This window comes from Sceloporus undulatus, chromosome 3 (genome assembly GCF_019175285.1).
Source record: "Sceloporus undulatus isolate JIND9_A2432 ecotype Alabama chromosome 3, SceUnd_v1.1, whole genome shotgun sequence".
Taxonomy (NCBI): domain Eukaryota; kingdom Metazoa; phylum Chordata; class Lepidosauria; order Squamata; family Phrynosomatidae; genus Sceloporus; species Sceloporus undulatus.
The window spans coordinates 69,157,838-69,229,926 of NC_056524.1; the positions used below are offsets into that span (position 1 = coordinate 69,157,838).

Here is a 72,089-nt window from a genome sequence, read left to right on the forward strand (position 1 = left end):
GCGGCGCCCGTGTTTCCTCAGCTAGGAGAGATTCCTGGGGGAGCAAGGCGGCTCCCTTCAACCTGCCCCAGGGTTGAGCCCCAGGTTGCCCTCACTTAAAAGGAGGAGCAGGCCCTGGAAAATGGAGGACATTCTAGGGGGAGGGTTAAAAATGGGGGTGGGGGTGGGGTGGACATGGCCACATGAAAGACTCATGTCAATATAAACCCATGCTTCTTATAGTCCTGCTCAACAGGGAGGGCATTTGGGAATTCTTCCTGGAGAGAAAGTGGCACTATAGGAGCTGTCCTGGAAAAGGAGGACTTATCTAGTCACCCTTCACTCCTATAACTGTCAACTCATGTTTCTTTTAGTCATGCTCAACATGGAGGATGTTTTGGGAATTCTTCCTGGACAGGAGGTGGAACTGTGGCAACTGTCCTGGAAAAGGAGGACGTGTCTGGTCACCCTGGATTAATAGGAAATTGGGAAGGGAAGGCACAGGGTGACCAGATGTCCTCACCTCAAAGGAGGACCAGGCACCAGACATTCATGAAAAATTGAAGACATGACCGAAGAAAAGCTGATATAAAGCTGTGCTTCTTCGTCCTGCTCAAAAGCGAGGGCATTTTGGGATTCCTCCTGAGCAGGAGGTGGAAATGGAGGGCATGTCCTGGAAAAGGAGGACCCCTGGTCAGCCTGTTTCAAGGTGGTGGTCTACCTCAGGTAACCCCGCCATCCCTGGTGGATCTTCTGTGGAAGCTGCGGCGGCCGAGGAAAGAGCCACATGGGCGGCCAGCAAACAACTTTGAAAGTCACTCTTTAAAAAGTGACCTAAAACAAATAAATAAAACAAAATCTGACAGGTTGTGTGTGTTTTGCTTTGTTTTTAAACAACACAACCCGCCCAGAGATATTTTACTGGTTTAAAACCCCTGTAAAGATAAAATAAAATAAAATAAAATAAAAGGTTACAAGAGAAAGAGGAGGGGAAAAATGAAAGACCCAACTTCTGAATGAAATAAAAGGCTTCGGGAGAAAGAGAAAAAGAATGAAAAAACCCACAGTAAAATAAACGGATTTGAAAGAGAAAATGAAAAGGAAAGACCCAGCTTCTCAATAAAATAAAAGGCTTCGATAGAAAGAGAAAAAAGAACCAAAGACCCAACTTCTCAAAGTTTTGGAAGGGAGCTCAGTGGTTTGAGTCCTGGATTGCGACCTTGGAGACCAGCAGGGTCCAAATCCTCCCACCAGGTGAGCTAGGACGAGTCACACTCTCTCAGCCTCAAAGGCAAGCCTCAAAGATGACAAACCTCCTCGGAACCGATCTTGCCAAGAAAAGCCCAGGATGGGTTATATGGCCTTAGGGTGGCCATAAGTCGGGAACGACCTCAAATAGGCACCCACCAAGAGCTCCATTCCCCTCCACCAAATGCATCTGAGGAAGTAGGCTGCAGTTTAATAAGAAAGCTCATGCTGCCGATTTCTTTCTTTCGGTGAGTCTCAAAGGTGCGACAGTCTAGATCTCTCAAGAAAAGGGAAGATTCAGAGGCAACTTCGCCAATCTAGTCCCTGAGCGAAAGCGGAGCTCCGGGGATCTGTAAGCCTGTTTCAGAGAGAGACGAAGCGAGCTGTAGCAAAGGTGGATTGAGTTTGTTTGCACCAAAACTTGATCAGCCAAAGCAAGGAAGGCAAAGCAAAGAGAGCTAGTAAACAACAAAGTAGTTGGCGAGTAACTCTCGGGATCGCTCAGACTGTGAGCCACTACCACTCCTCCAAAAAGAAAAGGCCATAGTATTTGTTCCTATTGTGTTACCACTTACCGTGGTGCTTCTTCTTCTTCTCCCCCGATGGTTGCCATTATTATTCTGCTGTGTTTCCTTTGGAGAAGAGTTTTCCTTCCAAAAGCCTCAGGCATCCGTCCCTTCTTCCCTGCTTGGGCTGCAATGCTGGAAAAAAAAAAAACCCTCTCTCCCCCTTTTGCTCTGAATCCCGACTGACAGCGAGAGAGAGGAACATGCACACAGCAGAAACTCCAGCAGTCCTTTCATTTAAGAAAAAAAGAAAGCAACCTGATCGGCTAAATAAAAAGTGTCTTGAAGGGGGATTCCCCCCTTCTTCCCTTTCTCCCCTTCTCCTTCTCCTCCCCTTCCCTCCCTTCAAATCGGAGTTACATAATGTATTAATTGGTGGCTATTAGCGCACTTTTTATTGAGCGGAGCGCACAGAAGTCTGATTGTGAGCGAGGCGTGTTTTCAATGAAAGTGGAGTTATTTTAGCTGCAGACGTGTTTACATTTCTGTGGTTTGGGTCTATAACTTTCTCTTTTTTCCTCCTTCAGAATGCTGCTCCGTCAAGCAAAGCCCTGCGCTCCCAGACATTCCAAAAAGTCTGCCAAAATAACAGGGGGGGGGAGAATATTTTTTAATATATATATATATATATATATATATATATATATATATACACACACATATATAGTATGCACACGCACAAAGACCCCCAAGTCGGGTCAGGTGGAGGACTACATCTCCCACCCGCCCCCTTCCCACTTTCTCCAGTTCAAAAGACTTCAGAGCTCGCCGTTTCCAAGGACTGGGCGGGCGGAGGGGGTGGGGGATAAACATAGTGATTTTTGGACACTTATTTCTGTGCCAGGTCTAATTCTGGAGACTTTTAACTGGGAAAATGGTAAGAGCTCTGCAGTGTCAGGAACACACCCTAGGAATAAGATCTGCTTTGTCCCAATGTATTTTTCCTTGTCTGCTCTAGAGCTCATCTGAGGCACCTGTAATGAGCTTCTGAACAGCAATATCAGGGAAATGTGCATCAGCAATATCAGGCAAATCAGTTTTGTGGAGTGATGAAATATGCTAGGATCAGAAGAAGAGCTCATTTCTCTGCATCCCCCTCAAAATACTGGAGGTGGAAATCCAATATATACTCTGTTATCACAGACCCAATGAACAGAGCCTCTCCTGTCCCTGCTATATCTTGTGCACACTACATTTCCAAATGCAAGATGTGTACCTTTTCATACTTTTTAGTTGTATACCACCATTAGAAGTGCTCAAGGTTTTATACAGCACAGAAAGTACAGCTGGGAATGAGAACTTTCGCATATGTTTCCTCTGATGCTTTTGCTTTAAACTTTAAAGATTAAGCCAAACCAATTTTTCCTAAAATGCTGCAGGCTGTAGGGATACTGGATGGGCTTTTCATTTGGGAGCACTTGAATATTAAAATTCAAATCTGATATATCCATGCAGAACTAACGAATGCTAAGATGAACTTAGACTGCCTTCTAGCCATAGCTGTTATGGTTAGTTGCGGTTTCTTGCAGTCAAGTTGATTTATAGGAACCCTATGCATGGGAGACATCCAAATACTGCACTTAGGGCAGAAAAATGAAATGCACAGATATAGGCTGAGGGACACCTGGCTGACGGAGACTACGTGTGAAAAGGATCTAGGAGTCCAAGTAGACCACAAATTGAACATGAGTCAACAGTGTGATGCGGCAGCTAAAAAGGCCAATGCAATTTTAGGCTGCATCAATAAAAGTATAGGGTCTAGATCAAGGGAAGTAATAGTGCTACTTTATTCTGCTCTGGTCAGGCCCCACCTGGAATATTGTGTCCAGTTCTGGGCACCACAATTCAAAAAGTATGTTGAGAAACTGGAGGGTGTCCAAAGGAGGGCAACTAAAATGGTGAAGGGTCTGGAAAGCATGCCCTATGAGGGACGACTTAGGGAACTGGGGATGTTTAGTCTGGAGAAGAGAAGGTTAAGAGATGATATGATAGCCTTGTTTAAATACTCAAAGGGATGTTATATTGAGAAGGGAGCAAGCTTATTTTCTGCTGCTCCAGAGAACAGGAACCAGAGCAATGAATGCATGCTCCAGGAAAAGAGATTCCACCTCAACATTAGGAGGAACTTTCTGACAGTAAGGGCTGTTGGACAGTGGAACAAACTCCCTCAGAGTGTAGTGGAGTCTCCTTCTTTGGAAGTCATTAAACAGAGGCTGGATGGCCATCTGTCGGGGATGGTTTGATGTAGATTTCCTGCATGGCAAAGAGTTGGACTGGATGGCCCTTGTGGTCTCTTCCAATTCTATGATTCTGTGATTCTAAGAGCTGCAGTCATCAACTGCCCTACTCAGAGATGTCCTAAACTGAAACAAGAGCTAGTGCTAGAAGCTAAGACTCCAGGGTTTGAAGGTTTATATTGGCTACCCTGAGTAGAACAACAGTTAATATCTAACACAGGGGTAGGCAACCTTTTTGAGCCGGGGCCCGGGTTGCTGTCCCTCAGACAACTGGGGGGCCGGAGGCAAAAAACAAATAATTAAATAATTTTTAAAAAATTAAATAAATAAATAAATCGGGACAAATGTAGGACAAAATTTTCAAATGGTGGACACTTTTTTTAAAAAAGTGGAGGACACGCGAAAAAATGTGCTGATTTTTTTAAAAAATGTTAACATAAATGCATGTTCCTGAGGCTTCTATAGACAATTGCCCCTGCGCGCGAGAGGCCAAAGGCCCCGGCGGCAATTGGCGGCAGGACCGGGCTGGGGCCAGTCCCAAGGCCTTGCCGGGCCACATCCGGCCCGCGGGCCACAGGTTGCCTACCCCTGATCTAACATAATGGTTCTTGAGCAGGAGTGGGAAACCTGTGACCTATCAGATGTTGTTGAACTGTAACCTGGAGAAAATAGAGCCAGCAGACCAGTAGTAAGGAGTGTTTGGAGTTGCAATTCAAACATATCTAGAGAGTTACACTATTCCCACCCATCTTCTACAGCTTTCTTTGTATAATGCATGATATAAGATTTGGCAAGGAGATGCTACTGAAAAAAGAAGGTAGACCTTATATTGCACATATGAAAAGACAACCTTCCTGGGAAATCATGATGATTTGACTGAAATGTTTTGGAGATGATTTTTCTTTGTGTAAAATAAATTTATTATGTTAACCATCACCCAATCCCCCCATCTCCTTATATTTCACTGCTAGAGCCACTTGATGCTCTTTGCCTTTGATATACAGTGGTACCCCGGGATACGAATGCGCCGCCTTACGAAATTTCCGGGTTACGAAAAAAATCCATTGAAAAAAACTGTTCCGGGTTACGAAGGTTATTTCGGGTTACGAAAATTTTTTTGGTGCTTTTCGGCGCTTTTTCGCACGAAATTGCGGCTTTTGCTATTAGCGCCTATGGCTTTTTCGGCTTACGAAGATTTTCGGGTTACGAACGCGGCGGCGGAACGAATTAAATTCGTAACCCGGGGTACCACTGTATCTTATTTTCTGAACTGTGATGATTGGGGTGAGGAGGAGAATGGAGTATGGGTGCATGTTCCTGTCTCACAGACAAACTTAATTGCTTTGAGCTTAACAACAGACAGGTGTTTTGTTCTAATTCTGTTCAGTACCCATATGATACAAGTCACTGTTGACTTGTGATTTTCCTGAGCAGTTTAACTTTGTTTTTGGTTTTGATTTACATGTAAAATTACATGTCACTCCAGATTCATCATCAGCTGTCCTCCTGAGATATCAAGATGTCACCTTCAAGTGTTATCCAGAATGTCCCATCATTGTTCTTTCCGTACTTTCCATACCACATCTGAAATGAAAAGTCACCCACATTAGTTTGTTCAGGCTTCACTTCACTTCATCAACCTGTAGCCCTCCAGGTGTGTTGAACTGTAACCTCCATCACTGCTGAACCATCACTGTTGAATCCCCAGCACTAGCAGTGCCATAATTTTCAACTGGCACAGCCATTTGATTAATGGCTAGAGATGATAAGATTTATAGTCCAGCACATCTGGAGAACAACCAGTTAGTCATAGCTGAATTCCTAAAATCTCCCACCCTTAGGCTATGGAAAAACAGTTATGCCTGCTAGAAAGTTGTAAGTCTTAAGGCATCATTTTCCTTTGCTTTGTCGTTTATATGCTTTGTTACATGCCCCGATGTTTTACCTTCAAATTTCCCACAGATCATATCAAAATCCATAATTTTGGCCTCCAAACCTGCCCTCAACTTATACATGAGGTTGACTTATACATGAGTATAATGGTAAATAGAAAGTATATTTTAGCTTTTGGGTGGAATGAAGCCAACACTGATGCTAACCAGATTTCTTAGGAGGGGATTTCTGAAATGTGGGGCTCCAACAAAGAAGACTCTCCCCTATGACCACTCTAAACAGCTTTAAAAGAGCTATAAAGATGGATCTCTTCTGGCAGGCCTTTCCTGAATAGTTCTCTGGCTATTAGAAGGAAAATCTAACTGGTGACCTCTGACTTCACCACAGCTATTGTATTGTTTTTAAGTATCTTTTATGTTTTAAATTTTACATTGTTTAACTGTATTTTAAGGGGTGGGTGGGTTGAGAGTTCGAACTGTATATTTTAATCTTGTAAGCCGCCTCGATTGCATTTTGTAGAGAGGCGGGATACAAATAAATTTTATTATTATTATTATTATTATTATTATTATTATTATTATTATTGGTTTGTTACTCTTACAGATAGGAGACAGAGGGAGAGCATCTCCAGAATACCCCCATCCTTGCACAAATGTATATAGAGAACAGTGCTCCTTTATCTCTTGAGGTCCAAAGCAATTTAAGGCTTTGAATGTCATTGCCAGCACCTTGGATGCAGTCTAGAAGCATATGGGCATTCAACTGAATTCCTTTAAGACATGTATGATGTGGTTTCTATATGGTACTCTGGTCAGCAAACCCACTGCAGTGTTTTGCATTGGCTACAGTTGCCTAGCCATTTTTAAGAGCATCCCCACATTCAGCATATTGTTGTTGTTAAATGCTGTCAAGTTGACTTAGTTAAATGCTGTCAAGTTGACTTAGACTTATATGACCCTATGAATGAGAGAGCTCAACATCACAATTTCAATAGCAGCACTACTCTTGTCTTGCTAACTCAAGGTCATAGCTTCCTAGATTGGTTCTACCTACTTGTAATGCACTCTTCCTCTTTTCTTGCTGTCATCTACCTTACCAAACATTATTGTCTTTTCCATTGAATCATGTCATCTCATGATATGTCCAAAGTACAGCAGTCTCCGTTTAATCACCTTGGCTTCTAGGGAGAGTTCAGGTTTGATTTGCTTACTGTAGTAGTCTAATTTGGACATTATAAGTGCAGGAACTACTATGGCTAGGTTATCCCTTCCTGTAGCATAGCCTCATGCAACAATCAAAATAGTGCAGTTGGTTTTGCAGGCACAGTTGGTTTTGCAGGCTCACCGGGGTTGTATTGGTCATGTTAGGTATTCAAACACATTTTGTTGGTGACATTCCAGGAAATCTGTGATGTGTAGAAGGCAAATGGTAGAACTTGATCATGAAGATTTTAAGACACTCAAAGTTACATTGAGAAATTCTGCTATATCGAGAGTGGTCAACCTGTGCTGTAGGACCTAATGAATCATTAGTCCCATATGGTTTATCAAATGGTTGCAGGGGGTATGAGATGTAGTCTGATAACTCCTACAGCAGTGCTACTCAAAGTAGTAGTCTGTGAATAAGTGCTGGTCTGTGACCCATTGGCTATTAGTGCATAGAGAGTTTCTAGGAGAAAGAGAGAGAGAGAGAATTGTAGCTTATGGGCACAATTATGACAGTGTTTGTTGGCATATTAGCTGTTCCTCACATTTGATAGCCTGAGAAGCTATCTACAGAGTCATAGATTCCCCCAAGAGAGACCAATTAAGAAATCTTTTTTTGTTGTTGTTTTTGGGGGCACTTTGGTAACAAAAAAATCTCAGTGGACAACATCCTATGGTGGACTCCTGCTAGCAGAATGACAAAATCCAGATACATCAGGAGATAGTGAATCCCACATGACCAGTACAACCCTGGTGAGCCTGCAAAACCAACTGTGTGTGTGTGTGTGCTGGGAGAAAAAAAATATCCAGAGCAGTTTCTAGATGGCATGGAGAGTGGCGGATGTGTGGCACATCAGTGTCCATATCAGAAGGATTTATAAACTCTTCCACCAGATCAATTTAGAAGACTGTTAGATTTTGTTTTATAAAAGTATTTTGATTTGCATATATGAAACTATTCTCATCTGTGAGGACCAGAAACATTGAAATTCTGACCCTTCCATAAGGTGAAGGGATATAAAGATATAGTTATATATTTGGCCCGTTCAGTACAATGATGTGTGTGTATGTTTGTCAAGACTTCATCTAAAGGATTATGATCATCAAACAGTTATTTAAAAAAAGAGAGAAAGAGAGAGAAAAGGGAAGGAAAAGGGTCTCTGCAGAAGATGTTTTATATTAATTTAAGTATTTGTTGCTGGATAATGTCAGGCTCTCTCTCAATGAAATGTCCTGCGTGGGCTGCCACACCTGCTAAATATAACCCCCTCTTTCTTTTGAAATTCTATAAAGAGGCCTTTAAAGGTTTACATCCTCCAATCTGGAGGTTTAATTGCTTCGTTTATAGTTTTTTTTAAAAGGCCTTGTAAATTTCAGAATTTTGGGATATTTCAAAGATGAAGGGGCTGCTCAGTGAGGATATAAGGACTGAAATTTGAAACAATTCACTGTGTTAAATAGAGCATTGATTGTATTATGAGAGGGTGAGGAGGGGTTTCTTCTTCTTGTTCTGCAAGTTATTTGGGTAACTATTTCTTGCACTGATTTTATGGCTTACAAGTAAGTTCAAGATGAAAATAAGCAGCATGGGTTCAATATGGTAAGTGTACGCTAGGGAGGAAGCGATAGATTTTGTTTTACATAAAGTAATGGAGAATGATTGCTCACAATAATATATTTTTATCTACAGAAGACATAAATCTGGTATGAAGAGATATCTAGCTTGAAATCAGTACAGCAATACCAATAAAATAAAATAAAATAAAATAAAAAATATAAATAAATTAAAAATGGCCAATTTTCTACTTACCTTTTGTCAATAAAGGCTATCCATAACTTGATTAGATTAACATACAAAAAATATGTCATTAAAAGGATCAAGTGTCATTTTCTCCTCTTTGGTGAAAGGTATATTTGAGACAGTTTAAACATCTTGCATCAGCAAAGTGTAATTTACCATAAACTACTTGCAGAATTCAGTTGTGATTTCCTGTTTCTAAGCTGGCAAAGCCATCCATAACCCCAAGGTAGTGAACCAATGACAGTTTGAGATGAGGTACCATGTCCCTTCCACTAGTGCAGGCTCACTGTAATTTCAAAACAGATGAGCCAACCATGTCCCGAGAGATGGGGTAGACAAAACATTCAGAAGTTCACAGGGATGTTGCAAAACGTATAGACTATTTCCTGATGTAGACTAAAAATAAAATCAGTACAGTACTGAGCTTTCTTAGGTCCACCAAAGTATCATGAAATCACCAGCTGTCTGGAATAAGTGTTCATTAGCAACAGTGGATCACCTGTAAGTAACATAAATACAGAGACCAGAACAAACCCAGATGCCATCTTCTTCCCCATATCTACTTGAGCAACTCTGTTACACAGTCTAATAATATGAGCCACCATATCAAGTGTCATTCATTGGCCCGCCTTCCAACCTAATATATGCTCATATTAAGTGCCAGAACTATCCATTGGCATGCTGTATAAGATAAATACATCATACAAATGGACAAAAAGCTGGCATCAGAGAAAACCAATATTCCAGCATTTGAAATCAAGGGGATCGATTTCTTGCTGGTCTGAAAATTGCCATTATTGAACAAAAGGATGTCAAAGACTCCTGAGTGAAACTGTTGAATTACAGCTCTTGTAATAAAGTTGGTTGCTTATCCCAGGGAAAATTAGTTCATCTTTAATGAGCCCCAAGATAACTTGTTATTTTAATGCATCCAGATAATTTCTATTCCTATAGAACTGAATTGTAATTCTGAGGTAGGGAGAGAAAGGCAATGTTATAGCCTACTGTACTGTACTAATGGATCTTAGAAAGTCTGCCATATGATTGTTAGGTACTTTGTGTAGCCTGTGGAGTCTGTCCATAAGCCTTTTTTAATTCCATGAATTTTATAGCCTGGCAAATCAATGGCCTAAAGCCAATTGCTAGCCCCAACTAGAGTAGACCTATTAAAGCAGTGGGATTTATGTAAGAGTTGACTTATCATTCAGTAACTGACTTAATGAGTCCACTCTATTTCACATAGTGTTGACTGTCTTATAATGGAAAGTCTACTAATATGTAATTATTTCACATTTTGATATGAGAGATGATTCATTTAGTCTTGATAGAACAGTCTGTACAATTGATACTTAGTGCTTAGCTTGTATAAAGAAAATTGTGTTGTTAATGTTATCAGCACTCTTGATTCTACTACCTAAAAAGTCAATGCATTTTTAAGAATCTAATATATAATAATAATAATATTATTATTTGCCACCTCTCCCTATGGATCGATGTGGATTTACATTAATAAAAACAACAATACCATATAAAATACATACAATAAGTTCTTCCCGGAAGTTCTGAGATTGCGAGGCAGATTGTGTAGGGAGAGGTGTTCCCTCAAATAACTTGGACCCAAGCCATGTAGGGCTTTAAAGGTAATAACCAACAAATACAAGAATGGAGAAAGACTTGGCACATCACTTCCTCCATGTTTGAAATCCCCATGCCACATATTAACTAATGGTAAAACTGGAAAAGGGGTGAAGTTTAATACTTAATTGAAAACATCACAGCCATGGTGGTGGTGGTGTGTATATCTTCTTTTAAAAAAAAGAACAAACTTTGGCATATTTGAAAACTGTTCCCATGTTTTTCTAAGCCTTTCTGTTCTGCTAAAATAAGCATCACTATCCACTTTGGTTTCTCTTTAAATGAGATAAACGTTTTGTTTTTTACTAAAGACCCTGAACAGGCAATTTCTTCTAGTCATGGGGGTTCAAATGGGCTATCCCTATTGATCAACACTGTTGCACTTAACCTGGGTAAGGCTATTTATGTGGACTAATGGATGTTGTCTCTATGCAGTGGATTAAAGCCAATACTTCCTGGTAGTTGCAGTGATCATGGAGTTAAAGCCTGATCCAAATCATATGAATTAACTTCAAGAATATAAATGTATCCAAGTTCATATATATTATTTTAGGGCTGATTACACAATAAATAAAATGACGTTCTAAGTTGATCTTAGGAAACAATTTACCAGATGACTAATTTGTACCAATAATTTAAAGGCATTTTGTATTGACTGTCATTCCTGATCATAGCTGAGAAGGAAATATAAAGGTTGAATATACACACAGAGAATGCCTTAGTGTGTTAAAGACAAAAGCAGGTCAGTTAAACATTTAAAATGACTCTGTGAGTGTTGTTCACACCAAAATAGTCCCATTGAATTCAATGGAATCAAATACCTAGAGAGAAAGAACCAGTTATTATATATAATAGTGTACTGACTCTCCTCCTGAAAATGGTAAGTACATCTAAACTACAGTTCTTTTCCTGACCCATCCTACATTTGTCACTAGAGTTCAGTGACAGATGTACAATGTGTTTCATATCATCTTCTTTGTGTATGCTGTGTGAGTTGATAGGAATTACGCATTATGCAATTTTATGGAGCACTTTGTGGTCACCATGGATTATTGAGAACTGCTGTGTGTACTAAAGACGGTTCAAATGCAATAGGCTCATGCACCAAATGTTTTCATAGAAATCATGATAATTTGTACTAAATTGTCTTTTCCCACAATCTACACTTCATACTATAGTCATAAGCTGTAGTATTTTTTGTTTAAATGTGAACAATCTAAATTCTTAGAGTGGAGCAGTATGTACCCATATTGCTGATAGTGGAAATACTGTATTGGCTGAATTATTATGGGACACTTTACCTTTTCACTTGAAAAGTTTAGAATCTGAGAAGGGAATGAATTACATGCTGTCAAGGGAACCTACTTCTTCAGTTCATTGTAAGGGCAAAAACCTGCCCCTTTCACAGGGATAAAAACAAAACAAAACAAAATAGCCACAATGTGAACTATTCTTGACTAGTTTTTCCAGCCTATGAAACAATTAACACTCACATCAAAGAATCTTTTGACATCCTAAAGAATGACATGTTCTATTTGTTAAATGTTCTTGTGGGATGTAGCCCTGTTCTATCAAGACTAAATGAATCATCTCTCATATCAAAATGTGAAATAATTTAGATAAGGTAAACATGTTTTGGTGGTGGAAAAAAACATTGTTTCCTTGTGAAAGGGACCATTTCAGGAGTTGCCCTTCTCATTAAAATAAAATAAATTAGCATTTCCCCTCTGAAAATGACTAGGATCCTGAAACTGTATGAAAAGCTGACAGGGCTGCTAATGTCACCTATCATACATTTGGATGGCATTCATTAAAAAGATTTCTTTAGTTTTAAAAAAATGACATTTTACACCTAGAGAGAACAATAGATTGGCAGACACATCCTTTTTCTTTCTTTCTTTCAACCTTTTACACTTAGACAGTCTCTCAAAGTTGACAGAAACAGAGGAATGAAATATTACACATTGCCTCCCCAATGCCAACACACAACAGAAAGGGAACATGGCTGGAACAATACTGATAAAGTCTATTTACATGTAAAGCATATTGATTTCAATGGGGCTTACCCCCAGGTAAGAATACACTGGATTGCAGCCTTAATGGTGGAAAAAGGAGACAACATACTGTAATTTAGTCCACACTTCAACAGGCACTAGGGAGTAGAGAAGGAAGGAGCATATCAATTTCTGACCATGTCAGTGTTACATGTGTTCACTCATGCAATTTTTTTTAAAAAAAATTCAAATACAAAAATATGTGCCTAACATTCAGGTCTGAAAGTTAAAAGAGACCTGTCTAATTTAGACTCAAAACCTAGAAGCTATGCCTGAGCTAGAATAAGTCAATTGATACAATGGGATATTTATAAGTGTTCACTTAACATTTGGCCATTGATTCAGTTTATGTACTCTAGCTAGGAATAGAGCAATTGAATTTAGGCCTTAGTTATCAATATTATTTTTAAAACATATTTTATTCGAAGCACACCTTTAACATATGTTATCATAAAACACACATTTTTGCATGCATTGTATTGTTCTGAGGGTGAGGCATGTATCACCAGATGTGTAGCCCAAAGGGTAATGGAAAGATGTGTAGCCCAAAGGGTAATGGAGTTCTAACCTGTGATTCATACTGGCAAGTGCAAAACAACTTCTACTTAAGGCAAAGTGAACAAAATCCTTCACCGTTCCTACCTGAGAATAAGTTTCAATGAGGTCATTGGAATTTACATATGAGGATAGAGGAATCAGATAGTGCTGTTAAAACTGTTTTCCGTGCAACTGGAGAGAAAATCCTAGCAATGAAGAGAATGGCACTCTATTTGAGACAATAGGGTGGCCAGTTATGAAAGGGAATAGACTCCAGTACTTATGGAAATTCTATCTAAAATTTACTAGTCTGTATTAACTGTATGCCAAAGCTTCAAGAACCCTGTCTGCTTTTGTATTTGGCAACTCCAGTGTAGGATGGGAGTCTAAAAACAATATATGGTAGCTGTCAATCATTTCAGTGAGGCTTAGACAAGGACAATAAGTAGCAAGAACAACTTTACTGGGAATTACAAGACTGAAATAGTAGTAGTAGTAGTAGTAGTAGTAGTAGTACTGCTTATGGTCTCTGTATAGTGTTCATGCTTAATTTTAAATAACTGGAGCAATGCGAAGATTTAAAAACATCCAGTGACTTTCCCTTCAAGAAACTTTGATTCAAACTGATATCATTAATGATGATGATTTATTTATAGCCCGCCCAATCACAAGGAATCAACAATACAACATTAAAGAAAGTACAAAGCAAATAAATAATAACAATAAATTAACGAAGCAATTCACAATAGCAATAAATAGCAAAAAAGTGCATAGCAATTCACAGCAGCTAGTGAATTGTAAATAGTAGTGCTTATATACATGACTTTAGAACAAAACCTAATGCAGCTTGTTTTTTCTGCATGTTATAAAACAAATAACAAATATTTTAAAGAACTTTCAGGGTACTGAATGGATTCATTCTTTCAGAGTCCACTGGAGTTTGGACCAATCTCAAATCTATGGTGAATATGCCTCAAAAAGTATTAGACATCTGATACAGAGAGTAGCCTGCAAATGCAGATATTTGGCTCAGCCAAATTCTCTTAAGTTTTTTAGTCAGTAAAACAATAATATGGATCTCATGAGAACAATTCTTTTCATGGTGCTTTTGCACTTTTTGACTCCAGGCTTGGTAAGAACTCCAAGGAGAGGAAGAATTTTAAAAGGATTATAATAATAAGGTTGGTGGTGAACATATTATATTTAGTAAATGTATGTCATAGCATATTCATTATCACACTGAAGTCTTAAGAGACAGATGATATTTTAGCCATTCTTCCTGTGTTGAGTTGAATGCAAAGTTGCAGTTACTCATTTAATGATTCAGAACCTCTCTATAGGTGGTTATAAATACTTAATTTCTTGTATTTATACATTGAATGAATACTAAATTTCTTATACATGGAAAGGAAGGAAGGAAGGAAGGAAGGAAATTTTAATCTAACTGCAGGATTGCAGGCTTCTTTCAAGATATTTTTACTGCACATTTCTCAAGAGTAATAAATCTCAATTTACAATTACAAAAATAAATTCTTACATTGTTTGGGGGCAATCACTGTGGTCACAGATAGATAACTGAGGTGTTAAATCTGAGCATAGAACAAGTAGATCTTCATAACTGTGTTGTATCTGTCTTCTCCTGACCAATCAGATAAGTGTGGTCCAATCTTCCTATGTAGTGAGGGGCTGGAGGAGCAGCTAGTTATGTATTATGCAGCAAGACATGAAATTCAACTCTCAATAATATTTGTGTTGTTGTTCTTGTTTTAAAAAGTAGCTTCTGAGAAGATTTGATTAGAAGTGAGAAAATTGCAGAGGTAGGAGATGTAACTATTTTAAGTCCCTCCCCACACCATGAACACACTAAACAGAGAAAATTAATCAACCAAAATCTTTCAGTATACCAAATTGCCCCGTTGTAAAGAGCCAGCATGCTGCAGTGGTTTGAGCACTGAACTGACTCTGGAGACCACAGTGCAAATGTCCGCTCAGCCCTGGAAACCCACTGGGTGAACTTGGGCATGTCACACTATCTCAGTCTCAAGGAAGGCAAAGATAAACCTCCTGAAATCTTGCCAAGAAAACTCTATGACAGATTTGCCTTAAGGTCACCATTAATTGGAAATTACTTGAGGGCACACAACACCAACAACAAAATTTGACTGACAAAAACAGCAATGAAAAAGAGTATGTTGTAGTAAGCCATTTGTTGATTGAAATGAGTCCTCTATATCAGTTTAGTTGCTGTTGCATATAAGCATTCCAACTGCACACATGTTTTAAAACTGTCAATACAAAAGGTTTGGAGACTGAATGGGCTGGAGGCTGCTAATGGCAGCAGACTGAGCTGAAAAAGGAATAGAAAAAACACTTTGCAAATGATGTGCCGGTGGCAGCTGTGGGAACTGTATACCCATGTTAAAAAGCAGCATGTGAAAGAAAGATGACTAAAGGAAGGATACTAAGACAGCATAGCACTTATTAGTTTGTTTAAAAAAATGGTGTCCCACCCTTTATCCAATGATCTCAGGGTGGACTGCAATCAAACCAACTTTTTAAAAAAAACTACAAAAGTTTAAAAGATTTAAAATATATTAAATAGTTTCTCAGTTTAAAACAGAGAGTTTAAAAACAGAATTCTTAACCACACAGTCCTATCCATGCCTATACAGAAATTGCCTGAGTGCAATAGTACTTACTATCAGCTACATGTGTATAAAGGATGTCAACCTAAGGGAGGTCTTTCATTTATGGGGGAAAGGAAAGGAGTGATATAATCCTGTACCCAATTCTTCTTTTGCATGTCTGAACTAATCTTAATGGAGAAAAGAACCTTCTGCTGACACTCCATGTACCTCAGCACAACATAGTCATCTAGAACTTTCCTCCATTAGCCAAGTCCATTCGTCCCAAATATAAGTGTTTTAATCCAGTAACATACACCTTACAAACTAACATACAATTAAAATTCAAGCCAGCATGGTATAGTGGCTTGAGCATTGGACTATGACTCTGGAAACCACAGTTCGAATCTCCACTCAGCCATGGAAACCCAATGGATGGCCTTAGGCTAGCCATGCTCTCAGTCTCAGAAGGAAGAAAAGCCAAAGCCCCTTTGAACAACTCTTGCCAAGAAAATCCTGTGATAGTCACCATAGATCAGAAACAACTTGAAGGAAAGCAACAACACTGTAACAGAAAGTTGACCATCTGTATCCACAGGTTCTTCATACACAGATTCAACCATCTATGGTTTGAAAATGTATTAGAAAATAAATAATATTTTTAAAAATAAAGAAAATTTAAAAAGGAAACCTTGATTTTGTCATTTTAGATAAAAGACACAATTTTACTATGTCATTGTATATAACTGGGCTTAAGCATTCATGGATTTTGGTATTCATGAGGATCCTGTAACCAAACACCACTGGATACCAAAGTCCCCACTGCACAATACAATATTTTAATAAAAGAACTTCTGGGGAAAAGGAATAGGATGCTACTGCAATAATCTCTGTCTAATCTAGTCAGTGTTCTGTTGGAAGTGGACATATCTAGAGAAAGACTCTCCACATCTTGAGGCCCACCATACAGAATATAGCATAACATCCTTGTTACATTTCTCTGTCTTTGTATTTCTAACTTTGCAGCAGAACTAGGATGTTCATTACTAGGCCTCCTTACTAAGATAAAAGGCTGCCTTTGGGACTATTTATGCATGAACTGGGATGCTTAAATGATACACAAATTCAAAACATTAATTATTAATATTATTATTGATAATTAAGAATGTTTGTAAACGTGTAATATTATCTTTACTTAATTAAAATATTAATTAATAGATAAGACAAATCCCTTATGCTTAAACATTACGTGGCTATGTGAAAATAGATATTCTAAGGAAATACATTGATATTTACCTTTTTGTATTAAAAATTATAGACAAAATGCTCAGTTATGCTGAGCTAAAAATGAATGAAGTGCAATATTTAACAAAAGCAGATTAAACCAGCAGAGGTGAAAGTGCAAAAAACAAAGTTGAAAAATCCAAAATGTTCACAGAAATAAAAATCAATGAATGCTTAAAAGGGGGTCAATGAGAGTGTCCAGTGAAGCTCAAAGGGGAAAGAATTCTGCAGTCTGGGTGCCATGATAGAAAATCACAATCCCATCCAGATAGGTTTCCATTAGACTGAGAAAACCAGGAGGAGTTCTGATGTTCTTGGGTAAGTTCTCAAGTAGAATCCCATCAGCTGAAAAGGTTATTACCTTCAAGATGAAGAATGTATTGAATGGAAAAAGTGGCAGACTAGATGAATAATCCTAATTTCATGGATAAAGGATGTTCTGGAAGCAGATGATGAGAAGTTTTCCAAAAGTCTCACAGAACAGAAAACAATAAGAATTAATCTGAAAATAAATGATAAAACCAAAAAATTAGGTAGAGAAGGGTAATAAATAACACAGAGCAGATGGGAATGTTTGCATATCTGAAAACATTTATTTCAAAGAAAGCAAAGACAGTCAGGATAAGGCTGAAGAAAATAACATTTCTACTACTATAATAAAAATAGCTGCAAAAAATTAAGCCATTTAAATTGGAAGTGTCTAATGGTGTGAGTCTAGCCTCGATTTATGCCAGCACGAGAAAACTGAATTACAAATAAACCACACAAAGCCTTTGTAACTGAAATTTATGATGGCATACAGCTAATATTCCAGCATAGCATTCTAGAGTAACTTCAAGTCACCAGAAGTCTTGTTGATTATGAAACCTTAACTATGAAGCAAGATGGAGTATGGTTAGGGAAGAGCAGAGGAGGGGCCTGGTTTGATTTGGATTTTGCCTCCCAGGTTGTGCAACATAAATCGCAGTGTGCGTAGAATTTTCTGGTATGGGAAATGGCGGGGGGACTGTAGCGCAAATGTGAATCCCATAGAATATTATGCATACAGGTACAAAACATGGAAAATGATGAATTTTCAGTTTAAAGAAACATGCAGGTTGCAAAAAGCTAAAATTGAAACAGATCAACATCTTAATAAGTGGGCACAAGAATTCCCCCACTCGGATAAAGAGAGAGAGAGAAAGAGCAAAAGAAAGAGCAAGCTGAAGTCTTGTCTTCCAAAATAAAGCAAAATAAAAACAAAACAAGCAACATCATATGACTGTAGTTAGAAAGGCATCGGCATTGCATCACTGCAAAACACAGAGAGGATTTGTGATAAATATGTAAAAAAAACACTTTAGACAAAAAGGTGTATTTACTGGTATTGATTGTATTTTATTGTTTTTATGTCTTTATTGTTTTCGAGCTGCCTTGCATCCAAGGGAAAAAGATATGGTATCAGATTTCCTATAAATGGACCTTTTGCTTTCATCACATATATCCACATTTCTTAGAGGAAATAAATGACACTGCTGGGATGAAAGAATGCTACAGAGAACCTGAAAGTCGGCAACAGCTATTTCATTTAAAACTGTTGTCACACTGTCAAATATTGTCCCCAAAGATCAGTGAAATTATTTTTTAAAACTTCTTCCTTTTTATTCCCAGGGATGAGATTTACTACTTAAGTAGGTATTGGGTACATTTGGAAATACAATAATGTTGCAAGGTTCTCTGGAGATATGTCTTTCTTGTTTAAACCTGCTGTACTTTAGCTCTGGTTATTCTCTGCTTGAGATGCACCTGGTTTTGGAATGGCATCTATTTTTTCATTTCATTTCAGCCCCCAAAGAGAATGCTTAGCATTTGAGCAGCCGTGTAAATAATGTAGCAGTTTGGTTATTCTCTCTCTCTCTTTCTCTCTCTTTCTCTCTTTTCATTCCCCCGCCCCCTTTTCCTCTCAGAACTGAACCACACCTCTCTAAAAATACTCACTTTTTAATGAAAGCCATATTTTAAAAGCCATTGTTTGTGTGTGCATGACCTGCTGAAAAGCTTGCAGGTCTTTAATGTCAGTTTCAGATGACACGTGTCTTAAAAAGTCTGGGATCCAGCTCTTGTCTGGGCCTGGGAGATCTGTCCCAAATCTTTATGAGAAAGAGGAACCAAAAAAAAAAAAAAAAACCTTCTGGTTTTGGCATTTTGTATTGGAGCCTGTTTTAAGCTCAGAAGGCGGGCAGGCAGGCAGGAGGGGAGGGGGGGGACCAGCAACGTAGAGTCTAGACAGAAGAGATTGGGTTGAAATCTGGAAGCTATTCAGTGAGGCTACAGCACATGGCAGCTTGACTGCAGAAAGGGATCACATTACACTGCCTAATTACACATGAAAAATGTACACATCACTCCTCTTAAATGCTTGGAAAAATAGATGTTTAGATGGCAATTGTGAGCTGCAGCTACTCAGGCAGTTTGCACATAACTGGAACATTTCAGAAACTGGCATTTCTAAACCTTTCTACTCTCCCCCCCCCCCTTTGTCTTTTAAATGCATTTCCCCATCCCCAATATATTTATAAAATGAAGTGTGTGTGTGTGTGTGTGTGTGTGTGTGTGTGTATGTGTGTGTGTGCTTAATACAGCAGATGCTACAATGAAAATGGACTATCAGAAGAGTAAAACGCAATTCTAGCCTATTCACATTTACATCAGCAGCAAAACTGATACAGGGCGAGCAAAATATTTATGAGACAATGTCAAAGAGACATGAATAAAATTAAAAACATAACTTTAGAGCAAATACAACTCCATTTTTCTCCTTGGCCACTGAATTTCTGGACAAATGAAAAGGTCTTAGGGCCAAGTATTTGAGAAGCTGGGAGAATGTAATCCAATTGTTATTGTTTTATTCAGAGCAGCCATGAGATGTGAAGGCAGAAGGGGGGGGGGCATCATTTCAGGGACCCAGTGCTGAAAGTATTTAATTGCTATACTTATGACATTTTCTTGAATTAAAACATCCCCCAGCATTAGCTCTCGTCCCATGCTGGAAAAAGTTAACATAAAATTCATACGCTGAAGAGGCTGGGCAGCAGCTGGAGCTGACTAAGAATGATGAATGCTTTATAGATCTCTTACACATTGAATCTTGCTTTCTGGTGACCTTTACCTCTGATTTTCTTTGACCTACACACTTATACCATGGATTATTCAAAAGGGTGCTATTTGTGAAGTTGAAGGCTTTCATGGCCGGCATCCATAGTTTTTTGTGGGCCACATAGCCCGAAAAACCCACAAAAAACTATGGTGCTATTTGTGTTCTGCTTTTGGTTTATTTGGTCCATTGATTCCCCCACATTTGTAGTAGTTCCTGATATGTTTTTCTAATAAAACATAATAAATAATTTTAATGAAAGATTATTTTTTATTGCACTTTACTCCAGGCAGATCAAAGTGGTTCTTCCCCTCCATACCATTACCCTTACAATTGCCCTGTGAAGTAGGTTAGGTTGGAAAATGCTGATTACTCCAAGGTGAACTTCATGGCTGAGTGGGGACTCAAGCCTTCCTGGTGTGAAAGTCCAGCTATTCCACATGATGAAACTATGAAGAGTTATACCTTTTGTGGTATAACTTGTTATTTACATTTTTTAGGCACAAGGATGTGGCTGCATTAAGAGGTGATAGGTAAATATCACACAGGCAAGCAGTCTATGGCAACTAGATTTTTAAAAAAGAACGAAACCTAAAATGCAAATACTTTTAGTAATGAGGAATGGTAAGAACTACCTTTAAAAAAGATAACTCTAGTGATAACTAATTACAGGACCAGAGAGTTTCCCTCTCAGACTATAACTGTAATGTACAAAAATAATGTTTTAAGCACTGGATCTCATCAGCTATTGTAACAGATCATAGAGAAATGGTTTTCAGGTTTTATAGCCCAGATCCATACAATTGTACATGTAGTTTCTAAAACACACAGTGCTCGAGGGAGCTGATTTCTCAAATGGAGATTTAATCCTGCTACATGTCTACATTTACAAGTATGATTGCTGAGATGTGTATCTCCGAGGACATATGGCTTTAGGGGTAGAAATGAGTTCATTGCAGGGAATATTCATTCCCCTTAATGTTTAGTTTGTCTCTAAGGACTTTATCACATGGGCCCCATTCTCGTTGCAATCTCATTAGTAAAAGTAAATGGATACCAGTTTACCAATCTGGGAGCTTTCCTTATCACATGTTCCTCCAGAAGCATGACAGGGGCTGTTCCTGGCATTGACAGCCCCTTCTGTTTTCTTCTGCACTCCTGTTTTACCTCACCCCTGCCCTATGACCTTTATTTTTATTTGTATTTGTAACAGAATTTACCAGTTATGACAATGTGATTTAATACAACGAATATGAAAGAAAAGAAAGAGAATGAAAAAGAAAAAGAAAAAGAAAAGAAAACAGGATGCTTGGGGAAAGCAAAGGAGGTGGGAGACAGGGTACAGGGAGAGAGGAGGAGACTGCCGCCATGTAATTGTCCAATGCCAGGACTGCTAGGGAAAGAACATATGGCATCAGAGGACTAAAGCCACAGCAGTGCAATTGGGCGCTTATTGATGGTTTTTCCCCATCAGTGAAAAGGGACATCCTATCCACACTTGGGAGACACAGCAGCTAAAGGTCAGAGGTGATGTCCTGCAATAAAGCACTATTTTATTGCTTTAATTGCAGTTTAAAAGTCATGTGTGATAATCTCATAAAACTTAGATAATATGCCAAGAAACAAAAGTAAATGAACTATTTTTGAGGTATATTGAAGAAGAGAAGGGGACTGGTGAGAAGAGGAGATTGCCTCTCCCACTAGATTCCACTTATCCGCAGAAAAGTCCAGAGATGGAGCTTGTCTCCAAATTCCCCTTAGTACGTGTAGACCTTAATCTCAAAAGAGGTTTGTGTGTCCTGGGCTACATTGGTAGATTCTAGAATATACAGTGGACCCTTGTTATACGCTGGGGTTTGGTTCTAAGATACCCCATGTATAACAAAATCCATGTATATAGGATTTTGTCCCATTAAATATAATGATATAGCAAAATGGTGTCCCTTATAAAAAATGGAAAATCAAGGTTTGATATTTGAAATTTATACTTTTGGGAACATTTTCAAACCGTGGATGCTTGAATCCGTGTATAAAAAATCAGTGTATAAGAAGGGCTGACTGTACAGTTCTTCAGTGTATTTTTTGGATAGCAAAGATTACTTGAAGTCACCAGTTCTATCCTACTTGTACTTTGGTTTATCATAAATTTAATTGGAATCACTTTCAGTGACAGACTGTGTGAAGTTTTTCAGGCATTCCACCAGACCAACAGTCATATTTCAAGGCGTCTGCTGGCAGCACTTGAGCTAGCATGGTGTAGTGGTTTTAGTGTTAGACAATGACACTGGAGACTAGAGTCTGATTTCCCACTGTGCCATGTAACCCACTGGGTGACCTTGGGTAAGTCACACACTCTCAGCCTCAGGGGAAGGCAATGTCAAACCTCTTCTAAACAAATCTTGCCAAGACAACCTGTGATAGGGTGACTATAAGTCAGAAATGACTTGAAGGCACACAACAATAACAAGCTGACAGCACCCTCCAATGAACTGTGGTTTCTGTCATGAGAGGCTATTTTTTTTTTCTTCCTCACTGACTTTGCACAGACCTGTTTCTTCTCTACCTTTCACTCATTTACTTACTCTCCTTCCTGACTTGCTTTAGGGAAGGAGGAAAATGCTTAAGTAGGCAATGGTAATGGCAGCTTCCAAAATCTAATATAGGGTGTTGCATCTTTCGATCCTACCCTGCCTAAACCTTTAAGAATAGGCTTGCTTTATAAATTAAAACAGCTAAATATATAAGCCCTTCTTTTATATACCCTACAAATAAAAAGGGGGAGGTGATGGAACCCTTTGAATGTGACCCATATGATGAGAGGAATATTATCACAGTGATGCAGATGAATCTTTTAATGAGTTCCTTATGATATACCTTAAATCATTTTCAGTCATTTCCTCTTCAGCCAATCCTTTCCAAAGCTAGTGGCCTAGAAGACGGAGCTACCACAGGAAATAGACCACTTCCTGTAATAATAACTCTGCCCATGGCTAAGTTATTTTTAACAAATCTTATTAATTTTACAGTCTTGTCTTCTGGGCATATGAATGACAAAACTAGAAACAAATAATGCAAAGTGAAAAATAAAACCACTGTTTGAAGCACTTCTTTGGTGCCAGGGACTTATTTTAAAAGGCAGGTCTCATGCAACAACAATAGCCTTCTGGAGCCTCTTCTTGTGGTCATTTTTCCTTTGGCTGGACATCAAAGGACCTTTTGAAGACCATAGTCCTACTTCATAATAACAGCACATTCTAGGCATCTCATTGATGGAAAAATATTTTGCTAGCATTCTAAAAGGGCATTTTCATTGGGTGGATATTTGATTTAAGTCATACTCTCAAGCAGTCTTAAAGATATAAAGAGCTACAGAAAACAAAGAATTATCTGAGGTGCCATTTCTCCTATTCCAACACAGAAGCTAGTGTCCAATGGTGTCATTCTACCAGCGCAAATGATACCGCTCTTGTACAAAGCTAGTTCTGCATTTATGCACAAGGAGAGGATGGAATCCAATACAACCTCCAGTTACACAACAGGTTGCAGAACTGGTTGCAAAAGCGGCAGAATGCTTAAGGACCACAAAGTACAAATGTTCCACTGTTCATACAACTGGAAAATTTAACAGTATGTACTATTCTGCCACGTTAAGATTGCATTGGATTGGATTTCTGAGTATTGCAAATAGCTATACCTGAGGTGCTAAAAATCTTTAAAATTATTGAAGAAGCAGGGGGGTTTTTCCCCCAGACTCTCAATCTGTTAAAGGTTAAGGGTATCTGCTTGTCAGTACTGAAAGCGTAAAGAGGTTTGTTCATGGCATTTAAAGATGTATATACTGTACAGTATACAATAACAGTTTCATATTCATGTAAAAACATCCAGTCTTCAATAAAATGTAGCAAAAGTAAGGGAGGGCATAATGTGCACATCCTAAGTTAGAGTATTCCACAAAGAATAGGGCTACCACTACAGAGGCCCTTCATATGTGATTTTTGGTAAGGTCTCTTAGGTTGGCTGCCCAAGCAGCAGCTCCTATGCACATGTCTCCCTCTCTCTATATAAAGGTTAATAATAATAATAATAATAATAATAATAATAATAATAATAATATCACTTTTTTAAAAATGGGCTGTAATGACTTGGATGTTCCAGTTTGCTTTAAAATGAATGGACGCTCATTTGATTTTACAATTTTTGCTATTGTCATTATTTTAAATATTATACTATGGCTCTTTCAGTTAGCTGGGTTTCACACTTTATTGTTTAAAAAACTTATCTTGTAAACGACTCAGAGGAGGGTTTGCTTTTAAATATATATATAAAAACATTTTAAGTAAGAGAAATAGATGCAGCAAATACCCAGAGAGAAACAGAAAAAAATCTGAGGTGGGGAAGATGGGCAGGGAGATGTGGAGTTGAAAGAGAAGGGCATTCCTCCCTTGAGAGTCAAACTTGACTATACTTTTACCATGATTTTAGAAGAAGTGCTCCCTCAAGTGGAGAAAAATCTTGCAAATACATGTGATGTTCCACACATCTGTGTCTTGCCTTAGGACTTTACCACACAAGGGGAAAATGTGGGATTTTAACAGGATAAAAGCATCTCTGCTTGGTACTTGTCTGATAATGTTGTATCGATCCTGCTTCTGTCCTGTTACTGTAGTACACATTTTCAATGACAAACAAAAACAAGTTCTCAATGTCACTATTATAGCACAGGTATTTTGGTGCGAAAAGCTTCTTCACTTTAATTCCAGCAGTACCGCATGTGCCAGTTCTCCTCTCTTTCCTTCCCACTTGCTATTCCAAAGAAGGCTAACTTCATGCCTCTCTCTTTTTTAAAACATCTTTGCAGTGTTTGTATACTTATGACAAAATGAAAGAATAAAATAAAACTATTTTAATTGTTTTAATCATTGTTTACATTAGTACACAAATACAGCAAAATTAAAAATATATAAACCAAATGGCATGGAGTTCACCTGCTTTGGAATAGTGAGTAATTATGTTACTGTTTCCTATAATGATGCAATTACCATGAGACATGAGGCTGGGGTGGAGCAAATTCATCCAAAAAGGGGGTCAAAAGAGCTGAAAAATGCAGGTGTTTGATCCCACAGACAGTCTTAGAGGCTGTACAGACCGGCCATTAAGGCTGGCCTGGGGGCAGAGTCGGGGAGTGGCACCCATACGACACACGCTCTGACCCTGCCCCCAGGCAGCATCATGGCTCTCCTTTGGCATTGCATCTAGATGATGCAGTACAAAAGGAGCACTGAAAAGCCACAACAGCAGTGGCTACGGCGCCCTTTCTGCAGTACAGAAAGGCAAGATCAGGGCTGTAGTGTGCAGTTGCCACGGTCCCAATCTGGCACTAAAATGGTGGCTGCAGGCTGCTCCTTATGGGTGGTTTGTGCAGCCACTTAGACAAGGAATACTTGTGGTTTTGCCAGCTCCTTCTTCTGAAATATAGCCTACAGCATCTGTTATTCATTGGCAGTCTCTCACCCAAGTACTAACCAGGTCTGACCTTGCTTAGCTTCCAAGGCTGCACCTACACTGCAGAATTAGTGCAGTATGACACCACATTAACTGCCATGGCTCAATGCTATGGAATTCTGGTATTTGTAGTTTTGTGAGATATTTAGACTTCTCTGTTAGAGAGCTCTGGTGCTTCAATTGCATACAAATCCTAGGGCCCATTCAGACTACCTTTTACCCCGGATCAGAAATTGATCCTTCCACGTGAAGTTCATATTTGCTCCAAATCTGTCACAATCCATTTCAAGGCATGCACAAGGGAATGCCCTTTAGCCCAGGTCATCCAGATTTGGGGCAAAATCTGTCTTTTTTGATAAAACCTGGGTTCCGCAAAATATGAACTTGCCCCCGATCATGATCGGGTCAAGTTCAGGGGAGGGATTAAGGTCAGAGGGTGGGCTGAGGGCAGAGCATTCCCTCCCCTCATCAGAGGAGGAGGAGGAGGAAGGAGCCTGGATGCAAAAAGGGGAATCTGACAGGAGGCAGGATGACAGGAGGCTAAAAGGGGAAACCAGGGTGACTGACGGGGGCTGCAAAGGGCTGTCAGAGGGAGGGCAGGGGGAACTGGAGAAAGTGACGGAGAGGCAGGAGGAAGAGGATGAAGGAGCCATGGGAAGAAGGGAGCCATGGCGGGCATTCTATAACTGAGCAGGAGGAGGAAGATGAAGGAGCCAGGGCAGCTCAGAGGGAGGGGAGGGTCAGAAAGAAGGAGGAGGAGGAGGATTGCCAAGGGAAATTGGGCTGCAGGGCCAAGCCGGAGGAGGCATGTAGGGAAATCAGGCTGTAGAAGGAACGTCTTTTATTTTTGACAATCTATGTGCATGACTTTTTGGGTGACATGTCTGTGTGCTTGCTTGTGCTACTTTCATTTCCTCTTGCTCCTGGATTATTATTATTATTATTATTATTATTATTATTATTATTTGTGTTATATGCAGATGCTACAGTCAGAATGCCTGCGCTGCATTTCCCTTTTATTCCCAATTGATTCCATGGGTCTACTTTAGTTGGAACTGACAGGTCACTCTCTCTCAGCCTCAGTGGAAGGCAATGGCAAACCTCCTCTGAAGAGAATGTAAGCAGAAGGAAAAGGGTCAGTTCAGTTCAGGTCAGAGACAGGGCACGAATGGAGCTCGCATCAGGCACCTCCCCCCCCCTTTTATATTTTTTAAAATTATTTTTGGCAAAAAAATGCGCATGATTTTTGCTTGAGGTAGATAGATAGAACGTGGCTAGCTGCTTGTTCACTTTCCCTTTCATTTCCTCGCTTCCAGCAAAGGGGAAATGTTGCAAAGAGTACTTTGCAAAAAAACTTTTTTTCCTTTGCGAATGAATGCTACAATTCAAATGTTATAATGTTTCTCTTTCCAATTTGGCAAATTGGTAAATTGATACATGCTTTTGCTACTGTCTCTAAGGAATTCAGGGGTAGGCTAAAGAATGCATGGCATTGCATCCTTTTCTGGCATTCCGAGGTGAGGAATTTATTATTATTATTATTATTATTATTATTATTATTATTATTGTTGTTGTTGTTGTTGTTGTTATTATTATTATTATTATTATTATTATTATTATTATTATTATTATTATTATTGCATGTGTATGAGGCATTCTGGGGTGGCAAGGAGGGGGGTACAGGATGCAGAGATGGCATTAGCTTGCATTTTAGGGTTGAAAATGGGGCCAAGGGCAGATGATAACCTGCACTGACCCAAATGCCCACAACACACACACACACACATACACACACACACACACGGGTTTTAATTTGACAGAATCTGCACATCGCCTGGCTCTTTAAAAAAAAGGAGGGGGGAAGCACACTTCCAATGCCCCAATGAGTGCTGCAAACGTCACCTATGACGATTGCTTGATTGATAGCAGGTGCCTTCATGTTAAACCCGATTTCCCCAAGAGTGCATTCGGGTTAAAATGCCCTTGATTTGTAGTGGTCACTTGCTTACGGAGAGATTAGGGAGGGCCCCCCCCGAATCTGCCCAGCTCCTTCCAGGGCAAAACTGCCAGTGGAAATGGGACCCTAGAATGTAGTCATGACAATTAAAGTGGTGTCAAACTACATTCATTCTGCCATGTGGCCAAGATCAGTAGGAAGGCAAAGATTTAAATCTTCCCTGTTCCACACCAACATGCAATGGTCCTAATCCAGACTGAAGCTTCCGCATTTCAATGTAAGTAAAAAGGTAAGAGAGGTGAAAATGTGTTGTCTAGCGAAGACGCTAGTGAGCTGCTATGTGCAAGACCAAAGAAGAAGCACATTTGAAGCTGCTTACAGTGCTGTGAAATTTTTACTGATATGTATAGGGCAGACAATTTTTCTGTTTTAAAACTTACTTGACTTTTCAGCTAGGTGATCCCCTGCAGTTAAAAACTTCAGGGTACCTCCAAATACACGCTTACATTCCTCTTTCCTGCATGTTAAGCTTGCCCCAGACTGTACGTCTTGGACTATAGCCTCAGTGTCTGAATATTATTCTGATTTCTAGTCTCATATGTGAGACTGATCCTGACCACGTTGACTTCAAGAGATTGATAAGCAGCATAATTGTGTGCAGGATTTGGATTTCAGTCTGGGGCAAGAATGTTTTTTCAACTCTGTGCATAATATTTGAATTCTTCCTGAGTTTAGAAATGCTTGAATTCAAATGAGCTTCAGGCTCATCTATTACTGAATGTAGAGCTTGAAAGACTCTGAATATTTAATAAATCCTTGTGGTACCTCCAATGAGTTAATTATACACTGGAACAGTTTTTTTCTGTCACTGGAATTAATTCATAAGGGGGGAAAAAACTCTGATGCATTTTAAAGGGAAAAAAGGCAAAAGCAGGGTGGGGAAAGCCCCATTACAGTTCTGCCCTCTGAGACAAATTAATCCAGACTCAACTCCACAAGATTTGTAACACTATGATCTGCCAGATTTGTAGTGTAGTTTAGAAGCACCTTTTATAAAAGTGTGAACTGGTGTTTCATGAAACCCCTGGGATGTTTCATTTTTATATAAGCCTTGTTTGGAGTAATACTGGATGAACTCTTTTTGCTGGCAGCCTGCTGTTGAAAGGCCTTTTCTAACTCTCATAATAGTGCCTTTATGTGAGTATGTTGGCAAAATATATTTAAAAGCTACATTGTGTTTTAAAAAATCCAAAGAACTATGGTCAAAATCTTTTAAAGACTGAATAATGCACTTAGAAAACTCTGTTTTTGGAATAATTTCTGAACAGAAGAAGCAATGTTTAAAAAAAAAATGAGAGAGAGAGGGAGATTTTTCAAAGAGTCAATTGGGTCTACACCCTAAGAATTGCCATCTTTAGCTATGGCCGGTTACAAACCAGCACTTGGGACGTCCGCAGGATGTCCCATTTTAAAAAAGGGGCGTCTCTTCTAGACGCCCCTGGATCTAATACGGACTCTGTCCATACAATATGGTGCTGGCCATTCCACACGGCCGGCACCATCTTTATGTATCAGACGCTGTGCGTCCAAACATGTTGCGGTGCCTGTGACATCGCGAATGCGCCCCTGGTGCCTCGCGACGTCACAGAGGCACCACAGAAAGAAGCTCCATTTTGGAGCTTCTTTTTAGCTCCGTAAGGGAGCCGCGCAGTGTGGCTGCGACGGCTCCCTTACGGAGCAAACGGCGGCGGCGGCAGACCGCCTCAAAGCGGCGGTCTATAACCCGCCCCGATAGGAAAGCACAGAACCCACTTTAATGAGGAACCTTAGGCTATGTGGCTAAACAAAATGAAGAGACTCTGGAGCTAGTCATGCTAAGCTGAGGTGATTAATATTATTTTGTATAGATATCTATGTGACATTAAGAACTATTATGTATATTATGTATATTTTATGATTGCAATCTAAGGGTTGCATACAAAGTATCATCCATCCAAATTAATCTGAACATGGTGGCTGATTGAATTAACTGATGCATTAGATATGCAATTCAAATATTTGTCATGGCTTTTTATTTGGCCACAATCCTGCATTACAAGATGTACTTATGACATTCTCTCATCCAACTTCAATTGATATTTTCACACACAACTGGCTGATATAGGTCTGTCTCTGGACTCTCCACGTCTCAAGCAGCTGAGGAAGTAGGTTCAAATCTATGACAGCTCATGCTACCAGCTTCTTTCTTTTAGTTAGTCTCAAAGGTGCTACGAGATACCTTTCAATGGAGATCTCAGCCTCTACTTCCTACAAGTCATTGGAATATGTCAGGTTTTGTGCAGCTTTCACTGATGTGCATCTGCACTGTTGTAAATAGGTAATCTATGAGATGGGAAAGAAATGAAGACAAATTTATGTATTTATTTTTCTGTTTATGTCATTTATGTATTACAACTTAGATCACTAGAGTCCCCAAGAAATATACAACAGATGAAAATATTGATAACATTAAATGCAGTTTAAAAACAAAAAACAAAAAAAAACACAAATGTATTCTTTAAATAGAATTGACAACCAGACAGATAAAACAGTCAGAGAAATTCCAAAGACCAAAAGCCAACAGCATTGTTTTAGCAGTCAGCCTCAGAAGAAATGGGGCCAACCTAATTTCCTTTGGCAGGGAGTTCCACAGTCTGGGTACTGGTACACAGAAAGCTGGATTCTCTGTACTCAGCTTTGTAGGGTGTTGGGACACACAACAAGGTCTCCACTAATAATCTCAAACGTCGGGCAGGCTTATATTGGGGGGTGCCTTTTAGTTATCCTTGAAACAACAAACTGCGTCTACAAATCCCCAGATTAATTTTAGCAATTCTAGAAGTTAAAGCAGAATATAGGACAGTGCCAGCTCACCAAACCATAATGGAGCTTCCTTGTGAGAGAGAATTTAGATGCTCTACTAATTGTGACATACAAGAACTCATTTTCTGAAAATGACACTGATCCAGGCCCAGAGGCAGAGTATCTTTGGTCAAATTTGGTGAACAACTATATGTGGAATCTTACAAATGATCATACAGATCAGTGTAACACACAGAGTGACAGTGGGATGGTGAATTTGTTTTATGTTGCATCTACACTGTAGAAATAATGTAGTTTGACACCATAGCAACAAATAAGAAAAATAGTTTCCATTAAGAAAAACCGGACTTGAGCATGTGTGGATTTTGGTATCTGAGGGGGTCTGGAAAAGATCCCCTATGGATATGGAGGTCCAACTGTATTTCTGAATCCTCAGTCTAAACTTTACATGCTCAGTCGTATCCTTCAAATAGCTTCAGTATTTTGGATAATTCTTTGTAAGTTCAGACTGAAACCTGGAACAGATTTAACATAAGAACCACCAGCCATCACTAGAAACACTGTGTAAATATGAGCTATATTTTAAGGTAGAAGTAGACTCCATTTTTTAAAGGTTTAAGTTTACTTCCAAATAATTGTTCAGAATCATAATAAAAGGGTATTGATCATCTTTAATGAACTAGTTTTCCAACAGCAGATCTCCCAGCTGCAGCTTGCCATACTGGCTCTAACTTTCTGATGATTACTCCAGGCAGGATATGATAGTAATGATGAAAGATTGACTGCAAAGGCTGATGGAGCCAATAGGTTGCCAACACAGAGCCTGAGGTTTGCAACCATCTAAATTTCATTTATAGGAACCCCTACTCAGCTGGGCAGCTGACAAAACAGAGCACACTTCTACATGATAGAGTTTACACATCTTCTTGATACAGTAGTTCTGTTGTAATAACAAAACGTAAGGGAGAGTGGATAAATCAAGGGGCCCTTTCACACTACACAATCATAGTGCTCTGATTCCACTTTAACATCATATGGAATGATGGGATAGGATACATGGTTTCAAGAGAATATTTCAGATTTTCAGCCAGAGAATTCTAGTGCCTCACCAAGCTACAAGCCCCAGGATTATATAGGAAACAGCCATGTCAATGTGGAACAAAGAGTTATAACTATGTGATACAAAAGGATCCCAGATGAACAGACACCACAGATTCTTTCCAATGGGAAACAATGCTTGTTTTGCATTTTTTACCAGCTTAAGTCAGTTTGCCACCTAGAGCTTCTCCTAGAGAATGGCAGTCTGGCCACTGAGAAGCACAGCACATTGATGCACCAATTATACAGCAACATGTCTGCAGTCATCCACTACAGCTTTGGTTTATTCATTCTATCAGCCATTTGTCATAGGGAATATTTCACTGATTGCTTAGCCACAGTGATCAATAATAGGCAAATATCCATGAGACAAGACCATAGTAAGATACTAGTAGGGCTTTCTTTTGAAACCTGTCTGGAAACTTTGATTACTGCAAATGTAGGAGCCAAAATGTGGGAACTGGTTTAATTATAGAAGGCCAACAAAAGGCACTTGTTATGCTGATACTGAAACAATTATTGTCAGTGATGACTTGTGCTTACGTACTGGTGGTGGAGTGAGTCTGTTCTGGAATGTTAATGCAGATTTTAAATGAGATATCTGAGGTGCTGAACAATGCATTCAAAGAGGCTTAGTACTTTAGTTGTTCAAAAGTTTGGACTAAAACCCAGAGCAGGTTCACCATCCCACTGACATGGAAACCATCAGCTATGACTGGTAATGAGTCCTAACGTATTTCTGCTTCACATGTTAGTTTTATGTTTTAAAGCTCTAAACAGCCTGGTTCCAGGTTACCTAAGGTAGAGAAAAGGTAGATCGTGACTATTGATAGATACCATGGTGCTTTGCAGTAAATCATCAAGGGTGTTTTTGATTCCCAATACCTATTACTGACAGCAAATTTTCAAGGGGTGAAAGGTTTGGCTTTATTCAAATTGCTTCTCTCTCAACCTCTGTGTTACTCCTCTGTAAAACAAGAGTAATAATGGGTTTCTGTGAATCAGATTTTGTGCACCTCTGATAGCTAATTTAGGAACAGGGCTAACTCCTAGCAGCCACTAGACAATGGTAAGAAATGCTGGGAGCTGTACTCTATCAACATCTGGAGAGTTACACTTTTCCTATCTTTCCTTTAGAAGAATGTGTTAGAATCCTGAGCTCTTGTATCTCACCTAGATTTGCATATTGTACGATGAAGACTGAATCATATATGCATATCCTGTCATTATACAGTAACTGTCAATAAATTCCACAGCTTATACTCAGAAGATGGCTCAGTGTGGTTAAATTGTTATTATCCAGTTTCTGTTTGCAGAGCAGCTTTCAAGAAACAATTCTTGCATCAGGCCAAAGGGAAGATCTAGTTAGTACACAATTTGCCCCAGTAGTAATGTAATATTCTTGCAGTTTTTATTACCCATCTATAAGATTGCATTGCTAGACTATTTCTCAAATAGAGGGGACATTGTCTGAGGCATGAGTACACTCAGACTGAAAACTAGCTCCTCCATGAAAGGCTGCCATCACTACCTGGCATAGTGAGGAACAAATTAGGATACACTGCAGCTGTTGCCACTATTGCCTTTCCCTTTTCCTTCATTTTTTTTAACACACACCTTCCATTTTGGAGCACATATCCAATGCAGTGTAGTGGCTTGAGAGTTGGACTACAACTCTGGGAATCAGGGTTTGATTCCCTGCTCAGCCATGAAAACCCACGGGGTGACGTTGGCCAAATCACCCACTCTCAGCTCTAGAAAACCTTGTGATAGGATTGCCATAAGTCAGAAACAAGACACACAACAAAAACAAGCTATGGTGAGGCCTAGAAATACTTGGAAATGAAGATGCTGGTAGCTTTTGTGAGTTTGGTGTTTCTTTTTTGAACTGGACTGAGCATCACTTCCCATCCATCCTGCCACTTGTAAACCTGACTGGGGGGGGGGGGGGGGCAATGCATCAGGGTGGTGCTGGTGGATGTTGTGTGACACCTTGGCTAGAACCTCTTCAAGCCTTCAGGGAGCTCTTATCCAGGCCTGCCAGGCTTCACTGTTACTTCTCACTAACAAAACGTGCAACCAAAACCCTACTCCACACTTCTCTGTGGCTGTATATTCTAAGTGAAGACTTGTGGCAAAAGTGCCCACAGCAGGATATTGTCTACAATTACTGATCTTCTTGTATCTCAGGTGCTCCTCATTCACTCAAAAGACCTGTAATGTTTCCCAGAACACAGTTTTAGCACAAAAGAGGGGAAAGGTGAGTCCCTGATGATAATAATTACTACAAACAGCAGAAACAGTCTGTTAGAACAGGAAGTCCTGCCAAAGGAGTAAGAGAAGATCTAGACAAGAAGTGTTTTGAGAAGAAAGCCACAGTGCCTGCACACAGTGCCTACACACAGTAATCTATACAAATGCTTGCTGTGGGACAAGAACTTCAGGCCAATGTTCAGACATCATGCTGAGTATGACACTTTCTCATCGTAATTAAATACCAGCATAGAGGGATGTGTTAACATCCAAGTTCAAGTGGATATTCATCATGGAGTGTTGTTGTGTGGGCTAGCAAAGACGATACACATTGGACACATACTTGGCTGTAGATGTGAGCCAAGAGAGGCCAATGCTTCTCCTCCTGAGTGTGTCTTGTGCTGCAGTTCTGGACCTGAACAGCTTTCAGCTGCTCAAGATGCTGCTCTTTTTGGCTGTTCTGAAAAATAAAGAGGGGAAAAAAGATGTGGGAATCAAATCACTGGAAAGGGTGGGTTTTAAAGAGGATTAAGATGACAGCCAAGAATATGAAGGGTGGTGGCAGAAAACCCAGGAGGCCCCACAGTTCGTGTCTAATGCATGCCTGCCAAGTCACACAGATCTGTAGTGTGACACATGTCTTCCATTTTGGATCACACGGCCACACAAATAACTCACTTGTTTCACAGTGCTTTTCACAGGTTCCGTCTCTCTTTGCTCAAAGTGCCAACACCACACACTGTGTGTACTACTGTATGGTTCCTTTCTTCTTCATCTCTTCCCTAAAGTGTTTATTGATTTTAAGAATAAAAAACAACATACAGAATGTACCACAGAGGTTACACTGATGTAATTTTTGCAAGTAAATAATTCCTCTGGAGTTCTCCCATTTCAATGTCCTCTGTTTGCCTTTTTGTATATGGTTTTTCATGGAAGAGCAAAAAAGGAGGCAAAACTGGAGGAGAGATGAGGAGAGCAAAGGACAAACTCTGCACCAAGGCCCACATTTTGTTTTAACCATGGGTTGGACTTAAATAGCATCAGTCAACCTGGTCCCTTTAGAATTGTTACACTACAAGTCTCATCATCCCCCAGTAGCATGGCCATGACCAACTGGAGAAAATTACAGACATTCTCCCCCATCAGTTAGGCTGAGGACTGACTATAATTTTCTAAGACATCTGACAGTACTATGAGAGAAGTATTACTTCCCATAGTGTGGACACATTTATTGCATCGTAACTGTTCTTGTGGGGTGTCAATGACTTTTTAAAAATGGAAACATAGAATACACATCACACTGTGCACACCAATTTCTTTCACATCATCATCATCATCATCATCATTATTATTAACCTATATTTATAAAGCGCTATAAATTTACATAGCGCTGTACATACAATCTTATAATTGGACAGTTCCCTGCCCTCAGGCTTACAATCTAAAAAGACATGACACAAAAGGAGAAGGGAGTGGTGGTGGGGACATATAAAATACATAGCAATACAGAAAATGATTCAATAAAACAGACACCAAAAGAACATCAAATAGCAAGTGACAATTATGCAATGCCTGGGAAGGCTTCTCTGAACAGGATGGTCTTCAACTCCGTTTTGAAGCTAGTTAAAGAAGTGATGGCTCTTGCTTGTGGGGGAAGAAGGTTCCAGGAGTGAGGGGCAGCAAGGGAAAAGGGGCGAATCCGGGATGGGGCAGAGGAAATCCTGGGCTGAGACAGCAGACCTTGACTACCAGAACGGAGAGCCCTAGTGGGAAGGTGAGGAGAGAGAAGGTCTGATAAGTAAGGAGGGGCCAGTCCATGGAGGGCTTTAAACGTCGATAGCAGGAGCTTATACTGAATGCGGAAAGGGAGGGGGAGCCAGTGAAGGGATGCCAACACAGGAGAGATGTGGTCAGAGCGGTGGGTGGAAGTGATAATGCATGCAGCTGAATGCTGGACAGAGATTAAAGGACGGAGGTGAGAAAGAGGAAGCCCAGCCAGGAGGACGTTACAGTAATTAAGTCGTGAGATCACTAGAGCATGGACCAGGATCTTAGCAGTAGAGGCAGAGAGATATGGTCGGATTTTGGCAAATTGTATAAAAGGAATCTACAAGCCTTGGCTGTGGTCTGGATCTGAGGGATACACGACAGAGAAGAATCAAAGATGAAACCAAGACTGCGGGCTTGCTGGACTGGTTGAATAGAAATGTTGTCCACAGAGACAGAAAAGGAGTGTTGAAGGGTGGGCTTAGGAGGAAAGACAAGAAGCTCCGTCTTGGACATGTTGAGCTTCAAATGCTGTTGGTGCATCCACTGGGAGACAGCTGTGAAACATGATGAAACTTGCTGTTCAAGCCTTGGAGAAAAGTCAGGAGTGGAAAGATACAGCTGGGTGTCATTGGCATACAGATGGTAGGAAAAGCCAAAAGAGCTAATGAGTTTACCTAAGTACACCTGCAAAAAAGATCAGTGTGATATAATGTTTAGCATGCTGGACCAGGACTTCAGAGATCTAGATTCTGATCCTTACAGAGCCATGAAATTCATGGGGTAACCTTGGGCCATACATCTTCTTTCTTAGCCTGAAAATACTTCAATGGCTGTTGGGAGGTTAAAGGGGAGGGGGAGAGCAATGCATTTCACCTTGTGCTTATTGAAGGAAAAGTGAGATATAAATGTAATTAATAAAATAAATAGAACTCCTTGAGAAATGCAACAGCACTTTGGATAAATACTGTCATGTTGAGGATACAGAACCAAACTCTTATCTTAGTGGTCTTAGGGGTTAGAATCCCCCTGTCTTGGGGGTATAGATATGGATATAAGTAAGAATGTATTAAGAGGAATGAAATATCTCTCTAAACTAAAATTGTATTTGTTATTTTTTATCCTTGATTCTCTTTTACATAAGGTCTGAAAGGCATATATACTGGACCACTATGAAGAAAAATGGGGAAATATATAAATGTAACATGAAATACAGTATAAGAGACAGAAAAGCAAAAAATAACCCAGTATGGACATAGATTGTTTCTTTTCTATAATAACTTCTCATTTGCTGGATCAGTCTCAGTGATAATAGGAATGTACAAACTTAGAAGCTCCATTGCAATTCTTATCCTGAAGACAAGATTAAGAAAAATTTTTGGCTGCTAAGTATTATTCTCTAGGGCCTCATTAAAGTCAATGAGACATATGTCTGAATTGTACTGTTAAATGCTGTTGCGTTGGATTTATCTGTGAATCTGAGCTAAAAGGAAAATATATGTTCTGTGGGGCGTACAATTTCTGCTACAACTGCTGCTGGTTAATTCTGTAAATTCCTGCTGAAGCTATAGATTTATCTATACTACATAGTTATATCCATTTTATACTACTTTAATTGTCATGGTATCACCTTTAGGCATTCTGAGATTTATAGTTTGATGAGTACTTAGAAATTAGAAAAGATAGAGACTGAAGATCAAATACAGTACTGTAAATTTAATCCTTAAAAACAGAGGAATTAAGGATTAAATTTTTGAATTATGTAGTACAGACAAGCACTCAGGTTACTCTAGAAACTGTAGTCTAGGAGAATGAATTCCACATAATGACATTTTGGATTTGCTGTGATACAAAATCAGCATAACTGTGTGGTGCAGATACAGTGGACCCTTGGTATCCACAGCAGTTTGGTTTCAGGACCCCCGTAGGTACCAAAATCTGTGGATACTCGAGTCTCATTAAATACATCGGCACAATAAGACTGCACTCCTTACATAAAATGGCAAAAGGTTTGCTTATTGAAATTTATATTATTAAAAACAGTTTCAGACCATGGATATTTGAATTCATGAATAAAAAAATCATGGATAAGGAGAGTTGACTGAGTATCTTGTGAATCAGGAAAGGGTAACAGGTCCCTGTAAATGGAAAGTTAATTATTTTCCATGGTGTGGTGAAAAATTGACCATTTAATATCTCATTGATTAACTAATGAATTAATAAAGTTTCTGTGAATTGTGATCTCTGGTAAGCACAATAAAGTCCTTCATGCTTGTGAGGAACTAAGGCAGTGTGGGTGCTACTGGAAACAATAATAAGCATGCGCATGTATTCAGCTTTGAAATTCACTTTCCATGAATGTGTGCCAGTGAAACTCAATAACACAAAATGTTCAAAAGAAAGGGAACATGAAAAGGGACACAAGTGTAGCCAAAATGAATCTATTTAGTGACGAAAATGAATATGCAGGAAAAATCGGAACAATGTTCCTTCAGCTTAGAGGCTAACAAGTTGCAAAGCCAAACCTCAAAGGGCATCTATGTTTTGTTAGCTGACTCTTTCACCTTAACACAAACGTGGCAAACAGCATGAGTGCAAGAACAAAATCCTCATCCAAAAGGGGGGAAAAAGACAAGAAAAAGATTTCTTGCAGCATATTCTGGATGTAAAAAAACCCTAAAGATGTAAGATGGAAATGATCATATGATTTTGAAGCACAGAAAAATTTGTCATATAATAAACAGGGTTCATAACTGACTCTAATTGGATATTTACCTAAGATTAATGGTAGATATCAAGGCCTCATATATAGGAAAAAAGAGGAAATGCCACAAAAGAAAGCAAAAGAAGATATGGATTCGAATGACAATTTGATCTCCTAATTGATAAATCAAGAATCAAGATTAGAAGTAATTTGCACAATTTAAATTATTTTAAATTAAATTATGTCTTCCCACAGTGGGAAACATAGTGATCAATTGACCTGTGTGTCTGCCCAATTTTCTCATCCAAGTGCTAGTTTTGGTTGGACAACTTCAAGGTCCAACTGCACAGTCTTCTGATAATCCTTCATACATAGCACTTTCCACTGTAAAGTAGGACCTAAAGTGATCCTCTAAAGTAAGACTCTAAGGTAGGCTGTACATGGTATAGGTTGGGTATCCCTTACCCAGAAATCCAAAATTCAAAACACTCCAAAATTGTCCACATGGGAGGCAGAGATAAAGACACTTTTGCTTTTTGATGGTTCAGTGTACACAAACTTTGTTTCACGCACAAAACAATTAAAAATACTCATATGTTTAAAATTATCTTCAGGCTATTTGTAGAAAGTGTACACACATAAATGAATTTCCTGTATAGACTTGGTTCTCACCTCAAAAATATCTCATTATGTATATGTAAATATTCCAAGAACTGAAAAAAATATGAAAATATGCTTGAGACCAGAAGAAAACACTTCTGGTCCCAATCATTTCAGATAAAGGAAACTCAACCTGTAGTGTGCATGCTTAAAGCTAACTATACTACCAGGAACTTGGGATCCTTGAGGGCTTCCCCCACAAATGGTTTGGGGTGGGGAGTTGGTACATTCCCAACCCTGATGGTATCTTCCTCCAGTGTGTTGCTGATTCCATTTTGACTATATAAAGGCAGCACCAGGAGACTTTCATTCAGTCATTAGTGCAGATGATTAAAACAAGGCACTGTGATGAAGCATGTTCAGATTTATATTTAAAAAATCCCTGTTCAGCCATGTAAACCCAGTGGATGACCTTGGGCAAGTCACACACTCTCAGCTTCAGAAGATGGCAAAGGCAAACTGCATCTGAACAAAACCTTCCAAGAAAACCTGTTGCCTTAAAGTTGCTATAAATCAGAAAAAACTTGAAGGCACACAACAAAAAATAATAATAGCATGTAGAGAGATCTTGTAGCACCTTTGAGACTAAGTGAAGGAAAGAAATTGGCAGCATGAGCTTTTGTAGACTAAACTCCACTTCCTCAGATGCATTCTGAGGAAGTAGACTTAAGTTTACAACAGCTCATGCTGCTAACTTCTTTCTTTCAGTTAGTCTCAAAGGTGCTAAGGATTTCACTACATGTTGATTCTACAGACTAACACAGCTATATCTTTGAATAATGATAATAATAATTGGTACTTTCCATTTGTTTCTCCAGTCTTGAGTATATTTATTTTGTTTTTTAAATTCCTTTAGAAATTTATGGGCTTTCTATTAGAAAACCTTTTTTGGGACATGCTTGGAAACACACTTCTAGGCAAATATTCTAGCTCTTTGTCCTAGAGACTTCAAAGAACCTGAGAAGGTTACCCTTAGGGTACTGCCACTTTAGAAAGCTTTGGTCTAAAGAGAAGTTTTCTTTGTTTGTTAGCTTCCTTACCTGAATGTGACTTTTGTTTCTCATTTGCTAGACAGAATTTAAAATACTTCATGTCTTATCACTAAAAAATATTAAACATGACCCTTACCTGACCATCACAGAAAGACCTTGGGAAAGTTACTTTTTCATACAATCATAGAGTTGGAAGAGGCCAAAAGGGCTATTTAGTGCAACTTTTTCTATGCAGAAGCACACAGCTAAAGCACCCCCGAAAGATGCCAATCCAATCTTTGTTTAAAAACCTCCAAAAGAAAGAGAGAAAGAGAGAGAGAGAGAGAGAGAGAGAGAGAGAGAGAGTCTACCACCTTCCGAGGCAGTCCATTCCACTATTGTTCAGCTTTTATTATCAGGAAATTCTCCTGAATGGTTACATAGAATCTCTTTTCTTTCAGTTGCTTATATTCTAGTTTTTGGAGCAGCAAAAACAATTCCCTCCATCTTCTACATTATATCCTTTCAAATATGTAAGATGACCATTGAATCACTTCCCAGTCTTCTCTTCTCTAGTTCCCAAAATCATTCCTCATGGGTCTCTCTCCCCCCCCCCCTGAACTTTTAACATCTTTGCCTAATTTTGACTGCAGCTCTCAGAATCTCCAGACTAGCTTAGTCAGTGGCCATGCTGGTTGGCAGATTCTGAGAGCTGTAGCCCCCAACTTTACCAAGTTTTATTAGAGGCAGTTTTCTGTCCTGAAGAAAAATATTATTTCAGTTAAACACAAACACACACACACACACACACTGTTTAACAATGCAAAGACTTCTGCAAAACTTCCAGAAGGTCATTACATATTTTCTTCTCAATGAAAATGGCATGGGCCATATATTTATACAAATTAATGTTTGCTCAGACAAGCGGGACCCTGGAGAAGAAATTTCCACTTTGTTTGCAACAGGCCAAAACATAACATTGTCTTTTATGTGAAGCAAATATGTCAACTGCCTGATCTCACAAGGGAGATGCCTCCCCTTAAACTGTTTCTCCTCTCAGCCTATATTGCTTTCCCAGAACCAGAGGTTGACTGAAATAACTAGCTGAATGAAAGGGGAAATGGTTCATAACTCTCAAACAGTTGAAATAGAGTTTAAACCTATTCTTCATTTCTTTCATGTGCTGTGTTGAAATATGAGTACAAAGGGAGGCCAGCAGAGTTAAATATTCTGTCATGAGGTAATTCAGCTTTGAATGAGAGAATACAATGATACCAGTGTACTTTTCTGTTTCCATAAAACTTCATATAACAGTGAGCTCAACAGGCCCCTGCACAATGCACAGCTGAAACAGGAATAGGCAGCAGTTCCCCCAATCAAAATGTTCAGTTTAGACATCCAAAAATCTTTCATTAACAGTCTCTGAGTGCCATCCACCTGGAAAGATACAGATTTTTTCAGTCAGAGAGAGCTTTTGGCATGCTGGTTACCACCTCTTTCAATCCACTACCTAGAATGCTTGGCATAGTGGAACAGCCATAAGTGATGACTAGTCGCAGAGCTGGGAAAAGTTACTTTTTGAATCCCTAAGCAAGTATGGCCAGTCTTTACGACAAACAAGAATCCAGGAATGATTCATACAGTGATAGGACCTACGTTGAAGTTTTCTAACATAAAGGAAAAACATAATTACATTTATTTTTTAACTTAATTGATAGACTTCAGCTAGAATTTCATAATTAATTTAATTCCAGAACTAAGTTATTAGTTAAGTTATTAATGAAATGAGTGACCATACTAAAGAATCAGTTCCCATCTGGTTCTTTAACCAAAGCTTTATTGATGTTTGAAAACTGGCTCTTCTTTTTGTTAGTTCCTCTATTACAGTGTTTTGTACAGTTGGGAAATGCAATGTTAGATCCACAACATTCAAAGCACTATAAATGTAAATTGTTGTTGTTATTATTGTGTGCCTTCAAGTCATTTCCAACTTATAGTTATTTGAAGATGTACCTACCACTGGGTTTTTCTTGGCAAGTTTCTTCAGAGCGGGAGTTGCCATTGCCATCCTCTGAGTCTGAGACAGTGTGACTTGCCCAAGGTTAGGCAGTCAATTTCCATGGCTGAATGGGAATTCAAACCTTGATGTGCAGAGTCATAGGGGTTTATCATGCAAAGCTAGCAAAGAGGAAGTTCTGCAGAATAAAGCATCTTTTGCCGGTACTTATTGCATAACATTGTGTCCATCCTGCTTCTGCTTCACATTTTAGCCAATCTTGGAGCACTCGTTTTCACTGGCATCATTCTATTTTTCCATGGGAATCTGCATGCAATTGGTCCCTTCTGCAGCAGTTCCACTTTGCATGCAGTCACATGATGTAAGTGGGCATAATTCTGCTCTTCTCCCCCATCCCCCTATTCCAAAGCAGGATGTTTACCTTTTCCTTTTTTCTGTTTCTATTATTATTATTATTATTATTATTATTATTATTATTATTATTATTTTCATTACATTGCCAATTGCAATAAAAATAAAAACAAATAAAAACTGAAAGGCCCACTAGGTGGAGCATGAAGGCAGAGCTATGGTGGCCATGAAGAAGAGAGATTTGGCAAGCATAGATCGCCAAAGTAGTACTGGAGAGAGAAAAAGGCATTATGACAAACTGATATGCTTCTATTCTTAAATGACCTTGATTATGGTGGGATGGTAAACTGGTGTGATAGTCTGTAGTCAAACGTTCAAACTACTACACCATGCTCGCTCTACTTCATAGCAATCCAGTGGTGCTTACTTCAGATTGCCTAGGTTTAACCTGTAGAACACCCTGAATTTAGCAAAAAAATCTTCAGCTCAATGAAATGCAAACGCTATTGCAAAAAAAATGTAACCATCTCAAATACTAGTGTGAAGTAGGAATCCTGTCAAAGACAAAGAAATTACTCTCTCTGTTTATCAGTTCTAAACAAAAGCAGAAGCTGAAAGCTCATCACAACCTTGCTCACTTTTAGCTTAGAAATGGATGAATCTTCCAAGTTCAGTTCTGAACACGTTCTTATTTTTTCCAGCATTGTGTTCTATTTCCACATCAATTTGCAAAAAAAAAAAAAAAAAAAAAAAGGAAGTCTGTACAGAAATCTACATATTTTAAATTACATGCTCCTAATATAGTTTATGGATGGACACAGTAGCTCAGGTGTTTAAGATGTTGACTCTGTTGATTGCAAGATCAGCAGGTTGGCAGTTCAAGGTCCGAGTGCTGCATGATGGGGTGAGCTCCCATCGCTAGTCCCAGCTTCTGTCAATCTAGCAGTTCAAACGCACGTACCACTCCGGTGGGAAGGTCAACAGCATTCTGTGCAATCAGGCTGGCCACATGACCACAGAGCAGTCTCTGACAGTACTGGCTCTTCGCCTTAGTAATGGAGGCGAGCACTGCCCCCTATGGTCAGACACGACTTGACAGCCTTGTCAACGGGTATTATCTTTACCTACCTTTAATATAGTTTATACATTTTTGTATCCATTTTCCTAATGTAAACACTTTGGCCAGACATGTTCCTTAATATAATTTGTTGTTTGTTCACACTTCTTCCAAAATACACATTTTATGCACAGTTTCCCTATTCTATGCACTTTATGTACACTTTTTTAAAAAAAATATGCAGTCTATCATGCATGTCATTGCAAAAAATATGCTGGCCATTTAGCTGTCATGGGCAGCTTCAAGTGGTGCAGATTTGGTACATTTGCATTCAAATGCACTGAATTAAAATCTCATCTGGTCCAACCTCTAAATGTTCTGATAGAGGAACTGCTTTTTTAAAAAGTTCTACATTACTGTCCAAGGAAATTGATTAGTATCTTACAGGCCATAATTCTTACAAGCAGTTTATTCTGGCACTCATTGTAGAGGAAAGAGAAAATCTCTATGGGTTCAAAATGAACACTGTTCCTTATACTGGCCAACGGCTGAATAAATTTTACTACAACAACACTGTTCCTACAAATTTGTTGTGTGAATCTGTCCCAGAGTAATAACTTAATCAAGAGCGGTGATAATAGCCTCATAAAAGATATTCTGTGAAAATTTCATCAGTGTGCCACCGATCCAAATATTAAACAATTCCTGTTTTAGCCAGCAAGTGGCAGTAAAAGCAAATACTTGCTTTTCTACAAAAGGTCATTTGTGTTTTCTGCCCTATAATTTTGCAACTACTCATCTTGTCCTTATTTATGAGAGTTATTTTCCTCAATTGTTTAATGTACACAAGCTGCGGAAGGGGGGAATCACATGTAACAACAAATTCTTGATAAAAGGTTCATTAAGTACATTAAGTACAAAGATTAATTACGTACAAATTCAGAGGAATTCACCATTGCTTAAGCTGACATGGAGCTCTTGGTAAATTGCCAGAACTCACCATATTGCTAAGATAAAAGCATTAGCAGCATATATCAAAACAGCCAGAAATAGGGAAGCTCTCAAGAGCCTTCTGAAATAAATAAAACAGTCAGGTAAAGAAGAGTTTGATTTTATACACAAAAGGGCAGCCAGTTGTCAGGTTCTTTTCAGAAGGAAGAACAGTTACCATGAGTATTTTTTTTAAAAAAGTATTATTCATATCTGTAATTTGAATTTAAAAACTACATTGGCTAACAGTTTTTAAAACTAGATAAATAATTTAGTCATACCTCTGTTTTTTCCAACTATCTCTTCGCTATGATGCTATGGCAAACTATGGAGTGCAACACATTCATCCAAATAGTTTCCAAACCAAAAGAATTAGGATATATGTGTGAATGTGTTTGTGTGTGTGTATGTGTGCGCATATGTGCTAAAATATATAACAAATATGAATATAATAAATCTCTGAAATAATCAGTTGTCCAAATTAAAGCCACAGAGTCCAAATCTATAAGTAGCAACATGGGAGAAGATCCATGTGAAATAAATAAATTGTCAAAGAACAATAGATGGCTCAGGATTTTGTCAGATTCTTCACACAAAAAGAAGTCAGACATGTTTTGACTATCAGTCTTCTTCAATAGTCAAAGCAATTCTTGTGTTCTCCAATATTTGTTCCAGACAAAAGGCAACAGTATAGATTTTTCACAAAATAAAAATGCCTTTTCTCTTTAATTCCCCACAACCTCATGGCCAAGCCCCCAAGTACAATCCCGCAAATACATCATCTCAAATTCAACAATACAGTCACAAACATTTTGTTTTCTATCAGAAGGAGGTCTTTTTTGGAAACTAACAAGTCTTATTAGGATTTTATCACAAGGGGTTTAAACAGGCTTTTTCATGGGACAGTCATGCAACTGCAGCTAAGATTTTCACATGACATCATGATTAGAGAGTACTTATCCCAGGAATAACCAGGAATGCTCCAGCAACAAATCATTCATGGGGAAATCCTATGAATGATTTGTTGTTGGAGCATTCCTGTTAATTCCCGGGATAAGTCCTTTCTAATTGTGGTGCGTGTGAAAATCTTAGTCGCAATCATGCAACTGTCACTGTAAAATGCCTGTTTAAACCCCTGATCCCCCCCCCCCCACATGCGATAAAGTCATTAATTCAAACCAAACCATCCTGAAATACTTCCAGATTAAAATGGGGGGAGGGGGTAGCTCATAATATAAGGGGAAAAAACCATTTGAACTGACTTCATTTGAGTCCCTTCTTTTAAAGACTTACACTCACTACCCCCTAATCTTTTGGCAGGCTAATTTAGCAGTAAATCATATGTCTTTATTAGATTGGTTTCACCCTTGAGCTGTTAACTCTGATTGAACAGCTTAAATCTAGCCATCTGACTTGAGGATGGTATTTCATTTAGCCTCAGAAATCCATTGACTATTTCTATTTGATATAATTCTTCAGATGCCCCCCCCCCCCCACACACACACACTAAAAGTAGCTCAGGACTGTTATCTGTAGGCCTCTGATGATCATCTTCTGCAGTTGAAATCAAGGTTAAACACACACACACACACACACACAATGGGTTCAGTTCTAGGACTCCCTGTGGATACCAAAATTCATGGATGTTCAACTACTATTAAATATAGTGGATAGTAAAATGATGTTCCTTATATAAAATGGCAAATTCAAGGTTTGCTGTTTAGAATTTATATATTTTAAAAAATATTTTCAAACCATTGATGCTTTAATCCATGGATACATAGGGGTGACTCACTCTCTCTCTCTCTCTCTCTCTGTGTGTGTGTGTGTGTGTGTATGTAATTTAGTTTCTTGGATATCCCTCTCTTTCTTCATTATTTTTTTCACACCTTTGTCATCATCTGATCATTCAAAACCTTGCATGGCTGCTTTTCTGCTTCTGATGTTTTCCTAATACTCTTAATAATGTGAGTTTGAAATCTTCTTTTTTTTAAAGTTGCCTTATGTTCAATTTGCATTTGTTCAGCCAATAGTGTTCCTTTTAGTTATTCCCCCCCCCCCATTTGTATAGACCTGTGCTTTCTAAAGGAAGACCTCTCAACTGTTACAGCTTTCTTGCTACTGCTTTCTCCTGATGCTAAAAATATGTATGCACTTAAATGCCTTTCATACCTCAATAGTCCCATTGCTCTTAACAGTATTATGTTTACATGCATTTGAATTTGGGTGAGTGAGCTTAATATTTAGAATAGGACAGTATTCCTCTTAGTTTCATTTTCAAATTACATTCTGAAAATATCCCAGCTCTGAAGCAAGCAAACCTTGTCAGGTTTTTTGGTTTCTCCTTGTCCCTCATTTTTCCATCCCATTTCTGTATCTACTGGGAATAAAAAAATCTCCATTTAAAAATTGCATGTATTTTCTAAGAAATGTTTGTCTGCTGATGAATAGCTGCATTTTGGTCTGGATATTGATTCAGGAAGTGCAAGTCTGTGAACCAAGAAAAATACTTTCTCATGAAAGCTGTCATCTTTGGTACATGTGGCATAACTGAGCAAATCAGAATGATTTATCAGAATACTACAAAAAAGGTTGATTTCTCCCTTTCACCTAATAAAAGGTTTTGAACACTAGCTGAAACATTTTGAAATACCTTGTCATATGAAATTCTTATTTCCATTTTGCAATAGTGGGGAAGGGAGGAGTACAAATCCCTAACTGTAAAGTTTAAAATATTTCAGAACAAAATGTACCAGACTGTGGGGAAAGTGCCCCATCTTCTTCCATGAGCCACCCATTTCAACGATATCCAGGAGGTTAGTTTTTTTAAAAACCTATTAGTTAACAGCAACAAGGAGTCTTTTGGTATCTTAACCCTTATAATAAAGATGTTAGTCTTTAAGTTGTCACAAGATGCTGGGCTCTTTCAGTAACATTGTATCTATCTAATTGAATGATATGGTTAAAAAAACAGCTACGCCAACTCATGACAGCATCGCATGAAAGAAACCAGTTTTTCACTGGGAAAGCATTACTGTTCACTGCAGAGCCACAAAGAGGAGGACTTCAGGGGAGCATGCCAAATGACAGCTCATTCATAATAATTAGCAAATTCATGTGAGTATCAGTAAGCTTTGGCTTCCCAAGGAGCACACACTGAACAAAGGCAAAAGAAAAATGGCGGGAGGAAGATGACAGCATGTATTTCTTGAATGCATTCCTTATCTTAGAGGAATGAATACAAGTCTGCATATCATGGAGCATTTTAAGTTGTGAAAATAATAGCTGCATGATTCTGTACATGCAGCACCTACCTAAAGACTTCCTCTTCTGCCTCACTTTTGTAACTATTGAAAGCACAAGTACCATGGCAAAGGCACAAACTGACATGTTTAATTTCTACAAAGAAAAATCCTAAAATTCACCTATCTGGAAATGTCCTATATTGATATTGAAATCTTCATCAGTAGACCCTGGGGCTACTGTGGATGTTCGTATGCACACAAACACACACAGTAGGCATGAGGGCAAATTTATATAGTTTGGGTTTTAACCTGTTACTGTTCGTTCAGGCAATGCTACTTAACCTGAATTGCCTGAATGAATATAGGAATGTACATCGCTGTGGTTTAACAGTCCTTTATGTCTGAGCTTTGAATAGCCTTGTGCTTGCATTGAGATGGCAGTGACAAGCAAAGAAATCTGCTGTTTTCATGCCTTCTGTTTCTCACATGTCTGGCTTTGGAAGGGAGTGGTCCATATGGCCAACCAGTGGGGTTACCACAGCTGGTATCACACAGTTTGGGGTTGGGGCTTCCTAGGTGGGTTTCTGGTACAGAGAGGAGGGCTTCCAGAGGCATCATGCCATTCTGCTCATGAGGAGAACAGGCGACAGCACCAAAGTGGGGGGAGCATGCTCAGTTCCCTTGGTGCCACCGCATCATTCCTCTCATCAGGAAAAAAAAAGCAAGGGCACGGAGGTTTGGGGGAGGCAGACCAGGTGTCATCCCTCTTCCAGGTTGTCACCTGGTGCAGTCCACACTCCCTAGTGACACCATTGCAGCCAACAGATGTGGAAGAGCTGCCTTAGACAATCGCCTGTCTTGGGGCACAGACTATTGTCCAAGCTTCCCCTTCCATATTGCCTTAGGTTTGTGCACCAATGTCCTTCCTTGGAGAAATGGGCAGCCTTCTTCTCCTGTAACTATCTCAGGTGCTGCTTCCCTCTTTTCCCCATTGCTGCTTTTTTTAAAAAAAAAATATGCTTCTGCCCATTGTCTTTATCTCCTGTGATACAGATAAGCCACTGGCAGAGTCCAATAACATTCTCTTATGTTTAAAAATGAGCTTCACAGTAGTGAGGAGAAATGCATGTCAAAGCTCCATCTGCCCTGCATTTTCTCTTGCCCTGGAATATTCATTGTTTGGATCTCTGCCTACAGAAAACTGTGATCAGTGGTTTTGTCATTGAATGTGCTAATCTGCTCCTCAGGAAGGGGTAAAAACTTAATAAGAATATAGCATTCTTTTGGTCTTGTGAAGAAGCCAACTAAGAGATAACTAAACCTCAAGAGAAAAAAAAAGAAAAGAAATAAAGGCTGCTTTCAGTAATAACCAAAATGACAAATCTACCTACACAGTTATTAAATCCTGCAATTCTTAGACATATTTGATGCTTCAGAAAATAGAACCCAATTTCTTTCTTACATGATCAGGACAGGATTTGCTCCTATATCCTGTAATAAATCATCCTTGAAGCTTATGTTGTTGCTGTTGTATGCCTTCAAGTTCTTTATGACTAATGACAACCCTAAGGTGAACCAATCATGGGGTTTTCTTGCCAAGATTTGTTCAGAGGTGGTTTCTCTTTGCCTCCCTCTGAGGCTGAGAGAGTGTCACTTGCCCAGTATCACTCAGTGAGTTTCTGTAGCTGAGTGGGTATTTGAACCCTGGTCTCCAGAATTGTAGTGCAATGCTCAAACCACTCTGCCACTGCTCCTGGAAAATGAAGATTGTAGCTGCTTTTATTCAGGTACTTAGAACCATAACATTTAACCACTTCTTCTTCACTTCACAATTCTGGTTCTTGCCCCTTTCAGTAGCAACTTAATGTTATACACTTATTTATCATTTTGTAATTATTCATACTTGTAATACAAAAATGGGGAGAACTACCACATGAAAGGAACTTTGGCATAAAAACTATGGAAGAAAACAACTCCTTGGGATACTATGAGGGAAGAAAGGAAACAGGAAGATGTGAAGTTCCTGATTGGAAATTCAGAGATCTCCCAACTTTTGCCAGTCTTGTTTCCAAGGCAGGATACAGACTGCCCAAAAGGGCAGTCTCCCGCCGCCCTGGTTTGCTGCGTGAGGGAGCCGCAGCGGACAAACCATGCGGCTCCCTCGCGCAGTAAAAAGAACCTGCAAAAAGCGGGTTCTTTCTGCGGCGCGGTTGTGATGCTGCAGGGCGCCAATGGCACACTTGCAGTGTCACAAGAGCGCTAAGACGTGCGGACACTAGGCATCCATCGCGTCAAAATGGCGGTGCCCATATGTACAGGGTGCCGCCATTTTGACACCCTCGTCATGTGCAAGGGGTGAGGGGCGTCTGAAAGCGCTGCCCCTCGCACATAACGACGGTGCCCCATAGGCCCTGTCTGTCCAGCGCCCAAGAGACTAAAACTACAATACTGGCAGTACCTGGTAGTAAGTGCTGATTAACTTAGCAGTGCCCATTTTCATAGAATCATAGAGTTGGAAGAGACCACAAGGGCCATCCAGTCCAAACCCCTGCCATGTAGGAACTCTCAATCAAAGCAGCCCTGACAGATGGCCATCCAGCCTCTGTTTAAAGACCTCTAAGGAAGGAGACTCCACTACACTCAGAGGGAGTGTGTTCCACTGTTGAACAGCCCTTACTGTCAGGAAGTTCCTCCTAATGTTGAGGCGGAATCTCTTTTCCTGTAGCTTGCATCCATTGTTCCAGGTCCTAGTCTCTGGAGCAGCAGAAAACAAGCTTGCCTCAGTATGGCATCCCTTTAAGTATTTAAACAGGGCTATCATATCACCTCTTAACCGTCTCTTTTCCAGGCTAAACATCCCCAGCTAAGTTGTTCCTCATAGGGCATGGTTTCCAGACCCTTCACCATTTTAGTCGCCTCCTTTGGACATGCTCCACTTTTGTGTAGATATGCAAAGAACTGTGTTGTAAATTCTCCTTCAGCTATTCCCATATAGGATTGATCTCCATACCATAAAATGCATGTACATTCTAATGCATGGCAGAACCATTCTTTGAGTATGAGGTCTTCCCTTCAGGCAATGAGGTATGGGATGGCAAGTCAAGACTGAGAAGTGGCATGATATCCATCTTTAAATAGCTGAAGAAATGTTTATGCTGAAAGTTCAGCAAATTTATCTTCTGCTGCTCTTGAATTTGATTGAAAACACATGAAAAAAGTTTCCACCTAAACAGCAGGAAAACTTCCTAACAGTATGAACTCTTTCACAGTGGAATGGAGTGCCTTGGAAGGTGGTAGACTTTCCTTCATTGGAGGGTTTTACAGAGACATTGGATGTCTGTATCTCAGGAGTACTTTAGCTGTGTATTTCTGCATGGGAGAGGGTTGATTTGAATGGCTCTTGCAGTCTCTTCCAACTCTATGATTCTATAATTTCTGGGGAGAATTTGGCTATGCCTTCCAACAATGGAGCTACCACCAATTTATCCTCTTCTTTGGAAGGCATGGCTGCTGTTTCAACCTCTTCCTCCATGGGCCAGCCAGTTTTCATGATGGGATGTGCCAGGGCTTCAGCTGGTGAATGCAGACAGGCCCTCCTCTCTTTTGGGCAAATGTGGGCAGCTGGAGCCATGCTAGTCTTCTGAAGAAGCTAGGCAACACTGCCACCCCTGAGATTTGTAGTTTGTAATGGCACCAGAGCTCTCTGATAGAGAAGGCTAAATATCTGACACAACTACAACTCCTAGAATTCTATAGCATTGAACCAGGGCAGTTAAAGTGGTATCAAACTGCATTACTTCCGTAGTGCAGATGCAGACTATTTTATGAAAATAATAACAATAATATCAGTTCTGTGCTAGTCACCCAAAATTCTCATAATACAGACTACTGCATATATGGGTCCCCATCAGATGCATTAGTAGAGCTCTAGCTGAGCTCTGGGTGGAGTTGTTCCTCAGTCATCAAGTAGAAATCTACAGTAATCCCCTGGTGGTTTCCAGAATAAAGAAGTTCTTAACATCACCTGTCAAAATCATGTATGCACCTACTTCATCTTTCCTTCCTTCACAGATTCTTTTTCCTGGTTAAAAAAGAAGAAAGGGATGGAAAACTGGGAGGACTACAGACTGAAGATGATGCCCAGCTGGACCCCCTGGAAATCACTATGAATTAAATGGTATGATTACACAGTAAAAGTCTTGTCTTGAAGTCCCTCAGTCAGCCCCTGAAAAACAAAGCCCAACAACCTCTTTAGCAAGAATCGCAATATCAAAGCAAAGAAGATTTTTTTTTAAAAAGGCAGTAAAAGCAGGCATTCTTCAAAGAGGCAAGCTGCCAGTTAATCACAAACTATGCACAAATCATAAAATACTTTCCTGGAACTGGATGTGAGTCCTGCAAGAGATGCAAGTCACCCAATGAGCTGCAGAAATCTGTTTGTTTTGGGGACAGCCAAAAGGCGGATATTAAGTTGGACGTCAGTATATTTATTGCTCTATAAAATATGTTCCATTAAGCTTTCCTTTGCCCTTCCCTGTCCTCAGACAGAATACTATCATGCTTTTTACAACACAATAAAAACAAATGTACAATATCAAGATCACTTTCTTTCACATTGTGCTACCAAAGTGTTTGCTCATATATATATTTTAATCACAAGTGCTGGTGTTTATCCATGTGGGTGGAAACGGTTCACTGTGTGTTCCAAACCGCTACTGTGTTAATATTTAACATCAGTGTTGAGGTAATAAATTGTAGCTAAGCTGAGCAAAAATACTTTGTTTGTTGGGGGGGAAATTCAGTACAGTAGAGGAAGAAATGATAATTTATTGTTGTTGGGTTTTTGTTTTTTAAAAGGATGGAATCTTGGGAAATAATTTCAGTTTTAACAAAGATGAAAGATTACATTTCAGTGATATCATGGTATTTCAAATTTAATTCCTTTCATAACAGCTGTTCCTGGCTGATTCACATTCTAATTTGTCATCAACTCAGTCTCATCTTCTCATCATTCCTGTGTGAATTTCTCTTTGAATTATCAGTTCTTTGAATCAAGAGTTTATGCATGTGTACTCTAAATATTTGCATGATTTGTAGTTTGCCAAGAAACTTGGGCTTTCACCTATAGCAAATCTATATATCGGTGCTACATATTTTTGGTCAGCTGCTGGATTCATATATGACATGGGGGAGGATGGTCCTGCAGCTGGAATACTTGCAGATATGCAGTTGGAATTGTGGGATTTGAGGACAAATGTGCTGCTTGTTAACTGCCATCATCCCAGCCCCCTCCAGTGGCAATACCAGGGGTTTATAGGCCCCTTGGAATGAATGGGGCTTTCATTGAAGAATTCTCTGAGATATTATCTACATTTGTGTCCTTAAACCTTGTTCATATTATTTGTGGGGATATCAATATTTATAGAGATTCTTCTTTTCATTCTCTCATATTTTTTTCTGCCTCCTGGATGTTTTTAATCTGGAAATTTAATCTGGAAACCCCCTCCCACTCAAATAGCTGGAGGAACTCGGGCCTTGTTCCTGTTTAGAAATGTAGACCTTATCTACATGGGCCAAAAGGCCCATTTTCTCTCCATTCTGCCATTGTCCTGTTCAGACAATGCTTGTCCCAAGCCCTGGTTCTACTGTGAGCAGTCCGGACAATGTCTGGCATGTTCAGCACCAGAACCAGGATACAACAAGCTTAACACACATTTGGAAAGATATACCTGTTGCTCTCATTTTTCCAGGAAGATCTGGAACCCTGTTCCCAAACCATGGAGGCTGTCTGAATGGGCATCTCACCAACCCACCTGGCAAATCCACTGCCAACACGGATTGGTCATTCTGAGGTCAGAATGAGGTACACAGCATGTAATCATCACTGGACACCTTGTTCTGGATGCAGAAATTAGTGACCTGCGGTGGCAGAGGATACATTAAACAGCTTAGCAGGATGCCCATACAGATAGCCATAGTAACACTGGAAAGGAAGACCAGATAACAGGAATAGGTCAGGGCAGCTGTGAGCAACAGGCATATCTTTCCATGCAGAGCGGGCCTTAGATACTGACTGGATGAGGTTATAGATGCAAGCATATCAGATCGTTTTCTGGTGTCCTGGTTTGTCCCCGTGTCCTGACTTATAAATTGCTTTATCTTGATTTAAATCTTTTTTGTCTGATTGTTCCTTCTCTGTTTCATTGCAAGGATCTATGTCAACAGCTTTTCCTGTAACTATAGGGGTACCACAAGGATAAGTTGTGGGCCCTCCTCTTTTTTCATGATATACCCTCCTAGTTGGATTTTTTTTAAATTTCAGATATGCGTATTCTGTATCACATTTATGAAATGGACACATAGATTTTCCAGAGTTTTAGAGCAACTAAAGCCCTGTATGGATGTCCATGATGGTCTGCTTGTTGATCATTTCTTTGTGTCTTAATCTGAATATTGGGGAAAAAAACCCTGAGATCTTGGTGACTCAGCGTGACTATCCAGTAGCCTCTCTTTCATGTCCTCCACTGTGTTTGCAGGGCTACACAGTGATTCCTGTTTTGATTGCCAGGAACCTTTGAATCCTGCTGGATAACTGTTTGTCCTTGCACCCTTTTTTGTGACAACAGCAAAAACATGTAATTTTCATCACTTGAGGATTAGTAGGATATGTAGGTTTTTGACCATTGAGACTGCCCATCTGCTTGTCTAAGCTTTGATTATATCACACCTGGACTATTGTCATAGCCTACTGGCAGGTTTGCCTTCTTCTTGCTCTCTTCTCCTTGTGGCCTTAATTCAAAACAATTCCATCTGGTATGTTTTAAATCTCCCTAAATATACACTTTTCTTCCTCCCATAGAGCCCTTCACTGGCTACCTGTTTGGGCCAGGGGCCCATTTCAAAGTTTTGGTTCTTGTTCTTTGCTGTGCTTTTAATTTCCTCCAGTACCTGACACCTCAGCTAGCATAGTATGTACCATCTAGGAAGCAAAGATCTATAGGCAAATGATTATTGTCTGTACCATGAACATGCACAGCCCTGTCAAGGCTGCAAGCCTTTTAGAACTTGGCTCTACATCTGTGGAACAATCTTCCTTTGGATCTCTGGATGGAGAAGGATCTCACCCATTTTCATAAGGGTTGAAGTGCTTCCTCTTTAATTCTCTGGATTAAGATGCTGAGTTATGCCTGGGGTTTCTGGGGTGGTGGTGGGTGGAATGCTGGAGTGTATGCTGTATATTTATAGTGTTATGTTTTATTCTCTATCTTTGGTTATATGTGTTTGATGTTCCACACTTTGGTGGAAAGGACATTATAAATACATGTTGTTATTGTTATTTAAGTTGATTTCAACTCATAGCAGCCCTATGAATGAGAGACTTCCAGGTCATCCCATTATCCATAATCCTGTTCTGGTCTTTCATACTTGGGGCTGTGGCTTCCTTGATTGAAACTATAATGCAGGACTCTAACCTACAGAATCTTGTGATTTGTAGTTTGGTGAGGCACAAGAGTGCTTTGACAGACCAAACTGAATATCTCACCAAACTACAAATCCCAGAATCCCACAGGATGGTATGATGACAGTTAAAGTGGTGACAAACTGCTTCATTTCTGCATTGTGGATTAGCTTATAGTCTTCCTCTTTTTCTGCAAAAAAGCAGAGAAATAGAAGAGTGTTTTGCCTGTGTGGAAATTTGTAGGGGCAGGAACAAGCAGAAGCCCTTGTAGAAGCTTTTTAAAACACCAAATGATTATTCTGCATCTGTATTTTTTAAAATCATTTAATAGGTAGCAGTTTGGGCTGCCCACATCTTAATGAGGCAGCAGGATTTGCAAACTTTGTTACTGGACTAAAATAGATTCATAAATCAGTTGTCACTTTATAGTCGATAAGAAGGCCTCCTCCCATGAGGAAACCACAACTCACATTGTATAAGCAAGCAACAAAGCAGACTTTATGTTTTCTTTTTAAATGCATGGTGTCCAGTGGAGAGACTTTCAGAGCTTTAAAAACCTACAAATATGATACTGACCCTTGCTAATTTGTAGCTGTTCTATCCTGAGCTGCATCTATACTGCAGAATTAATGCAGTTTGATACCACTTTAACTACCATGGCTCAATGCTATAGAATTATGGGATTTGTAGTTTTTTAATTTATTTAGCATCCTCTGTCAGGGTGCTCTGGTGCCACAATAAGCTACAAATCTTAGGATTCCATAGGATGGAACCATGACTGTTAAAACAATGTCAAACTGCATTAATTCTGCAGTGTGGTAGCAATCCTGCTGCCTTGTGGAAGACATTCATGAGATGTCTTAGATGTACAAACTGTATGCATAATTTGTCAAAGCCACAAATACACAAAAGGCTTCCTTCATATTATTCATCCCACTTGTGATCCCTACTGGGCAGGTACTCTCACAGACCATATCTTTAGGAGATATCCACACAGTGGGAAGTTCACAATATACTGACTCTGGTGATGATGCTTGGAATCTCAGTGGAAAGAAACCCATGTGAGCTCATGACAGACTCCAATATGGTTATGCTTTTAACTGACTACAAAAATAATATTTGATAGCATGGTGGTAATCCTTTGAGATGCCCAATCCTAGATGAGGCTAACTGTGTGACTTCAGTAATCTCACATAGTATCAGCTATGAGGGGATTTAAAAACAGTTTGAATCAGTTTCATGATCAAAACACAGGGTTAGTAGCATGTAAATCAAGGCCTTAGAGCTGTTCAAAGCCCAAATATAAGGAAATCTAATGGACATCTTGGCATTCAGGACCTGCACTAGATGGATGCCCAGCTCGTGGTGCAAATGCATATTCTGTGTCAAGAAGTGTGAGTTTTTTTAAACCTGAGCATTTAGAGCTTTACCAGAGTAAATCAACAGACCATGAAGGGCTAGTTGTGGAACTGTTTTTAGGAGGAATCCCACAGTCCTGTTCCAGTAATTTCTTAAGAGTTTTCAGTATGGACACTGATGGAACCGCTGCAGTCACCTGCAATACTTGTAGGATGTTTGCCTTCTTGCCTACAAATGTGGAGAACTTCACATGCACCAAGTGCAAATTGGTAGCACTCTTGGAGGAGAAAGTACAGCAGCTGGAGTCCAGAGTAGCTACACTTCAGCATATTAGTGAGCAAGAGGATTTCCTGGACAGAACAGAACTAACGATCTTGGACGAGTACCATGCTGAGGAAGTTGCTGGGGCAGAGGAGGTCACTTCACATACACAGGAGGCAGACAGCTGGAGGAATGTCACACAGAGAAGTAGGCCAAGGAGGGATTGTTCTAGGAGCTTGCAGCTAGAGAATCGATTCAAAACTCTTTCACTTACCAAGAAGGATGAAGAAGAGCAGCATGGACAGACTTCAGGGACAGAGCAGGGGAGCCTGAGAGTCCCATCTGAAGGAACAGTTGTGGCTAAGCCTCGGAGGAGGTGTGTGGTCATAGTGGGGGACTCCTTGCTGAGAAGCAGTGATTTGTAGGCCTGACAAGGTGTCTCGAGAGGTGTGTTGTCTCCCCAGGGCAAAGATCCATGATGTGACAGAGAGGCTGACGAGACTAGTCAAGGCTACTGACCAATACCCCTTCCTCTTGGTCCATGTGGGAACCAATGATACCACAAGACACAGCCTTCAGAACATCAAAAGGGATTATGAGGTGCTTGGTAGGAAGCTGAAAGAAATGGATGCACAAGTTGTCATCTTGTCTCTTCTGCCAGTTGAAGGGCACGGTCCAGGAAGGGAGAGGAAAATAGCGGATGTGAACAACTGGCTCTGCAGATGGTGCCACCAAGAATGATTTGGATTCTTCGATCATGGGCTGTGGTTCCATGAGGAGGGACTTCTTGCAATGGACGGGTTGCATCTCATGCCAGTTGGAAGAAATGTTTTTGCCAACAGTCTCGAGAATTTGATCAGGAGGGCTTTAAACTGAGTTTCGTGGAGGAGGGAGACAATATTAAGGAAGGCAAAAGGGCTGAAGAAAATAGTCAAACTGACATGGAGGAAACAAGAAAAAAAGTGCAAGGACCCAACAGTGGGAGGCAAAAAAACTTGCACAGGCAGCAAGTAAAAGGGAACCATGGTCTGTGATGCCTCTACACTAATGCACAGAGCATGGGAAATAAGCAAGATGAACTGAAACTCCTACTACAACAAAGCAAATATGATATAATAGGCATCACTGAAACCTGGTGGGATGAGTCTCATAATTGGAATATGGAAATAGAGGGGTATAACCTTTTTAAGAGAAATAGGCCAGACAAGAAAAGAGGAGGCATAGCACTATATGTCCGAGATATTTACACCAGTGAAGAGATTCCGGACATCAGTACTGGAAGCCAGGTGGAGAGTGTCTGGATAAAAATTAAAGGGGAGGGAAACAACAAAGATGTTATGGTGGGAGTTTACTACAGACCCCCAAGTCAGATGGAGGAATTGGATGACACCTTTCTAGAACAGATGACTACACACTCAGAAAGGAGAGATGTAGTAGTGATGGGTGACTTCAACTATCCTGATATTTGCTGGAAGTCAAACTCAGCCAGATCCTCAAGGTCTAACAAATTCCTCACTTGCCTTGAAGACAATTTCATTGTCCAAAAGGTGGAAGAGGCAACAAGGGGGTCAGCTATTTTAGGTCTGATCCTAATCAACAAGGATGACTTGGTTAATGGGGTGCAAGTGGTGGGATCATTAGGTGGAAGTGACCATGTTCTCCTGGAGTTTGTTATACAGTGGATAGGAGAAGCCAGACATAGTCAAACATGCATTCTAGACTTTAGGAGAGTGTATTGCAGTAAACTTAGAGAAGTATTGAGGGTGACCCCATGGTCAGATATACTAAAAGAGAAGGAGTTCAGGACGGATGGGAGTTTCTCAAAAGGGAGATACTGAAGGCACAATTTCTTCCAGTGAGGAAGAACAATGGGAGGTGTCTCAAGAAACCAGGATGGATGACTAAGGAACTTTCAACTGAGCTAAGTTTTAAACGGAACATGTATAAGAAATGGAAAAGGGGGGAATCACCAAAGAGGAAGTCAAAGAAATAGTAGGCATGTGTAGGGGTAAAGTCAGAAAAGCTAAAGCGCAGAATGAACTCAGACTTGCTAGAGAGGTTAAGAACAATAAAAAGGGCCTTTTTGGATATGTCCGCAGCAAAAGGAAGAAGAAGGAAATGATAGGGCCGCTATGTGGAGAAGATGGCAAAATGCTAACAGAAGACAGAGAAAAGGCAGAATTATTCAACACCTTCTTTGCCTCAGTCTTCTCAGAAAAGGAAAAGGGTGCTCAACCTGAGGATAATGAAACAGAGGACAGATTAGAGGAATTTCAGTACAGAATAATTAAAGAGATAGTAGAGGAATACCTTGTTAATCTAAATGAATTTAAGTCTCCAGGACCAGATGAACTACATCCAAGGGTATTAAAAGAACTGGCAAATGTAATATCGGAGCCATTGGCAATCATCTTTGAAAACTCCTGGAGAACAGGAGAAGTCCCAGCAGACTGGAGGAGGGCAAACGTTGTCCCCATCTTCAAAAAGGGGAAAAAAGAGGATCCCAACAAGTATCGTCCAGTTAGTCTGACATCTATACTAGGAATGTTTCTAGAGCAGATCATTAAACAGAGAGTCTGTGAACATCTAGATGGCAATTCCATAATCACAAAAAGTCAACATGGGTTTCAGAGAAACAAGTCATGCCAGACAAACCTGATCTCTTTCTTTGATAAAATTACCAACTTGGTAGATGAAGGGAATGCTGTGGATATAGTATATCTTGATTCCCGTAAGGTCTTTGATAAGGTTTCCCATGACATTCTTGGAAACAAGCTTGTAAAATGTGGACTAGACAAGGTAACTGTTACATGAATTTGTAATTGGTTGACAGGTTGAACCCAAAGGATGCTCAGCAATGGCTCCTTTTCATCCTGGAGAGAAGTGACCAATGGGGTCCCACAGGGCTCTATCCTGGGGGCAGTGTTATTCAACATCTCTATCAATGACTTGTATGACGGAATTGGGGGCATACTCATCAAATTTGCAGATGACACCAAATTAGGAGGAATAGCTAATACTCCACAGGACAAAATTCAAACGACCTGAATAGACTAGAAAGCTGGGCCAAAGCTAACAAAATGAAATTCAACACGGAGAAATGTAAGGTACTGCACTTAGGGCGGAAAAATGAAATGTACAGATATAGGATGGGGACACCTGGCTGAGTGAAACTATGTGTGAAAGTGATCTAGGAGTCCAAAAGGACCACAAATTGAACATGAGTCAACAGTGTGATTTGGCAGCTAAAAGGCCAATGCAATTTTAGGCTGCATCAATAGAAGTATAGGGTCTAGATCAAGGGAAGTAATAGTGCCACTCTATTCTTCTCTGGTCAGGCCCCACCTGGAATATTGTGTCCAGTTCTGGGCACCACAATTCAGAAAGGATGTTGAGAAACTGGAGCATATCCAAAGGAGGGCAACTAAAATGGTGAAGGGTCTGGAAACTATGTCCTATGAGAAATGACTGAGGGAGTTGGGGATGTTTAGTCTGGAGAAGAGAAGGTTAAGAGGTGATATGATAGCCCTGTTTAAATATTTGAAGGGATGTCATATTGAGGAGGGAGCAAGCTTGTTTTCTGCTTCTCCAGAGACTAGGACCCGGAACAATGGATGCAAGCTATGGGGAAAGAGATTCCATCTCAACATTAGGAGGAACTTCCTGACAGTAAGAGCTGTTTAACAGTGGCACGCACTCCCTTGGAGTGTGGTGGAGTTTCCTTCTTTGGAAGTCTTTAAGCAGAGGCTGGATGGCCATCTGTCAGGGATGCTTTGATTGAGATTTCCTGCATGACAGGGGTTTGGACTGGATGGCCCTTGTGGTCTCTTCCAACTCTATGATTCTATGATTCTATGATTCTAACTGGTCTACTCATGATAAGTTTCTTATTAATGAACAACCTTTCCTTGCAAAGAGGCCTTAACTAGGGTCCAAAACACACTGCACTACACTGGCTCAATGCTAGGGAATTCTGGGAATTGTAGTTTTGTGACATTGAGCCTCCTCTCTCAGAGATGGCTCTGGGGCCACAATAACCTACAATTCTCAGAATTCCCTAGCACTGAGTCAGGGTAGCTAAAGCAATCTCCAACTGGATTATTTCTGCAGTATGTTTTGGACATAAGTGAGCACTTGTAAGAGGATTTATCTTGGGTGGAAAACATGGTAATAAACAGACTCTTCTGGGCCATAACAAAGGCCCCATTCCCACTGAGTAAAAAAAAGCAGCTTATATTGCTGCGATTCTGACTCAGATTTTTTTTCCGAGTCGTATTCGAATCTGCTCCCTCATTCCCATTACGAAAGGAGGCAAACAGACTCAGGTTTTTTGACCCATGTTCTCGCTCCCATTGAAATTTTCTTGGTTGTAATTTCAAGCAGATGTTTTTGCTCCCTGTTCCCATTGCCCTTCTGGAACCTCTTTTTTTAAAAAAGCATCTGTCAATCAAGTGCCTAGGCGCTTGATGTCACAGCCAGTCAATCGCTTAGGTGCTTTTCTCCTCTGGGAAAGGGAGAAGGAGCCTCTATTCCCCCCAGGTCCCTTTGCGGCTGGAAATGGAGACCCTGAAGCAATCAGCCTACTGTGGCTTCAGTTATCCAGAAGAGGAATAGAAGATGCAGTACCAGTGTCTCTATCAACATAGGCCAGACAAGCAGCACTCCCAATACTTCACCAACTCCTCTACAACCAGCTCCCTGGACATCAGATTAGCCAGCAAGAGTGGCCCAGATTAGCCACCTAGGGGCACAAGGCACAGGAAGAGGGAACCTTCTGGATGTAGATCAAAGAGTATAGTCAGGTAGGTGGGCAGGGAAGAGGGCACTGGTTATGGGTGACAATGGCTGTGTGTTTCCTCCTCCTCACAAAGACTCAGGAGACCTTGAAGGAACTTTTGGGGCCTGTAAAAAAACATTTTCACTGGGAAATGAACCCACTCTTTGCAGGCATGCATAAACCTACATGACACAGGGGGGAAGCACAAAATAAATCTGCCTCTCCCAACTAGTAAGGTCTTCTTCCTTCAGTATAATATGTGGATGTGGAAGAGCGCCTCTGAGATGATATCAGGCCACCATATGCAAGCTGATGCGATGTACAATACTTTGTTTTATTATTGTTAGCCACTCCTAAAACTTCAGCTGCAGACAGGTCAATAATTAACATAGATAAGGCTTCCATAACCTGGGGCCCACCAGTTATGTAGATTATAAACTCCCAGATAGAATGAACAATGGTAAAGTATTGTGGAAGTTATTTCCAAAACAGTCAGAGGACACCAGCTTCAGGAAGGCAGAGGAAGAGAGAAAGAGACTGAAGGAAATGGAGATGAAACATTTTGGACAAAATGCAGCTGGTAAATGTGCCCAAGGATGCCACATTTCAGAGCAAGGCAAGAGTCTTCCTTGTGCTGAACTTTGGTTCATTCTTAGGACCTTATCGCACACACAATTTTAAATGTTCTGGGGACGGAAGGAGGATGCTCATGTGCGCACACGTGCTGCAGAAAACGGAGTTTATCGCACACGAATACGTCCTCCAAAAGGCCCTGTTCCATCCCCCGGTGCGCACCCGTTCGCATCCAGTCCTGACGCGCGTGATTTCTGCCTGACGGATTACCTTCTGTCAGCAAAAAATGGCGCCCGTCAGGACTGGACGCGAACAGGTGCGCGCCAGGGGACGGAACAGGGCCTCTTGGAGGACGTATTCGTGTGTGATAAACTCTGTTTTTTGCAGGACGCGCGCGCACACAAGTGTCCTCCTCCAGTCCCCAGAACGTTGAAAACTGTGAGTGCAATAAGGTCCTTATTCTAAAGTGCAAGGGCAAAAGCTTGTCTGGCGTTTTAGAAGTTTATTGCACACCTTTTTTCCCCATTATGGGAACTGGAAGGGGACGCTCGGGGAAGCGTGTGACCAGGGGAAAACGGATTTTATCGCACAGCAAATCATCCTCAAAAGGGCCTCATTCTGTCCCCTGGCGCCAAGCTGTCCCCATTCAGTGCTGAGGGATGTCATTTTCCTTGGTCGGAGGAGTTCAGACCAGAACTTTTAATGCTCCTCAGCACTGAATGGGGATGGTTTGGCACCAGTTCCCATAATGGGGGGGGGGGAGTGTGCAATAAACTTCTTAGTCTACAGCTTTCATCATCCCACCCAGCCTGATGACCATTCTGCTAGTGTTGCAAACCTCGCTGTACTTATCTATACTAATCCTCACAAACAACAGATACACACAGTCTGTGTACTTTATCACACAGGGAAAAGTGGGGGTTTAAATCCTGTGAATGATTTGTTGCTGGTTAATACCTGGTTACTGCTGGAATAAGTCCTTTTTAATCGCAATGTATGTGAAAATCTTCACCACGATTGCACAATTTTAACAGGATAATGTTAGTTTAAACCCCTGCTTCCCCCCCCCCACCCCTTTTCTCCCATGTGATAAAGTCCTACCTCTATGACATTGCTCAAAGCCTGACTAGCTTACATTCCACTGACCTCCTAGAACTTGAGATCAGGTCCTTGTCACAATGAGGGAGCAGAGTAGAACATCCTGGAGGAGAATAACTATGCAGTTAATAAAATAAAATAAATAAAAGCTGATATCCTGGACTGAGTGACACATTGGCCAATCCCATGCATCAGAGGTGTAGCTAGAGCATTCTAACTATGCTTTATCTCCTGATCTGATTCTGAAACTCACTTTTTTTAAAAAAAAAAAAACTTTATCAAACAGCTTGTGACACACATTATAATTTTAAAACAATGATTATATATACATTTATATTTAAACTGCAACTTTGTGACATTATCTTTCTTTGAATAAGTACATGGATAAAACCAAACATTTATTTCTTTATTTACTGTATTTATACCCTGCTCTTCAGCCAGAAAGACTCTCAGAACAGCTTACAGATAGTTAATTAGACATTTCCCTGCCTTCAGGCTTACAAAAAATATGACACAAAAGGAGAAGGGAATGGTAGGGGAATGAGTCTAGTGATTCTTCTCTCCCTCCAAGGCCTGGATCATGACAGATGGACTGGAGAGAGGGCTCTTCTTCTTACTTTAAGCCAGGCCTGATGGAGCTGGCTGGCCTTTCTCTCCCTCTGAGGTCAGATGGTGTCAGATGGTACAGACAGGATTCTTCTGCTTCCAAATGAAATTGACATATCTTCCTTTATAATATCCACCTTTTTCAAGATCTCCTATCTTAAATTTCAACTTCTTCTCTAACCTAATTGAATTTTTTCCTGAACTTTTATCTATCCCCATGTTTTGTTTTGTTTTGTTTTTCACTGTAATTTTCTGTTATTCTTTTGTCCTCTTTTCTCTATTGTTCTTTTCTCCTTACTGTATTCTTCCTAGCTATAAAAGATAAATTGATCAGTTGATGTTTTATAGATCTGTACATATAGTTTTCTATAGTTCTTGACTCTTAACCACTTTTCTGTATGGATATATATATATAGTCGCCCCTCCTAATTCACAGATCTGAGATCCGCAACTTCAAATATCCACGGAGGGGTAACCTCCGCTATTTTCAGTGTTGGGTGTGCACACGGGGGTGCACCCCAGTCAAGCCTATGGGACTTGAATATGCACAAGCCTCCATTTCGCGGGGGGTCCAGAACAGATCCCCCGCAAAAACGGAGGGCCAACCATATATAATTTGAAAAGCTTAAACCCACTTTAAAAGCCAGTTACCCATCCTGAGTGATGGAAATTCATGCTGCTGCTGAGTGGGACTCTGCAGGATGATGTGACCAGTTTCCTCCAGCCAGCAAATGAGGATGCAAGGAGGAGGAGCAGGGGTCCCTAGGTGATCCTGTCATAACTCTTTGGCTTACTTTTCCTTACTGATGGGAGGAGGCTGGTCATATTATCCTTCAGGGCACCCACAGATCTGTGTCACTTGGGATGGCTGACTGGCTTTTAAGGTGGATTTCACCGGATTTGTGATTATAGCAATGGTACCATGGTCATAGATGTGAATAGGAAACAGTTATGTAGTCATAAATCTAACTTATGACATCATAACTAACAGAATGCCAGTATGTTCTGTACTGGTGAAACTGCCCCAACCCTCTTTTAGGTGCTGCACCACCACACACAAACAATTTACTGGCTGCTAGAGAAGTATTGTTTATCTATGTTCGGTAAGCTGGATATACAACAACAAGGCATCCTTTGACACTGCTGAAGATTCCCCAGAGGTCCAGGGGAGCTTGTCAGTGCTGTGTGTCCATCTGTAGCAGTGATTCCAACCTTTGGTCTCCCAGATGTTTTGGACTTCAGCTCCCATAGCTCCTGACTGTTGAGCAAGTTAGCTGGGCTTCTATCTCAAGCCCAAAACAAAAGGAGGATCAAAGGATAGGAACCACTGATCTACAGGAACATGGGTAGCTGGCTCTTTGCTGTTCCCCTGCCCTCTGTCAGCCAGGAAATACCAATTTGTGGGATCTACAGCAGCTAAAACAGGATTTGCAGCAGCAGAGTTTGATCAGTACATTAGGCTGGAAGAAGATTCCATCCTCAACAACAACAACAACAGCAATGACACTGTAAGTCACTAATAGGATGCCAGCCAAAAATGAAAGTTTTGGCTACAAAATGGTTGTGAAGATGAGAGAATACTATAATAAGGAAATAATTCATTCTCTGTATTGAGAATAAATATAAAAATATAGGAAATCTGGATAAATGAGTTGTTGCTTTATTTGCAAGCAGCCCTAATGAGTGCAGTTCCTCATTACAAGAAGGCTACAAGTATATAATTAAGCACTATGCTTGTGAAGACAAGTACAATTAGAACCACAGGGTGAAGAGGCTTGAAAGATGAATCCCTCTAAATCAGGGCTTTTCTAATTTCATGAACAGGAAATACAATTAAGGGAAATAACATATTAAAAACACCTACACAAATATCAAAACATCTCCTGAGTGCATTAAAATGTGTGTGCCTGTAAGGAAGGAGAAGACTTCATTTCCTTCATAAAATCAAATTAGTAAAACTGAACTCATTCATACCCCAGAGAAAAATTGACACCTCAAAACCTATCAAGCAGAATGGAGTCGGAAGCTGAAAGGAAATAGGCACATTATTTATACAGTTTTTATAATGCCCTGAACTAAAAGCAAGCTGTTTTATTTACTAGAAAAGAATTTGGAAGAAAAGGAGAATATTTTGCATTATAATTATGGACTTGTATTTAGGGGGGGAATGAATTGACAACACTTTTGTGCCTACAAAGCAGTTGTAAAAATATTGCTATTCCACATCAGCACAGGCAGGATCAATACCTGAATCTCCCTCTGTGACTGGGTGGTTCATACAACTGGTAGCACCTATGCAACCACCTCCAAAAGCATGCAGGACTACTAGAATTTTTCATTGCCTAGTTATAAGCAGAACATGAAAAAAGTTACTGTAAAATTACACCTCAGAGTCAGTGGCCATGCTGTCTGGAGGATTCTGGGAGTTATTGTCCAAAACACTGGGGGGGAGTGACTGTCTTGATTTGTATAGTGAGGATAGTCTTCTGAGCAGCTATGAGTGTGAAGCTCCAAGGATGCTAAATATGTAGGTCTGGAAGAAATCTCAAATTCTGCACAGAGTCGATCTGTCCAGTTTTCAAAATAGCAATAAGGGACAGTTGAAACTGAGCAGGACATGAATGGGATGCCTATATATGTCCACCTTCCAGTCTTGCGAGTCTAGGATTTCTTGCAAGAATTCTAAGCTCCTGAAAGATCTCAGATCCCATGGGATTACCGCCAAAGTCCTGGAAATGTCATGATGACAGGCCAGTGGCCATCAAAAAGAGCAGAATTTTACTACTGACAGGCCAAGCACACGGCACAGCCTCAAACAAGAAGAGCAGGCATCATCTGCACTCACAACAGACTCCCAGAATTTTATGTATAATTTGGGGGCAATCTGTTTGACCTAGACTCCAAAATACACATTTTGCCATCTTGTTTAATGCATCCCTAAGAAGCTTTTCAACCTTCAAATAAGGAATGATACAAGATACACAGCAACTGAGAAACTTTCTTGTGTATCATGCATTTTAACATTTAATTTAAAAAATAACAATTTCCACATTGACTAATTAAAAGAATAGCAACATTGCACAAATTATACAACAGATTTGTTGTTTCTTGTTGTTGTTGTTGTTGTTGTTGTGCCTTCAAATAATCTCTGACTTATGGCAACCTTAGGTAAACCTATCATGCGGTTTTCTTGGCAGGTTTCTTCAGAGCAAGATTGCCGTTGCCATCCTCTGAGACTGAGACAGCAAGACTTGGCCAAGGTTACCTGGAGGGGTTGCATTGGCTGAGCAGGGGTTTGAAACCTGGCCTCCAGAGTCATTGCCCTGGTGGCGCAGTGGTTAAATGCCTGTACTGCAGCCATTCACTCAAAACCACAAGGTTGCGAGTTCAAGACCAGCAAAACGGCCCAAGCTCGACTCAGGCTTGCATCCTTCCGAGGTCGCTAAAATGAGTACCCAGACTGTTGGGGGCAAATTAGCTTACTTGCTGTTCACTGCTATGATCTTTGGAATAGCGGTATATAAATAAAAAACAAAAAAATTGCCTAATTCTCAAAACACTACAACATGCTATCTTTCAACACATTTACATTTATTTATTTATTTATTTATTTATCTTTATTAATTTATTTTATTTATATATTGACTTTCTCCCAATATGAGACCCATGGTGGCTTACATGTTATGTTAAAACAGAATGCATTTAAAACAAGACACAAGTTTTACAAACAAAGAAATGAACAATTATATCAAAAAGACTGACTTACACCGATTTTTAAAAAGTAGTTAAAACATGATAATGACAATAAAGAATATAGCACACTTCCATTTAAAAGACATGCTGCAATGGGCAGTTAACAGTCAAAAGCCCCGGTAAACAAAAGGGTTTTGTTGGAATAGAGAGGGAACCATCCAAGCTTCACAAGGTAGAAAATTCCATGGCCTGGAAACAGCCACCATGAAGGCTCTCTCCTGTGTGATGCTGGTGGGACCAAGAGAAAGCCCTCCTCTGTGGATCTTAAAACTTGGGCATGTTTATATCCTATTGAAAGAAAAACTAATCAAAGCTGGAAAGGTGGGTTGGGGAGGTTGCATTTCATTTGTTTACTGACTTGCATGTACAAGAACCCAGGTTGACACCCTGGCATTATTTGCTAAAAGACTTTTGTGAGCTGAAAAAAATAGAAATGCAAAGATTTCATAGCCTGAGACAGTCCTGGCCCAAGACATTTTGCTGTCTGAGGTGAGGGACACGAGAATGTACCTTGCCTACTCTTTGCATATAAGCTGACTAGACAGGTGGCTGAGTCCTACCTCAAGTACACTGAGAATGGGATAGGATTCTTTCCACCAGTCTTGAAAGACTGCAGACTGGTTTTGTGGATGCAGGACAAGCTTTGTGGAACATCAAGCTTTATTCTCCAATAGAGAGAATGGTTAGTGGAGTCAGGAGCAATGGCAACAAGTACCAGCACATGACATTTGAGGTGATTGCCTCTCTCTGACCTAATCGCCTGAGATTCTGAAAAGCCACTGCTTTCCAAAGAAGACAGGGCCGGGTAAGAAGGATCAATAGTCTGACTCAGTGCAAGGTCGCTTCATTTCTTCATAACTGGTATCAATTTACAACACAATAAAGAGTTCCACATAGTTTCTGAGACACTTGGATAATACCCTACAAAAGGTGCAACTGCAATCTTTCCAGCTCCACCTATGATGACAACTAACATCATGGTATGTGCATTTCACAGTTCTTTTTAAAGTAAATATATGTCCAAGAGCAGCCTTCCACAGCACCTCAAGATATGTTGGAGTACAACTTCTAACACTCCCAACTATGCTGTCTTGGCAATTCTGGGATTTGGAGCCCAACACATCTTGTGTGCATTTGTTTGCAAAGAGTTGATCTAAAGGATCATTTCATTTCCTGGAAATGTTTGCTGAAGGCTGGCTTGAACTGAGCTACATGACATAACCCACAAGGACACTTACCTGCTGCCAAGATGACTCATTTCTTACTACTCACGTGTTGCAGTACTTTAACCCACATAAGAGAGTCAAACTAAATGCTGATTAATCCAAACCACCTGATTATGTGCATTCACTTCCAAAAGGACAGTGTTGATCAATGTGAATTACAAGCATTGGGATCTGAACTTGGGGACTATTTGGTCTGAACTTTCGGACTATTTGGTTTTAGTTCTTCTGTTTGTATATTCATTGCATTAACTGCCTAAGAGTGTGACCAGTCACCTTTTCTTGGACGCAATCTCTGAAATAAGCACAGACCCGCTGAAGAAGAACTCACTATAGTCTTAGGGTGCATCTGCACTGTAGAAATAATATAGTTTGACATATTAAGTATTGTAGTTCCATTGTACAGAATCCTGGGATTTGTAGTTTTACAAGGTCTTTAGCATTCTCTGCCAAAGAGTGATGGGGGTGCACAAAACTATAAATGTCAGTCTTCTATAGAATGGAGCCATGACAGTTAAAGTGGTGTCAAACTGCATTATTTCTACAGTGTAGCAGTACTCTTAGATACATCTATCGCCTTTCAATTCGGAAAATGCTTCATTATGAAGAATTAAAATATTGAAACATAAAATGGGTAACTTGAGCACATTTCATTCTAAAATCAGAAGACTGACTGGAGGATACTGGGAACTGTAACTTCTTCAAGCTCTGCCAATAAACACCAGTAGATCTTATTTGGGCAACTATAGTCCACAACAGTCGTGTATCATCTACTTCATTTTCTCAGAAGAAATTTTTATGATTAGCAGGACAGCTTTGGGGAAAGACGCTGGTGAAGCATCTACCCTCAACTGCCTTTTTCTCTATTTTTGAATGCATATGCATGGTTCTGTACAGTGGGAAAGGCAGAAGGAGCAACATAAAAACTAAGGGATAAACCAGACTTATATGCAGAAATTTCAAAGTAGGTTTGCACATGTTTTCATTTTGTGAGAGGACTGAGACAAAGGTGTTTCTTTGTTGGCTTGCTTTTTGTGTGAGGAGGAAAAGGGATGGTCAGTTCTCAACTGTGATCAGTCTGCTAATGGTTTTGCTGTCAGATGATGAATTATGGAGCTCTGTGAGGTCTTGAAATATACCAATTGGTGTACATGCTTCCATATTTGCATACAGTACATACTTCCTTGGGCCACCATAGTTCACAAGCCTCTTTCCTTATCTACCTGATACACTCCATGGGCCACATATCATGTGGAAAATGATAATTCCTGGTAAGCCAATGGTTCAAATCGATGAGACCCCTTTATCAACATGTTTTACTGGAATAGTGTCAGTTAAAGAGATATACACATGGAAAGAAATAAGTACATCATGTAACCTGTGTGAAATGTTTGGTTAAGAAGTCCTGGATAATGATAAGAACAATGTAGGCAAGTTTTTAGTTTCCACAGTAAGAGATGCACCACTGTTGCTGTTGCAAAGGACTTACTCTTCTTTATTCACAGGCACAGTGCACAGGTTCGCCTTAGGGTCACCATAAGTCAGAAATGACTTGAAGACACACAACAACAATAAAAATAGTACACTGACAGATCAGGCTGTTTATGTTAAGGATCTCCATTGCTTATGGAGTGATAAATTACCTTGGTAGGTATACCACATTTTGAGTTTATTACATAGTAGATATTCTTGCCTGAAGAAAACACTAATCTTTAATCATTTTTTTGTAAAATCCAGATTTGTTTAATTTTATGGCACTTTTCTCAGTTTAGTTACTATTCTAAATATCTCAGGTTTATATTTCTAAGTTCTTCATCACATCAGCAAATACCAGAAGAAAAGGTTCTTGACATGAAGACTTTTTTAAATGGAGAAGAAAGAAGAAATGGTTGCACTGTTTCCATTCTGTTTTGCTGACAAAACAAATCAACCAATATGGCCTTTGTATATGGTTGGTGGGAGCTGTAGTCCAAATGATCTAGAATGTGTCACACTGAGAAAGGCAACAATTAAGACCACTGATTTTAATGGAACTGTGCTCCCAGTTTGGTATCCTGTGCTGTGGCCAGTGTTTAGCACCTCCTGGGCTTTTCATTCAATGGGCTTAGAGTACAGTACATTCACTTATCTGTTCTGTAGGATCAGGCTGGAGCTTGGAAAAATTACTTTCATGGACTACAGCTGCTAGAATGCCCCCAAACTGCACAGACAATGTCTATGCTGGTTTAGAGATTTTAGAAAGTGCAATCCAAAAAAGTAACTTTTTCAGGCTCTGGATCAGATATCTTCTTGTAACATAAGGATTCTGTTTTAGGAATATCACATTTTTTCCAGCTGCTTAACTACAATGCAATACTAAGAAAATGTTGATCTCTCCTGCCTCACCCCCCCCCCAACACATGAATACTGTTGCATGTTGAAGTGGGATATGAAATGTGAGTGTGAATATCACTACTACCTATTGGACAGTGCATGAAATATCACTGGCAATGTAAGACATAAGACCTCTAGTCACATTGTAGACTGTAATAGCACCACCTCATCTTAGCTTTCCACGACTATTATTTGAGTAGGCTATCTGAAGAACCTCTACTCACAGCAGATGGTCTGTGCTTAGAGATTAGGCCCAGAAGGTCTTCTCACTTATCTTCTAATTAGATCAGTTGGTTGGTGTGTGTGGGAAGTAAGAACCGAAGCAGATGGCATGGAAGGAGCAATGTCTGGTCACTCTGGCCACGACTGCTCAACTGGACAGCTTGATCCCAAAGTGAGCCACCACCGCAATCCAAAATGGGCCGCCAGCAGGAGTATATTAAATCTGCTCCTTTTGCCGGTGGCTTCAGGCTGCCTTAGGCAGCATTGAAGTGGTTTTCAGAAGCTGATGTCCTTCTGCTGCACGGCCACTTCCATGTAACCTGGATGTCCCCCCCCCCATGCCCCCCCCCCCCCGGGGCCCCCCCCCCCCCCGCATCGGGTGATACCCGGTGTGGGAACGCCACTGGTGCTGTCCAAATGCCATGCCCTGAAGCAGCCAGAAGCTGCTCTATTTGGCCTGTCTGTTTTGGGTCTAAGACATTTTGACAACACACTCTCCTGAGGAAGTATGACATTTTCTTTACAGACCTATTGATTTCAGGTTTTCTTCTAAATCTTTTAAGTGATAGTATTAAGTTTATTGATTTTTAAATACTCTTGTTGCACTTTGATTATTTTATAGCTTATTGCAGTCTCATAGGCGCGTTACAGACAGCCCAGAAGGGGTGGTCTGCCGCCGCCGCTATTTGCAGTGCAGAGGAGCCCCAGCGTCCAAACCTTCTAGATGGTTTTTGGTCTGTAGATGCCATCAGCTA

The 72,089-nt window shown here is 40.0% G+C and overlaps 1 protein-coding gene and 1 long non-coding RNA gene across 3 annotated transcripts in view; both read right to left on the reverse strand.

Moving 5' to 3' along the window:
* The window catches only part of ERG (ETS transcription factor ERG), a 177,612-nt gene extending 175,602 nt beyond the window's left edge, over window positions 1-2,010 (reverse strand). For both annotated transcript variants that reach the window (XM_042460804.1, XM_042460802.1), the window contains exon 1: window positions 1,803-2,010. The gene's annotated coding sequence lies outside the window, so the exon portion shown is untranslated. The remainder of the gene's footprint in view (window positions 1-1,802) is intronic.
* A 15,035-nt stretch (window positions 2,011-17,045) lies between these two features.
* Window positions 17,046-35,181, reverse strand: LOC121926507. The gene is made up of 3 exons (XR_006103035.1): window positions 34,212-35,181; window positions 29,934-30,037; window positions 17,046-17,565 (listed from the first exon to the last, which is right to left on the reverse strand). It is a non-coding gene; the product is annotated as an uncharacterized LOC121926507 (long non-coding RNA).
* Window positions 35,182-72,089: the final 36,908 nt, after the last annotated feature.